Below are 72,089 nucleotides of genomic sequence, written 5' to 3' on the forward strand. Positions count from 1 at the left end.
TGAATATTTAAGCACAACAATACCTATTTCAAGACTATTGTGCAAGCCTCTAATTTTTCCAAGGTTATTGTATTTTCGAATCGATTATTGACTCCAATTGCGTATTCGCTATTTTCACTTAATGAGCTTCCAAGAATTAAATTTTGAAACGAATCACTTTAAAAATATAACGAAACTATAAATTCATGTAATTAGGTCTATAGAGGTTAGAAAATAATAATCAGAGTAAATAGGCAATTAAATATTTAAATAAGCTCGAAATAGAATTTAAAATATTAAATTTTGTGAGTCCTCACATATAATCACTAATTCATTATTGTGCTTGTACTTTTTTTTTGAGAAAAAATGTTATTGTTTTAAGTGTAATTAGGGATTTAGTATAAATGTATTAATAAATTTAGTATAACTAATTAATAATTTCTATTAGTAGACATATAATTATTAGTATAATTAATAATATCAATTATATTACATATACCAATATACATTATATGATACATATAACTAATAATATCATTATCAGGTAACTAAGTAAATTAAATATTACATATATATTTATTTATATATAAATATGTAAATATTTTTAAATGGACGGTGGGGCAGGGGATGGGGCGGGGGTACACTCCCCTGTCCCCTACCCCGTTTCTAAACCGGGCCATTGCCATCCTTATGTAAGTTGTCCTTATGTAAGTTGAATAGCTTTCTTATACTATATGAACATTTTGTCAATTCTATCTTTATTCATTTTTTATTTCTTCAAAATAAATTTATTTAGAATCTTTTAATAAAAACTTATGACCCCTCAAAAATTTTAGCAAGCTCTTACCAAGATTCAAACTTGAGACTTTAAGCATGCAACTATATTATACTCACCACTATACCAGTTGCCATGTGTAAGTTGAATAGCCTTCTTATACTATGTGAACATTTTATCAATTTTATCTTTATTCTTTTTTTATTTCTCCAAAAAAATTTATTTGGAATCTTTAATAAAAACTTATGGCCTCCCTCCCCCCCAAACTTTATAAGTTATAAAATGGATTTCAAAGATATTATATTACATAAACCTTTTTGAAGACAAATATTGTTTTCAATAATTTTTTGCACTTAAAATTTGTAAATAAGTTAGATAATTACACTAAACACAGATAAAATTTTACACTTCAAGTTTGGTGAATTACTAATTAAATTTATATTTTGTTGATTCTTATGTAAATTAACAATTCTATAGCAAATTAAATTAAATGATCATTTTTTGCTATGGCATTTTTTTTATTATAGTTTATAGCATAATCTTATATCAAAAATTATGAGATATAATATTTATATATATTTAGTGATCCATTAGTTCAACCACTCACCCACCTCCTTTGCTGGGTTCCTTTCTAGACCACATTTAATAACTATGATTTGAAGAGAGCTATCATTAAATCTGGACACAATTTGGACTTCATAGTTCAGAAGACATTGTTTGGGGTGCCAACACTTGCATAGATTTGTGTAGTTTTTCAAACTACTCAACAATCCCCCACTAATTTGCACAAACTTGTGTATCTTAGACCATGAACTCTTTAATAGTTCAACTTTAATGGATGAATCTTAAGCATAATAAGTATCTCTCGATTTAAATTTCTAACAGGTGTAGGTGATTTGAATTCTTAATGCAGTTGTTAGTGTTTTTAAATTAGGGGAATTCTATAGTCTCCTTAGAGCATTGTGCCGAATAGATTAAATTTAGGGATAATTTCAGAAACCTCTCCTCAGGTTTTTGACAATTTCACTCAGCTCCCTTGAAGTTTACATAATTACAGAGACCTCCCTTAGTATGATAAAAAGACAACAATGCTCTTTATTCATTGCCAACTCATTGAAAAACTCTATCAAATATTAAAACTCTCTTATCTATTGTCAACCAATAATTTAATTCTCTATCATCTTCCTCCTATATCTGTTTTCCTTTTAAACTCATTTATTTATTCTTATCAACCAAATATGTACCGTCACCACTAACAAAACTACCATACACACCAAACCACCAATGCTTACCTATCTTGGTGTCTATTCCCAATTCTCTTTTTTTTCATTATTATTAAATAGTTTCTTTACGCCCATTTTTGTTTCCAATTTTTGGTAGGCATTAGCAAATTGAAATTGTCAAATGACAAATTGAATGATAATTTCATTATCAAACTAGATGGAGATGAAGATAGTGGCAGTGATAAACAATAAAAAATTAAGGATAAGAAGTGGAATAGAGACTAAATATAGATTATACTGTCATTGTTGTTATGAAAAAAAAAGCGTTCATGGTATATTTATAACTGCATTGTATTTCTATTTTTGATTTACAATTATTGATGTATTCCTATAGAGATAATTTGATTGATTTTGAACTTTGTGCCAATGAAGTATATTGAATATTGATATTAGTAGTGATGGCCTAGATTATTTTGTATAAAAAAGATGGCAGCCATAGAATTGAAATTTAGAGATATTAATAAATATTGTCGTGTGTTAAGCAAAATCTGATATTGATATGAGATTGTATGTAAACTTTTGGATATCTAATGCAGCATTTTATAGTTGATAAATGGTCTGCATAAAAAAAATTTTAAATAAAAGAGGAACATTAGAACAAAGATAAGTGTTAATTCAGTGGTGATTTGGATGTTAATGGGTAGGCAACAATGATAGCAAATAAAGATGAATGAAATAGAGGCTGTGAACCATTTTTTTCCTTTTTATTTTTTCTATGAATTATAACTCAAGGGCATTATAGAATTTTTGGGAAAAAATTTAGCCTCTTGGACCTAAAATGTTACTTAAACAATGAACATAGGAGAGAGTAAGTGTAATTTTTAGAACTCGAGGGGAGTCTTTTTACAATTGCCAATAACCTCAGGAGAGGTATACGAATTTATCCCTAATAAAAATTTGTTGGAAGACGCAACTACACATTAAGCAATGTCGCAATAAAAATTTAGAGCAAGCAGCGCTTCTCATATTATTTAGCCTCGGAGACTTTGACTTGGCTGTCAAAATCAGGCTTGGAAAGAATTACACAGTTTTGGTTGAAGAGGAAGAGAGGCCCAACTGAGACAATTGAAGGAATCAATGAAAACTTAATGACCATCAGATTAGATGAATATACTATCCATTCATATGATTTTTTGGAGCAATTATATATAGTGACACAATAATGAGTAATAATATTTATACTCTTGACCTTTCACTCCCGTAAAGACTTCAATTCTTTGACCGTGACGAACAGTTCAAAGGCCATTGGTTGCTTCTCATATCAGTCAAGCCTCAGAGACTTTGACTTGGCCATCAAAATCAGGCTTGGAAGGAATTACATAGTTTTGGTCTGTTACACTGATAAGTCAGCAATGGACAACTATTAAAAGTTAAAGTCTTTTTTCAGATTTAAGATTTGAGGTTTCGATGTGGTAGGTGTTGACTATTCGGTAAAACTAGTAATCTAGAGTGGAGATTAATTAGGATTTCGTTTTTTGGCTTAACTAATGACAAATAAAGGATCTATTTGGATGTTGTGTTTTTTTTCGTGAATTTATTTACAATTTTACTATAACCTATTATAATTGTATTAGGAATTACCGTAGATGTCTTGGGAAAAAAATTGGTGTATTAAAAACAACACTGCTTCCCCTACTATCCATAGCCAACACCCATCGCCACCGTAACCACCTCCCCGTCCTCCTCATTTAACACTGCTATCCACCACCCATTCTTCTTTTTCTTCCCTTGTCCACCATCCAACCCGCTGCCACCAATGTTTTTAAACTCGGACCGGTCAGTGAACCGGAGAGGTGGCCGGTTCGCGGTCCGACCGGTCCAACCGGCCGGTTCAAAGGTTCACTGGTTTTTTTTTTTTTTTTTTTTTTTTGTGTTAAGTACTAAGCAGGTTTCATTCTACACTTGAACTTTACCAACATAACTTAATTTAAGTTATGATAATAATAAATTTTCTAAAAGTTATACACAAAACATGGAATGATAAATATAATTAAAATATCATAATTCACCACAAGTTTTCATAAATTCATTATAAACATAAATAGATACAATCCAAATGTGCACCAATTATCACAAATAAAAACACAAAAAATAAATAAATTAAATATTGAAATTCTTTTACAACCCTTTAAAAAATCCATAAAAGAGTTCAAGTTAAGATAAACTATTTGAATAGCAAACTTTTATCAGTGGCATGAAAAGCAACCACACCACCTTCACAATTTCATCAACTTAAGCTGAAAAAGTTAAAATTTTATTATAAAAATATAAATATAATTGCTCAAACTAAAAAAAAACTAAAAATTTTTGAAAAACAAATATACAGTTAAACACATAAAAAATTAATTGCTACTAAACATTACTAATTAACATGTTATATTAAATTCAATGATCCTATACCATTAATTATTTTAAATTCAATTATCAATAGCTTCGATTATGTGCCAACTACCATATTTTTGACCAACCCAATGTTATTATTTGTAATTCCTACCCAATTCCTACACGGATGTGCACTACTTTTGCAAAAATTTCATCCTTAATTAATCGAAAAAAATAAAACAAAAATGAGGGAAACATATGAAAATTGAGGGGAAAAAGAAGAAAATGCAAAAAATCAACTAAAGATAATAATATAGAAAAAAAACCTTGAAAAGAAAAAAATTAAACTTACTAAAATGTTGGAAAACAAGAAAAGTTGAAATTTTCAACTTGTTTACAATCTGCTAAAGATAATAACCTGATAATAATGGTGAAGACTTGAGAAAATCTTGTTGTGGATATTTGGGTTAAAAATGGTTAAGAAGAAAAAATTGAAAAAAAAAAATAAGAGAAGAACTTGATGTTTTAATATATTTTTTAGTCAAGTAAAATTCTCAACAAACTTAAGTATAGTCTAGCGGTAAGATTGTCATAATTAAACTTGGAGACCCAAGTTCAAATCTTAGCTACACCATTCTTGATATTTTGTTGAAGAATTTAAAAAACCGCCGGTTCGCGGTTCTTAACGGTTCGTCCGGTTCGTCCGGGTTTCAACGGTTCTCCATGAACTTCTGGCTTTAGCATTAGACCGGACCGGTGACATGGCCGGTTCGCGGTCCAACCGGTCGAACCGGCCGGTCCGGTCCGGTTCTGAAAACATTGGCTACCACTTCTTCCCTTCTCTTCCTTCTCCTCTTCTTCCTTCCGCAACTCGCCACCTCTCTTGTCCTTCATTCTACCTTCCCCCACCTCCCTACTTCCCCTCTTCTTCCCCATCTCCTCCTACTTTTCCCTCCTTCCTCCCCCGCCACCTCTTCTTCCCACACATTCTCCTTCTTTTCCGTCTCCCTCTTTCTCTCAACCAGTATACTTAAAAAGCCCACAACAAAAGCATGACAATGTAAAAATTGCCAGGCAATAAAATGTTGGGCAAATTACATTTTATGTTCTATAATTTAGTGTTTTTGTACATAATCCTCTATAGTTTCAAAAACTATACATAACCCTCTCATGATTTGAATTAAAGTGTCAAAGTAACAAAAATAATCATTCATAACAAAATCTTTTAAAATATCAAAATTACGCTTGTTTAAAAATTAAAATGATTAAAGTGATCAAAATATATAAACATAATATATATGACGCACTAATCTCATATGATTTTATGTTTTATTATATAATACTCTTATGATTTAATGTTTTATCATATAATGTCTTTATGATTTTCAAAATATACACATAATCCCCAATGGTTAATAAATAATTTTCAACTTTGTATACGAGTATTTTTAATTTTAGGTGACTCCGTTATGGATTGTAAATTCTGTTATTTTGACAATTTAATCCAAACCATGAGAGAGTTATATATAGTTTTTGAAATTATAGAGGATTATGTACAAAAATACTAAATCACAAGGGGCAAATTGTAATTTGCCATAAAATGTTTAGAACACTTCAACGTAATACACAAGAATATTTCGGGGCAAGAGAGTGCAAAAAATTGTAGCGAGCATCGGCGTATCTATCATAGATTTTGTTGACAACCCAACCGCACCCCTACTAAGGAGACCAGAAAGACCCCTATCCCTACCCAACAATAGTTAAAATCCCCAGCATATCTAAAAATTGCAGTAGCAGAAATCAAACTTTTGCCTGCAATACAATACCGGCACAAATCAAACTTTAGCATGCAATACAACACCGGGAATCTATCTTGGCTATAATGTTCTGAATTGAATATTAAAATCACAATCTACGAAATTGTTATTGCTATGATGCTCTTCTTTCTTATCCAATCGTTAGATTTTAATGTCTTTCACCTAAGAAAAACAAATTGAAGAGGAATAACATGAGGTTATGGCCCATGAGGTTTTGGGTTGTAAAACACTTAGATTCTCCAAAATTTACTTGCAAAAGCACTTTTCAATAATTTAGAGAAGCACCTTTGTGGCTTTTTATCATGTAATTTCAAAGACCCTATTGAACTTATATTTAATTTCATAATCACGAGAATATGTGTGCCACATGTAAGTGTTTTTTTTTTTTTTGTTTAGTGTAAACAGTAGGATTCGAACACGAGACCTCTCACTTACACTCCCTCCTCCCGTACCACCCAACCCAACCCTCCCTCCCACGAGAGTATGTGTGGATTAGTTATAAATATAATTAATTCGCTACAGAGAGTAGATTTCATATATATTAAGAAATTATGCCATACTTAGTCAAGGTGATAAATTGCAATAATTGGGTTGTTTATCTAACAAGGTTAGAGAGAAAACTGATTCTAGGAGCTTTTCTCGTGTTTTGTTCAATTTATGTTTCCTAGTGTAACATTATTTTCTTGTCATTGAGTTTGGTCTAAATAATAAAGGAATTCAAGTAGTTTTGGCAGTTGATCATCTTTCCCTATAGGATTGACATTTGAATATTTCCTATACTCGTGTACAACCTGCATATTTGCAGTAGTGAAAGTTTGATTTTAATTAAAACTTCTCATTACAGTCCCTAAAGTTAACACAAATAATGGATGATTTGAAAAAAAAAATGGACAAACAAATCAATAATTACAAACCAATGAATAATTGACAAACTGATCTTTCTCTCCTTATCAAATTGTAAATGACAGTATTGGTGTAGGATTTGCATCATGATTGAGCAGCATAAGCCATCCGTGTAGGAGTACATATTCGATCAGACTATATAGAAGAATAGTGCTATATTGAGCTGTTGTGGGTTCGATGGGATTGAGAATCCTGGCAAACATTCCCGACCAAGTGGACTCCTATCTTGCAAGCGGATTTGCAATTTTTTTTTTTTTTTTGTTTTACTGGTTTTGATATGTTTGAAAACATAATGGGGAAACTTTAGCTCCTTAGAGGTCTCCATCATAAGCAAAAGTTCTTGGATATAATTATATTCAAAAATTAAAGGTACTATATTTCGAAGCCTAATCTACCGTACAGACTATTCTTTTCTATCTTTGTTTCTTATGCCCTCTAAACTGTACTGCCCGAAAATGTCTTTTTGACTCTTCTGATATCTTTTTGAAAGCATTGCATCACCTTGTCCTTTATTAAATAACTTCCACTTTCATTTCAAAATCAATTGCTGATAAGTGAAGTGGTCCAACATCTTATATATATTGTTAGAAATCCTTGGAATATGAGATATTCAACTAACACCATTAAAGAAAGAACCAAGTCACAGGGAAAATAAATGGGGTAACAAATCCCACCCATGGAATAACAAACAAATCCAAAGCCCAACTCCGCCCAGCTCTGATTCCATGTTAAACAACTTGAACTTTCATATCAAAATCAATTGACGATTAGTGGAATAACCCAACATCTTATATACATGGCCGGAAATCCTTGGAATATCAATGTGAGATATTCAACTGATATCCTTTAATGTCTGAAAAATACTTGCATACCTTACAATGTGACATTAACTAACAAATGAAAAGAAGCCCATCCAACCAACAGTAGAAACTCACAAAGGATTTTAGGATGGTTTCATACGTATCTACACCTGGATCAAGCATTTGGCTCCGGGTAGACAATTAGCAAGTGTAGTAGACAGTTTTATGTTATCTATTTTTTTTTTAAAAAAAAAAACAGGGCTAAAAAATTAACTCACATGCCTACGGTTTTTTTTTAACTCCCTTATCTTAAATTTAGGAAAATAATTTAATCTAATAAGTTATCTAGAACTATTAGATATCAAATCTATTCCATCATGGTAGGAGCATAAATTAAGATTGTAATCCAAGCTAAGTTCTAACTTAGGGAGTAACTGGTGGTAAATAATGAGCTTACATTACCAATTGTAAAATCCAGACGGTAAATTAGATGTTGGATTGCATATGCCTTTTATAACACGAATGCCATTCCACCCTTTTTTTTTTCAAGTCATCAATCATACCATACCAACATTATCTTTTAGCCGTTTAATTTAACTGACTTGAGGATGCTTACTTAGGGAAAAACCAGCACTCTCTTATAAGACAATGATTATAGCAATTGGCTATGAGTTATTCACACATTGGACCCTAGAAGAAATGTTTCAAACAGTCGCAGTGTCAAACTTGTAGATTACAAATTTGCAAGTTTCTTATTTTGACTGTTTAAGAGAAAACTGAAAATTACAATAATATCATACTGCTACAGCATATGAATTGTTGAAAGAAAGACTAGATGGATATCGATTTTCTCCATTGGCTGTTCATTTATTTACATGTCCAATTTTGATTCAGTAACTAAATAATTAAGCATTGTTTATTTATGTCCTTGTTTCTTTTATGTTTATTTAAAATATTCACGTATTTTAGAGGTAAAGTTTATGTCCCCTCCTTTTTAGTTTTTTAAATTATTAATAAAATTAAAAAACTTTCAAGAAAAAAGGCATGCGCATTCTTTTGTTGTGGTTAAGAGTAGGATGGTTCAAAAAATTTGAAAAACATATTTTTGCTCCTAATATTCCAAACTACCCTAGAGGAATTGGAATTTGGATTTCACTTCCAGTGTCCAATTAAATTGGCCGATACAAAACAAATGCCAGAAACTTCTTTTTTCATAGTTTTAAGTGTTAATCAGAGGTTTGAGTGGAATCCTGATTTTTATTGCAGAAATTGTCAAAGACTTGACCATTAATGAGTTTGAATATTAGTGAGAAGTGATCATTTGTCAACAGAGTAAATTAACAAGGTTATAGCTTCTCTCAACTTAGAAGGGCAAATGAAGCACAAAAAACAAAAAGAAGTAATACTCATGGAGTAAAGTTCAGTAACAAGTAAACTTGACATGCGCCTTCCAGATGGAGAAAATAGAGGACAAAAAGAGAGGGCACGTGCGAAAGGTGTTAATTTTTCTAATTACTAAAGGTGTGTTTGACATTGACGGGTATTTTACATACGTACAAGTTAAAAAAAAAAACTGAATTACACCCGTTCACTGCAAGTATACAGGTCAACTAGTAGTTTAGGGTATATATCGGGTCGATCCCACAGGGAAGAGTGAACAATTACCGGTATTACTAAAGTTTCTCTATTATTTAGACTATCAATGAATTATAACAAATTTAACCTACTGAAATTATACAAAATAACGAATAAAAGCTCCTTAGGTTGTAGTATCCCTAACTACTCATGCAAGTGCTATATTTGGATCATTGAGTACTACATCTAAGCTAGTTATGGTGTAATTTTCTTATGCATTTGAATCCTACTTTCGTAGTGAATCAATTATACTAATAACCAATCCATACCTATTCTCATGGTTATGAAATTAGTTACAAGTTCATTTCTTCAATGAAATTACATGAAATTAATCACCAAAACCCCATAGGTGCACCTCTGCTCTCGTGAGTGTACTCCCCATGTTTAGCACTTATTGAACTAATGTTAAATCTCAATTTTCATTGCAGAAATAACACCTTAGATAATCACAATTAATGGTACCAAATTAATCATGATTTAAAAAGTTAAAGTGCTAAATAACTTGCTCAAATCATAGCAGTTAAATAACCAAATAATAAACACTAACAATCATAGAAAGTTCAACCAAACCCAAGGCATAAACTTTAGAGACACATAAATAACACAAAATCCAGAACTTGCATATTAACTAAATTTGGAATCAAGTACAAAAGATAAAGAGTTGGAAAGGAATGTAACCCATGTCACTTGAGCTCATCACCTTGCCTTCTTCATCTCCATCTTAATCCTAGTCTAGCAATATACAAGAATGGATGAACTACACTAGCTAAACTATCCTACACAAAGGAAATGGAAGAACTACATTTCTGCACTTCAAGCTCTCTCCCGTATATATTTCTCCCTCTGATTGCTCTCTATATAAAACTGATATGAGGTGCCTTTCCACTGGTCCAAAATTTCTGCTATGATTCTCCAAATCTGAATTTGTTAAGGGAGTAAAAAATAATGGCTTTTGACTTGGAACCTTGGCTATATCTCTTCCTTATGTCTTCTGAAGCATGTGCAGCCTACGTTTTCTCTCCAACTCTAGGTGGAAAGTAGTGTGAAGATGAGAAAAATGGCTGCGCAAATTACAGAAATTCGGCTGCCATACACGTTTTCACTTTTGACCTCACTTCAACTGCATTTTTCTCCATGATGAAGGCCGAACTGGATTTTGTGGAAAACACAAAAGTTGTAGCCCTTTGAATTAGCGTTCCAATGCTTCAAGAATCATCTAATTTGGAGATCGGAGGACGGAGATATGGTCAAAATACCATAGACTGGTCAATTCTGGGCTTCAGCTTTCGACCATCCAGATAAGTTTCTGTGTTTCGACCTTTTGACCAAGAAAACGGCTGAAATGGACTTTGATGTCTTCATACCAAATGTAGTTATATCTCTTAGCTTCAAAATGATACCAAGATCACCTTGATCCGATCATTGTAGCTCCTGATATAGTCAAAATACGAAAATGTGTCTGAGTTGTCAAAGCTGACTTTTCTTGATTTTTTTGTCCTCAAATTGCATTTCTTCCTTTTACACTTCATATTTTAATTTCACCACTTTAATCCATCTTCAATCATCCAAATATCTTCTCAATGCACTTCATTTGATGATTGAATCATTAAACCTACAAAATATGAAGTTTTTCCCATAAAAATCAATAGAAATGCAATGTTAGTCACTTTAACATAAAATGTAGATTTTTACCAAAATCTTAGTTATTTTAGTTATAAAACTAAATAATCAAACCAAAATTAACTAATAAAACACATTAAAAATACGTAAATTAAACTCTTATCAGACATAATTGAAAAATGAATATATTAAATTACTAATTTATTAAGTACTGAATCTAATATAATTTATTATCTGAATTTGAGCACTGAATACAGTATACCTATTCATAATTATAGATAACTGAATATTGAATTTCGCATATTTTATAAATTTGTCCTTACGGTGATTTATTCATTAATGCTGTTACTATAGCATTATATTTCATTACTAATATACATGAGTTAATTTCATCAAAAATAAGATATCAAAATAAATGAACCATAGAAAAAAAAATAAAATGCACATTATAACAAGTTTATCTGAGAAAAAAAAATTTAGCACAATTTTCAATACTTCCTTTTGCTCCTTTGTTAACATATCCTTTCCCGGTGCTTCGTGTGATATTTGTAGACAAAATGTCTCTTTAATCCTCTGAACCATGTGGTATATATATAATTTTGGCATGTGTAAATATTGCTGTTAGATGGACAAAACAAGAACCATTTCAACGACTAAATACTTGAAATTTATTACCAAAAGTTTGAATATTTCCTACTTCCAATAAAAGTAGTAATATAATATTACAGACAATTTGTGACGCCCCCACTTCTGCCTAAGGCGAACTAAAGGGTATCAGCGGGATGCCTGCCCAACTCTCGCCAGGACTCAGTGCAATTCCAGTTCAAACTTAAAGTATAATACTAGCAATGAAAGTCGAAATAAGACAAGAAGTCATTTCCATACGCGAATATTCGATCTTACATCCCAAGTTCAAAACACATTTACTTTCCCAAAATATACAACTTCCAAAATGTGTCTAGTCGAATACATTCAAAAACCCTAATCAAAAGTGCCTCGCGTCGGCTTCTCCATAACTCCTTCCATTTTGCTCCCTGTTAAGGAAAACAAATTTAATGGGATGAGCTAACGCTCAGTGAGACCAAGAAACATGCAAAACACATAGTTCAGATAACAATAGCATTTAAGCAAGAAATAAAGCTGTAACATTTAAGCAATTCACAATTTTCCATTAAACACATTCAATGAGAATACAGGAGCTCTCAGGAGTTAGGTTCCACTTGTTTCGCCAAGGCTCGATCAAATACTTCCCTGCGATGACACTCCGTCAACCGAGTCGATATTAACTCCGTAGAACTTCACTTACTCTTTCCCGTTTACCATTACAAACCCCAGTCCCGGGCTCGCTCTTCTTTTAGTTAAGGCGCTACTATTCGAGTAGGCCAAGCAAGATCTCTTAATAGATCAAGTTTAAATTTATCTCATGGTTCATCGAGTTTCTCGACCAAGTCCTTGCTGGCTCGAGTCGCAAGGTCGGCCAATTGAGATTTGGGCGTCCCCCAGTTCAGTTATAAGTCGAGGAGATTCACTCTAACGACATCCAGTCAACCAAATACAGTTCAGTTATGAGCAATTCAGTTATGAGCAGTTCAGTTATAGAATCAGTTAAAAGAGAACGAGTGCGATAATGTACACACTCAACTCAACAGTTATAAACCATTCAATCCATAAGAAGCAATTCACATAATTGCAACAAATCATGCACTTGGCACTCACCAAATCACAATGAGGGAGTAAGTGCAAAAGTTTTTTAATGTTCGACTCTGAGATTCTCTTCAAGATCCTCTTAAGCACTGGAATCATAACAATTATCTATTACCCATAAATATTTACAAACTCCTTGCCAAACAAGGAAGAATGTACGTTCGTTTTTGAATTAAAACAATGTCTCGAAAGACCTCGATATCTCGAAAATTGAGATTCAAAAGTGAGGGTTTAATAACACAAGAAAAACTGATTTCCTCCATGAAATCGAGTTTAAAACAGTCAATCAATATCAAAGGATGGGGAAGAGTTTCCAAAACTCATTTCCCAACAAATCGAAAAAATTTAGTTTTAAGTGACAATCTTTGAAAAATCAGATCTTGCACTCAGTAGATCCAAAATTGGAAAACTTTATACCGTTGGAAACTAGTTCCAAAGTATTAAAAGTTCCTAGAAGACACTTAGATTTTAAAGAAAAGGCATTCATTTTGTAGCTCAAAGATGCTGATTTGAGTAAGCAAGACAGTTTCAGTCATGTTTTTCGAAAATCTTTAGAAATTCGGTAAAATTCACAAAAAGTGAACTAGCCTTTGAAATTCATAACATAATATGAGTTCCAAACAAGGTTTTAAACACAACAAGCGGAACAAAATTTGGAGTTTTGAGTGTCAAGATATAGTAGCTTAAATTCGGCTGACTTTTGTACACTATTCAGGAATTTTTCAGATTTGAAAAGCAAAATTTAGGATTTCAGTTGGGTATCGAAATGGTCTTAGAATAACACCAAATTTGGTACAATTAAACATACATATGAGGACTATTTGTCTATCAAATTTCACTCAAAAACTTACGTGGGGTGGTAGTTAACAAAACTACCAAAGTTTAGGAAATTCTTAAAGCAAATCTGTCCTCTTGATTTTCTTTCCTTTTCCAAACATTTTGCACCATGAAATCAGTCCCAATTCGGTTCATTTTTGAAACTAAGGTCTTATAAACATCCAACAAGAAATTGGTAGTCAATTGACATCAAAATTTTCAAACAAAACATCCCCAAAACAAGTTTGACCATTCGACCAGCAAGAAAGGAAAAACTGTCCAGTTTTCCAGCTTTGTCATAGTTTGGAAATTGAATCATATCTCACTCAATACAATTTAAATTGAGAATGGTTGGTGGCGTTGGAAACTAGATTCAAAAATATACATTTCATCATAACAAGTCATTTTCAAAATCAGTTCACAAGTGAGAGAAAATAGAGCCACAAGATGCAGCTTCTACCTTTCTCTCGGATAGATAGTCAGAACAGGACAGCAAACTTTGCCGAATGACTACGGCTCACTCAGTTCGAACTAGAAGCTGAATTTTATACCGTTGGAAAGCTACAATTGTCTAGTTTCAAATGCAACAAATGGCACTCGATTTCAACTTTTGTACAAAGAGATATGTTCAATCAAAGAGTTACTGTTTGGACGGCCAGAACCCATTTCCAGATTTCTTCCAAATTTCGAAAATTCAAGTTTTGCTCAACCAATTCAAATGATTTTTGGTAGAAACTTTCTACACACCATATACAACATATATCAACGAATTTACAGCAAAATAACCCACACAAATTCAAAATGCAGGTACGAAAAGCGCTGGACAGTTTCGGCCATCACTCTTGCGCAACTTTCCTTTGGTTTTTCCTTCACTCTCTAACCATATACATTTCATACAACAAATAACCAACATTAATCAAGCATTTAATCCTCAAGGCAGCTACCTAGAGTTCACCCCAAGTCAGCTAGCCTAAGAATAAAAGCGAAAAATTAAACACCTCAAGTCCTCTAGCCTAATCCATGCTTAGGGTGTCAAACCCTTGCAATTCCAACCGTAAATCTTGTATTAAATGGAGAGATTAGATGAGTTGATGGTTACCTCCTTAGTTCTTGAAGAAACCAGAAATTTTTGACCGAAAAACTCCCAAGAAAACCCGCAAGATGAAGTCTTCCTCCAAGCTCAAGTTAATCTCCAAGTTGTTTAGGAGTTGGGTGATGAATATGTGTAAGAAATGGAAGCAAGATGAAGTGAAATGGAGTGGAGCTTCTCTTCTTCTTTTCCTTGCTTTTTTGGCCGACTCCAAGAGAGAGAAAAGAGAGAGTTTGTTGTGTGAATCTTCCTTTGGAAGCTTGAGAGATTTGTGGCCAAAAATCCTACAAAAGTCAACTAGGAATAGTGCCCGCGCGCGGGTACCTACCACCGTTTTCTCTTTTGTTTGTTTCACTTGTGCACTAACCCTCCAATGTAATTCCTTTAACACTATAATTATTCACTCTTAGTAGTCTAGTATAAGTTTCTTAAATCTCCACTTAGCCGTTCTGACTCGATTTACGCGAACATCCGATTCGCACGCGATAAAATGAAATTTAAACGAAATTCATGTAACGATAATATAATTAACTAACTCATATCTAATCCCTCAATTAACTTTTCTTAGTCTACTATTGATCATTCTTAATTCTCTAAAATTATTATACTCTCAAATCAAATATTGTCTCGAAAAACGTATATCCACTATTTCTTACTAAACGAACTGCAGAAATATTAAATTTCCTAACGGGACGTTTTAAAAATATAAAGAAGACATTGTTCCATGTAAATGGATATAAAATGGTTGAAATAAATTATTTGAAGAAAACGGGTGAATAAATTTTTAAATAAGCTAGTAAAATAGGATAAAAATAAGAAAATTTTCGGGTCCTCACACAATCACACCTTAGCTATCAAGAATAAACAAATAGACACATACATGCATAAGCACATATACATATGTGTGTGTATCATTGTAGCACCTTATAGTTTGAAAAGATAATCCAAAAATGTGTTAAAAGAATTTTTGAAATTTTTTTTCCAAAATGTCAAAGTGAAACAATTGAATCGACATGGATGGTTATCATTGTTTTTGCTTTCAGATATTGTTGTAGCATTATGGGTAAATATATGTGTAGATACACACATATACATAAATACACACATACACACATACATACATCCATATATATGTGTGTATGTGTATGTACACACGCACATAAAATAGGATAGGAAAATATGTTTGAAATTTTTTTAAAATTGTGTTTACTGATAAGTGACTAATTTACGCTATATTTGAATGATATTTTATACTATTTTTAGTCACTTTGGCTATATTATAGGAAGAAAATGGATCATTTTGGCTATAATTAGTGTAAAATATTCTTAAGTGATTAAATGAGGTTTTTGTCACTTTTCACTTGCATTTTGTCCATAATTTGTATAGGAGTTGGAAATACATTTCATTTGGATGAAAAGCAAGTTGATAGCTTTGACACATCTTCGTATTTCGGCTATAACTTGAGCTAAAATAATCAGATTGAGATAATACTTAAATCATTTTAAAGATAAGAGATAGATCTACAAATCTTATGAAGACTTCAAAATCCAGTTTGAAGGTTTTCTAGGTCAAAAAGCCGAATTCTAGTAGCCAATTTCTATTGGTCGAAGCTGAAATGAGGCATTGAGCAGTGCAGGGTATTTCAGTCATTTCTCAGCCTACACAAATCTAAATGAGGTGATTCTTGATGCATTGGAAAGCTAACTCAAAGGGCTATAGGTTTTGTGCTTTGGTCAAGAGTTAATTCAGCTTCTATCATCAAGAAAAGTTCAGTTGAAGTTGATACTGAATTGGAATGCCTTGAAGACTGAACATAAATTGCAAAGCAAGGCAGGGAGCTATCCAGCCAATAATCCTGCAGGATGCTGGTCAGAAATGGCTGCTCTCCACTTGCATAACTTGTTTCCTCCTCCAATAATTCACAACTATTGATGGACGTGTAACAACCACTTTGTAGCTGCAAAACTGATGTTTGAAGTCTCATTTCTTGACTAAACTCATCTATATATAGCCATGGACTTGCAAGATTCAAAAGATGGAGAGTGCAAAAAATACCACAAAAATGTAGTTTTTACATTTTCTTAGTGTTAGATTAGTATAGAATAGAATATTTTAACTAGTAGTTCATCATTCTTATTTATTAGCTAGGCAAAGATGAAGAAGGAGATGAGGATGGAGGAGATGAACTCATGTGACAAGGGTTACATTTCCTTCCTAACTCTTTATCTTTTGTACTTGATTTTAAGTTTAGTTAATATACAAGTTATGGATTTATATGCTATTATGTGTTTCTAAAGTTTATGCTTTGGATTTGGTTGAACTTTCTATCATTGTTAGTGTTTATTATTTGGCTATTTGATGCTATTATTTTGAGCAAGTTATTTAGTACTTTAGCTCTTTAAATCATGATTAACTTGGTATCACTAATCGTGATTATCTAAGGTGTTGTTTCTTCAATGAAAATTGAGATTTAACGCTAGTTCAAGAAGTGCTAATGTGAGGACCCGAAAAATTTCTTATTTTTATCGAATATTAATGGTTGAATTAAGTATTTACCCACCTGTTTTTCCCAAATAATTTATTACGACCATTTTAAATCCATTCGTATGGAATAATGTCTTCATTGTGTTTTTAAAATGTCCCGTTAACAACTTCAATTTTCGGAAGGATTGTTTAAGTGCGAGATAGTGAACACGAGTGTTTCGAGGTGATATTATATTCGAGAGCATGATTATCCTGGGGAAATTAAGAACGGACAATAGCAGATTAAGAAAAGTTAATCGAGAATTAAAGGTGAATAAGTTCTAAGTGAGCATATACTACTCACGCGTGGATAGTTTTCCAAAAGACGCATGGATACAAATTTATTGGAGATTTGAGGAGTTAATACTCGACTCATGTGAGGACTCGTAAAAACTATTATTTTATTTAAACCTAATTTATGGCTTAATAAATTATTTAATTGGATTTTTACCACGAGCAATATTTTCTAGTCTTATTAGACCTAAATACATGGTAATATAACTTCGTTATATTTTTAAAATGATTCGTTTCAAAAATTAATTTCCTAGAGCGCGTTTAGTAAAAATAATGAATAGTGCTTGGAGATTTTAACCGCGTAGGAGCACAGTGAACTTGGAATATTGGAGACTTGTACTACGGTCCTAAAATAGGTAATATTATGAATAAATACTCAAGTGATAGTTAGTAGTGCAATCGTTATAAGAATTTCTCGGCAGTTTCGCGTTATAACGTTAAAATTGACGGTACGCGTTTTCACACACGCGATTTTGTTTGAGGGACTTTAGACCCTTATTTCGGGACAATTAAGAGTGAATAATATTTACATGAATATAAGTGCATTAGAGGTTTAGTGCACTAGTGAAACAAATGCGAGAGAAATCGAGCCGTAATCGCACCAAACGCACCCTAGTGAGAGTTGACTTTGGGGATGATTTTTGCACCACACATTGTGTCTTCCTTAAGAAGCTAAATTTGGACCAAACACTCTCTCTCTTAGTCTCTCTCTTGGCCGAATTCTCTGCAGCAAAAAAAACAACACAAAGTTGCCATTTTCATCTTCAATTCTTGCACAAAAACTTCATGGATTCACACCAAATTTGAACTACACTTAGCTTGTCACTTGGAGAGATCATCTAGCTAGTAAAAGGAGGAATTTCTCACGGTTTCTTGGAGCATCTTGAGGACCGAAATTTCTGGTTTAAAGCAACAAGGAGGTATAACCTCATCCTACACCTTAAACTTGGATTATGATAGTAGAAATGCATCTTTAAGCTATTGCATGTGTATGGGTGTCTTGATATTGTTGAAAAATTTGAAAAGTGGGCTCTATGGATTCCCACACTTGGGTTGTTGCTGATTTGATGATTGATGGTGGTTATATTGTTGGTTTAGTGGTTAAAATGATGGATTAATGGTGTGAAATTAGTAGAAACTTCATTGGGTGTAAGAAGCTAAAATTTCCGATTTTGCCCCTGCAATGTTCGGCCATTTCCAGGCCAATTTTTAATGGTATAATGGCTTGAATTGGATGTTTATAGGATGTATTAGATGTGTGAAAAATTTCATTGGAAAATATTGAGGTTTGATTGAGCAAATGAATTTTTCTTGAGAAACTAGCAAATCTGGAAAACTGTTCGCGTATGATTCTGACCAGTGGTAGTATTTTGGCTATAACTCTGTCCTCGGATGTCGAAATCATGTGCCATTGATGGCGTTGGAAACTAGACATTCCTGGCTTTAATTTGGTATATAATGCACGTTCTGATTCTTTGTGAGCAAGCCAAACCAAATGTTTTAAGCTCGCTGTCCTGTTGCTCTGTTCATCTGGAATGGAGTGTTCAGGCAGCAACTTGATGCCCGATTTTGAACCAGATGGGTGCCGAATTTGGAAACGATTTCCTCTGTGGTATTTTAGCCCTATAAATGTATTTTCCAACGGCGTAAGCCATGCTCGATTCCGAGTTAAATTGATTGAGTTGTGACTAAAACAAGAGGACTGCCCTGTTTTGGAAAAACGTAATATTTGGACTGATTTGGGACAAAAACTTGGGAGTGATCTTATTAATTGAAATTTTGGTGCTAAACACTTACCAAAGGCATTATGGATGTTTCTTAGGCCTTTATTTCACAAATGAACCATGATTGGATAGTTTGCTTGATTAAACGTTTTGAAATGGGTAATGAAAGTCAAAAGGTAGATTGCCTTAGAAATTTTCTGAAACTTTGGATGATTAGTTAACTACCTTCCCGAGGGTATTTTTCCCTGAATTTTGACAGAGAGATACCTTCCATATAGTATTGAAATACTACCAATTTTGGTGTCAATCCAAGTTCGTTTCGATACCTAATTAAATTTCTAGAGTTGGAGGTTCAAATCTGGAAAATTCTTCTCCAGTCTTGAATTTTTCCCAACTTTGAGCTACCGTATCTCGGTACTCAAAACTCCGATTCTTGATCCGCTTGCTTTGCTATACACCTCACTTGCAACTCTAATTGGGTTACAAATTTCAGAGGCCGGTTTGCAACGTGTAAATCGTGCCGAATTTTCAAAGTTGGCCGAAATCCAACTTAATGCTGCCTTGAAACCAAGTCTGCACCTTCAAGCCCATTTTTGAGCACTTTTCACTTCGATTCATGGAAAAGTGTCTTCTAGGAACTTATAGTACATTCTAAGAGGTTTCCAACGGTATAAAGTTTTCCAATTTTCGACTTGTACCGAGTGAGTTACGATTTTTCAAAGATTCATGATAAAGCTGAAAATTTTCCAATTTCAAAGAAATAGAGTTTTTCAAGAACTCTTTACACTTTTGATATTATCTAAACGTTTTGCCCACGATTTTCATGATAAAAACTCAACTAATATTATACTTCATAAAACGCAAGTTGAACCTCGATTTACGAGTAATTGAGGTTCATTTTTGTGAAATATTCCTTAGATCGTACTAATGTACAATCTTACTTGATAATTGAGATACTTGAGTAATTATCCACCATTAACTGCCAGGCACACAAGGAGACCTTCAAGAGGATCTCACCGTGGACACTTGAACTCCAGCGAATAATCTTTATTAAATTGCTCGGTGAGTGTCAAGTGTGTGAATCTTTGATACTTGCTTAATTGTGGTAATTATTAGAGATTTTAAAAATAAGGGCGGGTGTGTACTTTATCGCATCCGTTCTGATTTCAAATGAATGAATGAAATGTATTGAATGAATGAATGAAATGCAATGCTATGTAATGGTTACATATGTCGTTGGAGTGAACCTCCTCGACTTCCAAATGAATGGGGGACGCCCAAACTCATACGCCGACCTTGAACTCGAGCCGGCAATGGGCTTGGTCGGGAACTTGGGCGAGCCATGAGATTATAAGCTCGACCTAATAAGAGGTCCTGCTTGGCATATTCGTAGAGTATCGCCTTATAACAGACTTGTGGGCCCTTGGGGTGTACGGTGGACGGAGGGAAGTAAGTGGTGATCTACGGAAATGGAAATATCGACCCGGTTGACAGGAGGGTCAATGCGGGAAGGTATACGAATGACATCGGCAGAGCGAGTGGAACTTAGCTCCTGAGAGCTACTATATCCTTGAATTGTTTCTGATTATTTTTCCTGCTCAAATGGTACTTTATTGAAATATCATGGTTTTATTTAATAAAGTTGAGATTGCTATTTGAACAATGTGCTTGCATGTGTGTCCTTGGCCTCACGAGCGTTTTGCTCACCCTGTAGATTTGTTTTCCTTAACAGGACTGGAAATGGAGTTAACGCGGAGAAATCTCCTTTTGGATATATTTTGTTTTAGGGTTTCAGGTGTATTTTGGCTTGACCCCTTTATGATTGTACTTTGGAAGTTTAATGTATCATTCGGATATCTGTGATGTATATTTTGAAATTTAAATTGTATTATGAACGCACGACGTGCGGGTGGCAAGCTGATAGGTACCTTGTGATGTAACCATGAGAACTGTCACAGTTGGCATCAGAGCCATATGCTGACAGGTTGGGTAATGGATGGATATTGTTAAGCATGAACGTTTCCGCCCTATATGTATTCGTACTAATTTGATTTTGGTATCTAGTATCGCTTTAAGGTTGAACGTTTATTGCTTGAGTCCTAGCGAGAGCTAGGCAGGCGTTCCGCGGATACCCTTTGGTGCGCCTTAGGGAGAAGTGGGGGCGTCACAGTTGGTATCAGAGCTTAGGCTTTAGATCTCTGTAGTGTATCCTAGGCTTAAACGTTTAGGATGCCGGACTGTGGAACTGGTTGGAAAGTTAAGTGACTGCTCGTGGGAATGAAAACTAGAGCTTAGGTTTGGATTAGTCGATGATAAGGAGTCTTGATCTTGTGTGATACATGTGGGATAGTATGGGATGATCAAATCCAGTTTATTTGGTGTATTTGGTCCCATTTAAGCTTTTAATCTTAATTGTAAGTTGCGGAAAGTAATGGTGGCATTGCACCGTCTTGGAGACGCATTATGGTGACCATGGCCGTGAAGGGCCTAGGGGAGGGCTCGTTGGAAGTGTAATCCAACTCGCCGAACTAGTACGATATGTTATTTCCAAAGGACTTACTCGTACCCAAGTAATGGAGTGTTTATAGTGGCCGATCATCGGAAGTGGCTATTTGAGGAAAACAGGGTGATTCAAGGGGAGAATCGAGAACCGATGGCGATTGCGGATGTCTAGACTACTAGGATTCCTGAAGTGGAGATTGAGATATTTAAGGAGCGAGGAAGACAAAGGCTCCTAGTGAGAAGCTTCAAAAGCAACAAAAAAAAAAAAAAAAAAAAAAACCCAACTTGTTAAAGTAGTGCTCGAAATTAAAGATAGGATGGATGAGTCGGTGGTTGGGTGTGTTACCTTGGTCGAATGAGTGGAGAATGACAAGATATTCGATAAGGGACATGGGATCTAAAACTCCTAGTGCTGAAAATGAAATTGATCCTACGGAGGTAGTGAAGACTTTTGGATTCCGCCAATCACAAATTTAGTGATTTAAACTATTTTGATAGTTTTTGCCAAAGATAGACAGGGTGACGCTCGCTTAAAGGCCATTGTATTTTGTGTCTTGTTTCAATATGTTTCCTACCTTTTGAAGCAATTAAACATTTCTCACGACATGTTTGACTTTACTGTTTTATGATTTCAAATCCATGATTGGGGGTTGTACGTATTTGCGATTATCTTAACGTCTTCCCTTTTATTCTCGTATTTGTTTAGCGTGATCAAAGTCTCACTTTTCAAACTTCGTTTATGTGTATTCATTTTGTGCCATGTTTAGATGACTGTTAAAGTTATGAGTGGCCAAAAAAAAAAAAAGAGAGCCGAGTGCGAAGGATTATGCCACCCAAGCTCCAGGGGATAATTAGGGAATGATTGCTGGATTGAACCGAAACCCTAGAAATGAAGGAAAATCCCTACATAGCTCCCACCATTGACCATACGATTGATATCTTAGAACGGTTGGTTAAGTACCAAAGCTCTGGACCAATAAGCCAACCTAAGAACCAGGAGAGGTGTGAAAATGAAATAATTCTTGAAGGTCGTCTATCTTGGTTTCCCGAGGGACCTAACCTTGAAACAGTAAGATTGATTTGAAAGGATACTATAAGGCACTAATGGGACTACGGGATTTTGATCCCTTTTCAAACCACTTCATAGACAAGTATCGAAGATTGAAGTAAGACATGGAAAATTTTATATCAAGGAAAAAAGTCCCCGTATCTGGTTGTAATTGGAATTAATGGTAGTAATTTTATGGAGACTTAAGGACTCACTCATATTCGGCAGAGAATAACTAAGATTTATATTTCGGGGTGACCTATGAACAAAAGAATGAAAGAGTAATCTGACTTGAGCTTCCATTATGCATGGCTACTCTTTTGATCCTTTGATTTGCCTGACAGGTTAGCATTTGACTTAAGTCAACTGGTAAGATGACAACTTTGGAAGAAATGCGTAAGGAATTGAACCTTCTTCGAAACGAGGTAGAATTTCAAAGGAAATTAGCTGACTACTGGGAAGGACGGTGGAAACAAGAATATGCAGAGAAAATTGAATTACTACGCCAGAATGTAGAATTAGAGAAGAAATGCAAAGAAAATCCTCGAACTGGCCAAGCCGCCACTTCTCATGCACATTGTGGATACTGCGGCAAGGTTAACCACGTTGAGGCCGAGTGCTGGATGAAGCAAGGAAAGTGTCTGAGGTGTGGTAGTACTAAGCATAGGATTTCAGATTGCCCTAGAGCTTTCAAAAAGAGGAAGTACTCAATAGCCAACTAGGTCCACCGCAAAACGATCAAGTGCCAGATGGGAGTAATTAGTACTAATGGCTATGAACGGGGTCCTAGTAGCGAAAGTTTCACAGATTGAGATGGTTTGACTTCACTCGAGGAATAGAGGTGGTAGTTTTACCCTAGACTGGGCTAGCACCTTTGGAGGTTGTGATCTTTTGAAAAAAAAAAAAATCTTTTGTTGTTTTGTATCCTGGCAACTTGACATGTTTTGCTACAATCCTGTCATTCTCCTTTCCTTTTGAGAGGAGTTCATAAACCTCTTCCAACTGGATGTAATTATTATGATCCTTATGACTCATGAAAACTTACTTCGCTTTTAATTGTTTTTATGACTTACACGTATGTTTAAATCCTACCCCACGCCCTTAGAATTATAATAAGACGCGAATAGTATTGGATGTGATCGAGATTTTGCTTGAAAAATATAGACCACCTGAGGTCTTGATAGTGACTAGAGATCGGGATCGAAGTGAGGACTTAGTGTTGAAATGGAATTCAATGTTGGAAATGCCAATTTGAGATATTAAAATCGGTGGATTGAGTTAGTAAAAGGAAATAATTAATGGATTCAATGTGCCTAACGATTAAGGACTAGATATCGTATTTGGAATGAAGGCTAGAAGCTATGTATTTATAGATTATGGAGTTTGGAGCGATGTGACCATTAAGAACAACTACGTTTTTGTCTTATATGGATAAGAATTCGATAATTTGTAAGGAGGTGTGATCCTATCTAAATTGGATTTAAAGTAGAGATATTACCCCTTTGGAAACCCTAGGAACTAATGTGGTTAATACCGCTTTCAAATGAAGACATGGACACTCTAAAATTTTCGATACACCCTTCGAGTTGACAGATGCACTAGAAGCATTTATGGACCCAAGGTATCGGAGTTAAACCGTATTTTGACAAATCGGTGGAGACATTTATTGATGATATAACGATATACTCTAGTGTTTGAGAAGGTCATGAAAGACACTTGATGGTAGTTTTACGAATCTCGAGAGAACACCAACTTTTGTTAAGTTCAATAACTGTGAGTTCGATTGGAAGAAATAGCCTTTCTAGGTTATACAGTATCTAAGGAAGGAATTATTATTGACTCAACTAAAATGAAAGATTGTATAAGAGGAAACGACCAGAAAAGCATATTGAAGTTTGGAATTCTCGGAATTAGCCGAATGCTTCCTTTGGTTATCAAGGACTTTTGCAAGAGTGCAAGACTTGGCAAACCATTTGAGGTTCTATATGTAAGGGAAAATCTTGAGATGCAGAATGTTAATCGGTGTACATGTGTAGGAGGTAATTTTGTGATTTACACAGATGATTCAAATGATGGTTTAGAATGTATATTAATAAAACATGAAAAGGTGATTGTATATGCCTCTAGGAAGTTAAAACGCCAAAAAAAAAAAAAAACGTAAGCTGGTGATCGATCAGATAGACTTAACCATGAAGGGAATGATATTTTCTCAAGTGTGAATTTCGAGGACGAAATTCTGTAAGGAGGGGAGGATATGAGGACCCGAAAAATTTCTTATTTTTATCGAATATTAATGGTTGAATTAAGTATTTACCCACCTGTTTTTCCCAAATAATTTATTACGACCATTTTAAATCCATTCGTATGGAATAATGTCTTCATTGTGTTTTTAAAATGTCCCGTTAACAACTTCAATTTTCGGAAGGATTGTTTAAGTGCGAGATAGTGAACACGAGTGTTTCGAGGTGATATTATATTCGAGAGCATGATTATCCTGAGGAAATTAAGAACGGACAATAGCAGATTAAGAAAAGTTAATCGAGAATTAAAGGTGAATAAGTTCTAAGTGAGCATATACTACTCACGCGTGGATAGTTTTCCAAAAGACGCATGGATACAAATTTATTGGAGATTTGAGGAGTTAATACTCGACTCATGTGAGGACTCGTAAAAACTATTATTTTATTTAAACCTAATTTATGGCTTAATAAATTATTTAATTGGATTTTTGCCACGAGAAATATTTTCTAGTCTTATTAGACCTAAATACATGGTAATATAACTTCGTTATATTTTTAAAATGATTCGTTTCAAAAATTAATTTCCTAGAGCGCGTTTAGTAAAAATAGTGAATAGTGCTTGGAGATTTTAACCGCGTAGGAGCACAGTGAACTTGGAATATTGGAGACTTGTACTACGGTCCTAAAATAGGTAATATTATGAATAAATACTCAAGTGATAGTTAGTAGTGCAATCGTTATAAGAATTTCTCGGCAGTTTCGCGTTATAACGTTAAAATTGACGGTACGCATTTTCACACACACGATTTTGTTTGAGAGACTTTAGACCCTTATTTCGGGACAATTAAGAGTGAATAATATTTACACGAATATAAGTGCATTAGAGGTTTAGTGCACTAGTGAAACAAATGCGAGAGAAATCGAGCCGTAATCGCACCAAACGCACCCTAGTGAGAGTTGACTTTGGGGATGATTTTTGCACCACACATTGTGTCTTCCTTAAGAAGCTAAATTTGGACCAAACACTCTCTCTCTTAGTCTCTCTCTTGGCCGAATTCTCTGCAGCAAAAAAAACAACACAAAGTTGCCATTTTCATCTTCAATTCTTGCACAAAAACTTCATGGATTCACACCAAATTTGAACTACACTTAGCTTGTCACTTGGAGAGATCATCTAGCTAGTAAAAGGAGGAGTTTCTCACGGTTTCTTGGAGCATCTTGAGGACCGAAATTTCTGGTTTAAAGCAACAAGGAGGTATAACCTCATCCTACACCTTAAACTTGGATTATGATAGTAGAAATGCATCTTTAAGCTATTGCATGTGTATGGGTGTCTTGATATTGTTGGAAAATTTGAAAAGTGGGCTCTATGGATTTCCACACTTGGGTTGTTGCTGATTTGATGATTGATGGTGGTTATATTGTTGGTTTAGTGGTTAAAATGATGGATTAATGGTGTGAAATTAGTAGAAACTTCATTGGGTGTAAGAAGCTAAAATTTCCGATTTTGCCCCTGCAATGTTCGGCCATTTCCAGGCCAATTTTTAATGGTATAATGGCTTGAATTGGATGTTTATAGGATGTATTAGATGTGTGAAAAATTTCATTGGAAAATATTGAGGTTTGATTGAGCAAATGAATTTTTCTTGAGAAACTAGCAAATCTGGAAAACTGTTCGCGTATGATTCTGACCAGTGGTAGTATTTTGGCTATAACTCTGTCCTCGGATGTCGAAATCATGTGCCGTTGGTGGCGTTGGAAACTAGACATTCCTGGCTTTAATTTGGTATATAATGCACGTTCTGATTCTTTGTGAGCAAGCCAAACCAAATGTTTTAAGCTCGCTGTCCTGTTGCTCTGTTCATCTGGAATGGAGTGTTCAGGCAGCAAATTGATGCCCGATTTTGAACCAGATGGGTGCCGAATTTGGAAAAGATTTCCTCTGTGGTATTTTAGCCCTATAAATGTATTTTCCAACGGCGTAAGCCATGCTCGATTCCGAGTTAAATTGATTGACTTGTGACTAAAACAAGAGGACTGCCCTGTTTTGGAAAAACGTAATATTTGGACTGATTTGGGACAAAAACTTGGGAGTGATCTTATTAATTGAAATTTTGGTGCTAAACACTTACCAAAGGCATTATGGATGTTTCTTAGGCCTTTATTTCACAAATGAACCATGATTGGATAGTTTGCTTGATTAAACGTTTTGAAATGGGTAATGAAAGTCAAAAGGCAGATTGCCTTAGAAATTTTCTGAAACTTTGGATGATTAGTTAACTACCTTCCCGAGGGTATTTTTCCCTGAATTTTGACAGAGAGATACCTTCCATATAGTATTGAAATACTGCCAATTTTGGTGTCAATCCAAGTTCGTTTCGATACCTAATTAAATTTCTAGAGTTGGAGGTTCAAATCTGGAAAATTCTTCTCCAGTCTTGAATTTTCCCCAACTTTGAGCTACCGTATCTCGGTACTCAAAACTCCGATTCTTGATCCGCTTACTTTGCTATACACCTCACTTGCAACTCTAATTGGGTTACAAATTTCAGAGGCCGGTTTGCAACGTGTAAATCGTGCCGAATTTTCAAAGTTGGCCGAAATCCAACTTAATGCTGCCTTGAAACCAAGTCTGCACCTTCAAGCCCATTTTTGAGCACTTTCCACTTCGATTCATGGAAAAGTGTCTTCTAGGAACTTATAGTAATTTCTAAGAGGTTTCCAACGGTATAAAGTTTTCCAATTTTCGAATTGTACCGAGTGAGTTACGATTTTTCAAAGATTCATGATAAAGCTGAAAATTTTCCAATTTCAAAGAAATAGAGTTTTTCAAGAACTCTTTACACTTTTGATATTATCTAAACGTTTTGCCCACGATTTTCATGATAAAAACTCAACTAATATTATACTTCATAAAACGCAAGTTGAACCTCGATTTACGAGTAATTGAGGTTCATTTTTGTGAAATATTCCTTAGATCGTATTAATGTACAATCTTACTTGATAATTGAGATACTTGAGTAATTATCCACCATTAACTGCCAGGCACACAAGGAGACCTTCAAGAGGATCTCACCGTGGACACTTGAACTCCAGCGAATAATCTTTATTAAATTGCTCGGTGAGTGTCAAGTGTGTGAATCTTTGATACTTGCTTAATTGTGGTAATTATTAGAGATTTTAAAAATAAGGGCGGGTGTGTACTTTATCGCATCCGTTCTGATTTCAAATGAATGAATGAAATGTATTGAATGAATGAATGAAATGCAATGTTATGTAATGGTTACATATGTCGTTGGAGTGAACCTCCTCGACTTCCAAATGAATGGGGGACGCCCAAACTCATAGGCCGACCTTGAACTCGAGCCGGCAATGGGCTTGGTCGGGAACTTGGGCGAGCCATGAGATTATAAGCTCGACCTAATAAGAGGTCCTGCTTGGCATATTCGTAGAGTATCGCCTTATAACAGACTTGTGGGCCCTTGGGGTGTACGGTGGACGGAGGGAAGTAAGTGGTGATCTACGGAAAAGGAAATATCGACCCGGTTGACAGGAGGGTCAATGCGGGAAGGTATACGAATGACATCGGCAGAGCGAGTGGAACTTAGCTCCTGAGAGCTACTATATCCTTGAATTGTTTCTGATTATTTTTCCTACTCAAATGGTACTTTATTGAAATATCACGGTTTTATTTAATAAAGTTGAGATTGCTATTTGAACAATGTGCTTGCATGTGTGTCCTTGGCCTCACGAGCGTTTTGCTCACCCTGTAGATTTGTTTTCCTTAACAGGACTGGAAATGGAGTTAACGCGGAGAAATCTCCTTTTGGATATATTTTGTTTTAGGGTTTCAGGTGTATTTTGGCTTGACCCCTTTATGATTGTACTTTGGAAGTTTAATGTATCATTCGGATATCTGTGATGTATATTTTGAAATTTAAGTTGTATTATGAACGCACGACGTGCGGGTGGCAAGCTGATAGGTACCTTGTGATGTAACCATGAGAACTGTCACAGTTGGCATCAGAGCCATATGCTGACAGGTTGGGTAATGGATGGATATTGTTAAGCATGAACGTTTCCGCCCTATATGTATTCGTACTAATTTGATTTTGGTATCTAGTATCGCTTTAAGGTTGAACGTTTATTGCTTGAGTCCTAGCGAGAGTTAGGCAGGCGTTCCGCGGATACCCTTTGGTGCGCCTTAGGGAGAAGTGGGGGCGTCACAGCTAAACCTAGGGAGTACACTCACGAGAGTAGAGGTGCATCTATGTGGCTTTAGTAATTCATTTCATATAATTTCATAGAAAAAATGAACTTGTAACTAATTTTATAATCATGAGAGTAGGTATGGATTAGTTATAAGTATAGTTGATGCGTTACAAAAGTAGGTTTCGCATACATAAGGAAATTACGTTATAACTAATCTAGATAGTAGTACTGAGTGATCCAAAAATAGCACTTGCATGAGTAGTTAGGAATACCATAACCTAAGGAGCTTTAATTTGTTATTATCTTGCATAAGTTTAGCATAGTTTTATTTCTTTTAATTTATTGATCATCTAAATAATAGAGAAGTTTTAGTAGTTCTGATAATTGTCCAATCTTCCTCGTGGGATCGACCCGATATATGCCCTAAACTACTAGTTGACCTGTATACTTACAGTCAAAATGGGTATAAATTGGATTTAAACTTGTACTTATATATTAAAATCCCATCATTTACAAAAAATGTGCCCATGCAGATCTTAAAATTCAGGGAGAGGATTTTTCATTAAAAATTTTTGAGGAAGGTTTTTCACGCTTGACTATAGAGTAATTTGAATCGCTTTATTGCACTATTTATTCACGTATAGAGAAAACTAATTATGTTGCAGAATGGTTCTATGTTTTTACAGTTTCGTTTTGGTTAAGTTGCGTTGGAGATTGAAGAATGATAACTTACGCTACTATGCTGTTTTTACAAGATTTTATTTTTGGGAGGAGGTTTTCTTCGGCAAATTCTATTTAATTAGATCCTTAAGATGAACATGTAGGGCACGATATGAAATTTGTTCTCAAATTTTTTATTTTATCTAAAAAGATATGAAATTTATCAATATGATTCTTTAATTTTTTTTCTTTTGAAAAATTAAACTATAATGGGAGCCCAACCCTATGGTCCAACCTTCTCTTGCTCGTCATTCGGTGTCTAGTAAGGATGCGCACAGGTCGAATACCTGCCCCGTGGACCATGTGGTCGGCCCAACTCATACCTTGCGGGTCAGTTATTTTCTGATTCTTACCCGCTCTGCATATCAGTGGGTATTCGATTATAGAGTACTCGCTGAGATAGGGTCGGGTCAACGGGTACCCTCCTCACTCTACTTATCATTTAATTTTTAAAAAAAATGATTTATACTAATTTAATTTTGTATTTTACACATTCATGTAAGATTTAATAAAAAAAATTTTCAACAAAATCTCCTACTAAGAAACAAGCATGCAAAGAGAATGCAAGAAAAAGTAAAAAAAAATTAAAAGAATTCAAAATCAATGAAAGTTTGAAATAAGTAACACATTTTTTTAAATATATATTCCACATTAATTAAACTCTTTTCTATGAAACATAAGATCATGACCTTTACAAATAAATCTTGTAAATAAACTATAATCTCTCATATTTGTAATGCAATTTGTTCAATGGAATTACTTATTTAACTCTAAAAATATTATTTTATAGTATGTGCATAAAAAATATATATATATATATGCGGGGCGTCAGGTACCCGCAAGTTTTTAATTATATGACTCTAACCCGTCTCGCATCTAAATGAGTACTCAATTCTCTTTTGATCCAATCAAATAATACAGATTGGATATGTTAATTTTCGAATCGGATCAGGTTGGATATGACAAATTTTTGAGTTAGTGAGTAATTTTACCCACCCCAAGTGTGTCTAGCTAGTCACTAGTACGAGGAGTGAATAAAGGAGAAAAAATCCTTCATCCCACAAATGCGGCGCGGGTCAAGGAAGGCAAGCATTTGCCTGGTGCCCGTCCCTTACGAAAACATAAATATTGTAGATAATCATGATAAGTCAATTTTTTTTTCATTATTTCAATAAAATGGAGGCAATTAAGGGAAAAAAAAGTGGAGGCTATTAAAACGACAAAAAGTTATTAATTTACTCATTTATGAAAAGAACACTAAATCTTGACTAGTCAAAGGGGTTTACGGTTTTCCTTATGAACTATGTGATGGATCTACAAATGACAAGCCTTTATATATGGCTTTTTCTTTTTTCATATTCTACATAGAATAATCAAGGAGAAAAGCGATGTAAAGTAAGATAGAAATTATTAGAGTTGAATATAAGGAAAAAAAATGTTATGATAAATATATATATAGTCCTATTTATATGGATGTAAAATTTTCATAAAATTTTCATAAATTTTCATACTTCAATCAGGTACTAGTGTTTCATGATCAAAGAGTAAAGAAAAAAACTTTACTGAAGAAAAATAACGCTTTTATTTATGATCTCGATATCAAAAACGTTACAACCTTATAACTGAACGCACAGGACACATGTATGAAATCTAATAGCAAGAGAAAACTCTGAACTAAAGTTTTTCCTTGACACATGATTAGAGCACCTTGTTAGAAGAGATCCACGCAACAGAGACTTAGAATTACTTAAAAAAAAAAAAAAAAAAAAGGATACAAGAGAATAACTCAAGAGTCGAGATCACAATCTTATATGTATTGAATACTTGCAAAAATAGGTAGGAAATTAGGGGAAATCCATTAGGGTATAATATTGGAAGGACCCTTTATCTTCTATAAAAACTACCATTCTCAAACAAGTACTGAGGCATATTTGCTGCCTAGATCTGGCGCGTAAGTTCATCCTGAACCTTCTTTTGCAGTTCTTCCAGTGCCTTCTTCATCATCAGAAGTTGCTCCAGATTCATCTCTCCAATTGGAGCCTGCCACCAATTCTTGTGCTGGCCTTCTTTTATCATCTGACCAAGAACTTCTTCACGTTTTTTGTTGGCTTTCAATTGTGTTTTAAGGTCGATAATTTTATTATTGAGTTCATCAATGTTATCTCCATGGTGATTAGTGCCACCATGGACGCTGGGTGATGGCTTGTTTCCAACAAACTTATCAATGACAGATTCGAAAGATGAATGACCAAAAGAGTAAGCCCTTTTTCCAGGAGAGAACACCAACAGAGCAACTTCTGCACCAGTAAGAGTGCAAAGTTCGTTGGCTTTCATGAATAGGCCATTGCGACGCTTTGAGAAGGTAACATGGAGATTGTTATTTTTCTCCATTTCAACTATAGGAACTTTTTGATGACCTCTAGTTAATTTTTTGGCCATGGCTTAATTTGATCGATTCACAATGCCAATATTTGAGGAGGAGGGTATTTATAGGGTTTTCCTTAGTGCCTATTGATGCCGCTTTTCCTATTGTGACCTTGTCTTATATGGCAAAAAATTAATTCACATTGGAGTCATATTTATCCGCAATCTAATGCATTTATGGTAGGAAAGCAAATTTAAAACTTACCAAATCAAGTTTCTGAACAATTGTTCAATTAGCTTCCATGTGCCAAAGATTTGCATTCAAATTTTTTTCCTAATCTAGTTTCTAAGCAGTTTTACAATCAGCATCCATGCATGTGGTAGAAATTCACATTAAATTTTTTTCCCAAATTGAATTGCTTAATTATGAAAATCTTATACTTACTCATTATTATAGATCTACCTTTTTATGTTTGTTGACTGTCCACTTTATCACCAAACCAAAAAGTCGACCAATTTTATTTATGAATGCCGCTTGTAATAAGTTACAAGGTGAACGATAGTTGTACTTGACATTGTTAAATTCATGTACAGATAATGCATAGTTGTACAAATTGTTAAAACTCTTCTGTATAAAATGAAGGGTTAATTACATTTACCTCCCCCGAGGTTTGACCATATTACCAATCAATCCCTGTAATTTGTCCAAATAACGGTCTCACCCTTTGAATGATCAAACATTTAACAAAAACCTCCTTAATGCCGAAAATGCCCTTATTGAGGCCATGTTGCATTAAAAAAAGAACATATTTTTATTTTATTAACCCTGAAGCAATCCAAAAAAATAGAAAAAAGTTTTTGTTTATTATTTTATAAAAACCATATCTTTGCTTCCATAAATAGTTTTGAATCAATAATTATTTTAAATCTTAAAAATGAATATTAAAAATTAGATGAATTGAAAGAAAAATAATAAAAGAAGAAATTATTTTAATTCCTGGAGTATGGTTCAAATTGAAGAAAACATGTCTTGTGCTCTCCGCAATATGGCTTGAATCACAAATTCGAACCATACTTGAGGATTTAAAATAATTGCTTCTTTTTTATTTTTCTTTCAATTTATCTAATTTTTAATATTTATTTTTAAGATTTAAAATAATTATTGATTCAAAACTATTTATGGAAGTAAAAATATGATTTTTATAAAATAATAAGCAAAAACTTTTTTTCTATTTTTTTGGATTGCTTCAGGGTTAATAAAATAAAAATATGTTCTTTTTTTAATGCAACATAGCCTCAATAAGGGCATTTTCGGCATTAAGGGATTTTTGTTAAATGTTTGATCATTCAAAGGGTGAGACCGTTATTTGGACAAATTACAGGGATTGATTGATAATATGGTCAAACCTTAGGGGAGATAAATGTAATTAACCCTAAAATGAAAGCTTTCGGATATAACTTTTAAATATTAGTATTTATCCATCAAAAAGTTTGAAAAAGTAAGGTCATATTTGATAACCTAATTCAACATTTAAACTTAATGGATAACTTAATGGATTCAAATGTTAACATGTTTGATAATTAAAATTAAACATTTGAAGTAACTAAGTGGCACTAAAATTTTAATGTAACATTTGCTCCATAAACTATTCAATTATCATTTAATGAAATATACACTCAAATGTATCAGATCTAATATTTAACAATTCAATAATTTAATCAATTCAGATTTTAGATTTCAAATTTCAAATTTCAGTTTCTAAACTTCAATTTTATCAAACACACCCTAAGTTTTTCCCTTAAATTTGGTTTCTCAGAATCAACCATTCTCAAATCCTAGTCCAATACTGCATGTGGCATTTGTATGAATCATTTCTGTACCTTTTTTTATTATTTAAGTTTCTGTACTTTAATCCTGTGAACCATACGGTAGATATATAATTTTAGCATGTATAAATATTGTTGCTAGATATGCAAAATAAGAACCGTTTCATTTCAGACAAACGGTTGTAACTTATTACCCGAAGGTTATTCCTACTTCCAATCAAAGCAGCAATATTACATTTCAGACAACATCTTATTTTCTGTAAGTATACCCATCAAAACAACTCCGCCAGTACTAGATTTATAAGTTAAAAATAAATTTATATTGCAGTGATAAGAATAACTTGAATAAAAAAAACCCACTCATTTTCAGTTCTCATTTTGTCATCAATCACAAACAAAATATTTTCATCTTTCGCGACAATTGCAAAACACTGGCTTCAATGGCTTTAACATCTCCCTTACTCGATTTCTCTGCTTCGCTCTTCTTGATTTTCAATTTAAAGCATTCAAACATAATGTATCCCTTTTCAGTGACAATATTTGTACTACTTATTTTTTGTGTCTAGATATAGATTTACATATAAATTTGGTATTGCTAAAGTTTTATGCCTGGTCCATATCAGTAATTTTCACATTTATCTCTGCAAATCTATAACAATGAAATTAAATTTATCAATATGTCAATATATAAAATACATTCAATCATTTGGTACAAACTGACTTTCCTTCAGGGGATTGGGTTGGACGGTAAAAGGGAAGGGATTGTAAGCAGGAGATCCTGAATTCAAAATCTTCCACTTACCAAAAAAAAAAAAAAGGAAAAAAAAACTTTTCTTCAAATAAAATGGATTCTCTACTATCTTCTTCGAATACAAAGTTTTGATCTTATCCTACTTGATTTTAGCCGAAGTCTTACTGGTGACTCCTCATAAAATCTCATTAAAGAGATTTATTATGAAAAATGATTTTCACATTCTGATCCATCTCGCCGAAATCCTCATCATCCATCTTCTTTGGTTTTTTCTCAACTCATGGCAAGTCCATATTACACCAAATAGGCCCCAACTGGAGCCACAGCATTTCAAAGATGACACCGTGATTGAATTTCTCAACGGCAGTCTTTCTTATCTTTTATTGCCGTAAAACCCCTAGAGTTTCTGATACCAGCTGTGATGGCCGCTCCTAAAATATTCATAAGAGAGGACAAAAGAACCCTTAGAACTTATACAAGTTTGTAAGGGCTGGCCCTAAAAAATTCACAAAGACAAGGATACAATGGCTTTTGACATCCCACAAAGACAATAACAAAGTAGAAATAAATCAAAGAGATAAACACCAGATTTATGTGATTTGGTAAAAAGACCGATCTCCATGTAAGAGGAGCAGAAGTTTATTATGAATAAGAAGAGTACAAAGTATTAAACAGTAAATGTTCATAGGCTTAAAACACTTACACATGAATAGCCCAAAATAATGCAAACACCTTAATGACCCAATGGCTCAGCTCTCACTAACTAACCCTATTGAATAACCCTCTAAATATAAGTACTAATAGGAGAGAAACTCTTCTAAATTTCCACGCATGATAGGTGCAAGTCACTACCCAACAGATCCAACACCGGCGTGTCCAGAAGAGTAAACCCATCCTATAGGAGAAAACAAAACCAAAATGACATTTGCACTACTTAGGTGCAAAGTTCATTGGCCTTTTCTGAGAAAGACCATTATGGCGCTTCGAAAAGGTTAGCTCTAGCTTGGTCTCATTTTGAATTTTTAGCATACGGGCTTTTTGGTAACCCTCGGATAACTTTGTAACAATGATTTATTGATGTATTGGCAATTGACTATAGGAATATGTGAGAAATTAAAGTGATGGTTTCTAACCCTTGAGCAATGTTTCTAACCCTATTACGGCATTGCATATGTAAGAAGAATTCACAATAATAATATTTATGATCACTAGTCATTTCATTTGTAACATAGCGGTAACTTTCAAACTCACTGCTATTATTTTTGGCCCATGATTTAGTACTTTTACAAGGGGTGAACATCGAAATCGAATGCAGTAATTCAAGTGAAAGAAATCTGTAATTTCGGAAATTTGGCTCTAAATATTACGACCATTTTGCATTCTTTCGAATTCAGTTTTGTCTCAAAATGAACTTGGAAAGTAGTATTTTACTCTTTCATTGAATTAGCTTTCAAAAGAAAGAAAATAAAAAGAACTTGAATTTCAAAATCTAGAATTTCACAAATCAAATGGTGAGTTCCATTTCAATCAATAGAGGTTTAGGACTGAGGATGACCTGGCTTGTCGAGAGTGAGATAGTAAAATAATGGAGATAGTAGAGACTGTGCGGCAGTACTAGAGGCAATCATTTTTGGTGGCCAGTAGGGTATATAGAAAAGGATTGTCATGAAATGAGCGATGGGTTTTGGGTGTGTTAGAAATTAGAAATGGGTTGTGTGGGATGGTTTTTGTTTTTAGTTATCATTTTATTATACATGTATAAATTATCATTTAAAACTAAATTACAACCTTTTTGATAAAAATATCAGCATTTCATTAAATCTTCACTAATGTTAGAAATTACATCAACCACACAAAAATACAGATAGATCTAAAGAACAGATCTCAGATACTACAATATTAAAAATCGATAGAATATTACGCTGTGAAAATCCAAAAATATCAAAAGATAAAATAGGGAAAATTGCATCAATCGTTCCTCACATGTCGCTAATGTAAAAATTTAGTCTCTCCGAATGAAAAGGAGCAATTTTAATCCCTAACAGCAATAAATGATCACTTTTCGTCCCTAGTCACTTTTCTAGTTGAATTTTTGCCAGAATCAATCACAAGCTCATCACATGATCATTTTTAAAGGGTAAATCTAGCAGATCAGTTCAAACAATGTTCCTGGTCCAGGTTCTTGCTCCTGAGCTTCTCATAATACTCCGCATAGCGAAATCCGTGTAGAGAACCGGCAAACCATCAGCTGCGAGAAGCCAGTGACAGTCTTGCTTGATTAGCATTGACGATACCTCGATGCCGCACACTCTTGTAAATCCCATTGCTCAGGCCTATTTTAATTAATTAATCTTGGAAGTTAAATTGTCTTCAAACTGTTACCTAATCTGTAGCATTGATGAGGTTGCACATTGTGGGTATTAGGCCAAAAAAAAGGATCCAAACCTGTAACTAATCACCTATTTTGAACTTGAAGACCATTCACTATCTTTAAGAACTGGAAGACCGGTGACATTCAAATCTTGAAGAAGAATGTTGAGGCAGCAGGATCAGTGTGCCGAGCAAGCCATAAGTCAAATCAGGTTGTGGACATGGAGCCATGTGCTGTCCTTGCTCGCCGAATAACTCCTTGATTCAAGCCTTTGTCTAGGCCTGGGCTCTCAGCGATGGTTTCCTGTAATTGTACCCAAGTACCTGGCCTTCTACACTGTAATTGCTCATGATTTCCCTGTCAGTCCAAATCATAATATTTCTCGTCACTACGATTTTTAATGAACAATAAAAAATGTTCGGCAAACCTCCATTTCTTCAATCACACATTATTTGTTATTGTTCTCAAAATTCAATCCTCATCTTTTGAAAAAAATTCTAGAAAAATCTTACTTCATAATAGGCACACCATAGAACTTCTTTCTTGGGTTATCAACCGTCCATGAAGCTTTCACCATAGCTGGCACACTGCAACCACACCTTGGTAGTTCTGCAGTGGCAAATTCACTTTTTCTTCAATGTTAGATTTAGGGATTGGAAGAATTGAAGAAGATTGAGGAGTAAGACTTCGGTCTTTGGTCAATATTGAAGTGATTAGCAAGATTTACACTTTAAAAATTGGCCACATGATGTGTCTGTGGCTTATTCCAGCCAAAATTCGATGGAAAAAGTGATTAAGGACTAAAATTAATCATTATTTATTTGTTACAAATTAAAATTGATCCTTTCATTCTAAGGGACAAAATTTTCATACTTGCGATATGTGAAAGACAATTGGTGCAATTCTCTCGATAAAATACTTATAACCTCATATTATCTATGCATATTTTCAATCGTACCGATTGCTACCTCCCAGATCTACTAATGAAGTTATTCAAGCCCCACATATCAAGGTGCAATCTAACAAGGAAGATTTAAAAAATCTCAAATCTAATAACCAAATTTGTAAAAAAACTTAGATCTAATATAAAAAATTACAAAATTTTAACTCAAAATTCCGAGGAGAGGAAATAACTCTAATAAGTGAATATTTTACGTGTTTTAAGTGTGTTTTATTGGTTAGTTTTTGTGTGTTTTAGTCACTTTTATAACTAATTAATTAGGATTCTAGTGAAAAAAATGCATTTTGTGGTTAAAGTGGTAAAAATTGCATTTTTATGGATTTTTATAGTGAAAGCTTAATTTTTTTTGTAGGATTAATGATTTAATCATCAAATGGAGTGAGTTGAGAAGATAATTGAACGATTGATGATGGTTTAATGTGATTTAAAGAAGACATGAAGTGCAAAATACTCAAAAAAAGAAATGCAAATTTTCCAGGTTTGACACTTTATCATTTTTTGGCTATATCTTGAGCTACAAATCGAATTGAGGTGATTCTTATACATTGTGAAGCTAGAGATATATCTACATTTGGTATGAAGACATTGAAGTCTAGTTTAGTCATTTTCATTGTCATAAAGTCGAAATACAAAATACCCTTGACTATATCTCGGTCTACAGAGCTCTACATTGGATGATTCTTGAGGCATTGGAAAGCTAACTCAAAGATCTACAACATTCATATTTTATACACGAGCTAATTCAGCCTCCATCATCAAGAAATTAGCAGCTAAAATGGTGCCAAATTCACAGAAATGAAAAGGCGACCAGTGAATACGTGGCTTGAAGTCGCAAATTCTAAGGTTGTGTATTCCTGAGTTTTGGCTGCAACTTGCTCTGCAAAATTTGTTTTGTTCACACAAGCTTTTTGTCCCATTTTCTTGTGAAAAGAGACCAAGACGACTACAAAAGAAGCTTTACAACTCATTTCTACCTTGTTTATTGGCTCAAGCATGATTAAACACTTTATCTCTTGCATGAATTCTCTCTATAAATAGCAGCCTTTGGAGACTATTTTCACAACTTTGGAAGGCTAGAGAAACTCATAAAAAATGTAGTCTTCACTAGAATTTTCTAGTTTATTAGTTAGATTAGTATAGAGTAGTTAGTGTAGTTTATCTTTCTTGTATTTGTAGTTAGTTTAGATGAAGATTTGAGGAGCAAGGATGGAGAGTTGGAGCTCATGTGACAAGAGTGATTTCTCTCCTATCACTGTCTCTTTGTATTTGAGTTCATGTTTATTTATAATACAAGTTTGGATTTGTATTTTTATCATGTTTAATTTAAAGTTTATGCGTAGAGTATGGATGAACTTTCTATATCTTGTTAGTGATGTTTACTTGGTTATTTGATGATATTATTTTGAGCAAGTTATTTATCACTTTTGCTTATCTAATCATGATTTGTTGACCTTGGTCCCTAGCTTTTGATGATTACAAAACAAATGGATGTTGCTAACATCTCCTCAAAGGCTTTTTCAGTAATGAAACAAATCAGGTTCAAAGATTAAGCACATTTGAAAAAAACAGAGGTGCTGAACCTGTCGGACGCTCAAGAAGACAGTACCGGACGTCCGATAATCATTGCACAACTTCAGACGCATGCTTCGGACGTCCGATAGGATCCTTCGAAGTCGACAAAACTATCGAACGCTGAATATGTCTCTACCGGACGTCCGATAGAAACAAGGTAATTTCTCAAATCTCTTTGTTTGCTGTCGAACGCACAAAAAGCTTGCACCGGACGTCCGAAAGAATTGAAGAAAATCTCTTAAACTCACTGCCTGCTGTCGAACGCATAAAATATAGCTATTGGACGTCCGACACTCCAACGGCTAGTTGACTCTTCAGCTACTTTCTATCCGTTGGAAGCACTAATGAGGCACTTTCTTGATCTTATATAAATAATGGTTGGTCAGATACTTCAAACAACTTTGACACACTGAAAATACAAAAGATCTAGAGAGATTTTAGTGAAAAAATACTCTTCAAGGAAGATTTGTAGTCTTAGTGGTCTGAGGTTCATTGTAAGCTTTTCATTGTGAGTGAATACTTCATGAGTGTAGCTCTGTGAGGGTTGTCCTGAGGAATAGTAAAACGTCCCGGTTTGACCGAGTGGAGTTCGGGACAAGGAGGAGGTGAACCTTCCTTTGTACACAAAAGTGATTGTTATTCATCAACTTGAAGTAGTTTGTTTGAATTAACCTACAAGCTCAAGAGGAGTTAGGTAGTTAATTGGCTTGCTATTCTTTCCTTTTTATTTACTTATTGTTACGTTTGAAATATGTACTTTGTTTATCTCTTCTACTCACAAGCACTTGTGCTTTCTCATCAACTGCTCCATTGTGTGGTCGCCTAGAAAAGAAGGTTGTTTTCGGGTCTTACATGATTAACCGGCCATTAATTATGATAATCTAAAGGTGTTAAGTTTGCAATGAGAATTGAAATTTAACACTAATTCAATGAAGTGATAGACCTAGGGAGTTCACTCACGAGAGTAGAGAAACACCTTTGTGGCTTTAGTGACTTGTTTCATGTAATTTCATAGAAGAAATAAACTTGTAGTTAATTCACAACCACGAGGGTAGGTATGACTTAATTACAAGTAATGTTGATTCACTACGAGAGTAGATTTCAAATACATAAGGAAATTACATTATAACTAACCAAGATAATAGCATTCACTTAACCTGTAATCGCATTTGCAAGAGTAGTAAGGAATTCCATACCTCTAGAAGTTTTCTAGTATTATTTTCATTACTTTTACATTTATGGTAATATAGATAATAAAAGAGTTTGAAAATCACCGGTAATTAAAAATCTTTCCTGTGGTTCGACGCTTAATATCCTATACTCAATTGCGACTCATATAGTTGCGAAAAATCACATGTGGGGTATTTAAAATGTTATAAATATAAAACTTGGCTGTTGAATGAGCTTAATTGTTATATGTATATCTCACGTTCGTCAAACTCTCACTAGGAATTTTCAAGAGATGAGAAATCTCTCACTAGGGATCTTTAGGAGAGAAGAAATTGTCACTAGAAAATCTTAGATGGGACTTTAGTAAAAAACACCAAAAAAATCGAAAAAAATGCTTGAAAGGGAAGGAAACCAATTGATCTCTTCTACAGAAGAAGGTTTTCTGTTTGCTGGGGAAGGAAAAGTCAGAGAGAATAAGGAGACTTTAGATGTGGAGAGAGAGTTTATGATTCTAATTTATAACTCATACATGTACATATAATCTTCAAGCGAGGTGGCGCTCCAAATTACTGCTACTTGATTTCCAATTTTGAAATTTATGGATTCGAATTCTAAAAAGCAATAACCAATTTTGCACCATATTTGAGGTATCTAATTCAAAAGTCACCGAATATTCAACCCAATTACTAATTTACCGATTTTGAGTTTGTTTTTTCAAATTCATTTGACGATCAATAAATTGGTAATTGCCCATATATGTTCAACCCGCGATTGTGAATCCACTACTATGGCTTTGCATTTTTACATTTCTTCAATTGCAAGATTAATTTTCCTAATGGGCTTAAAAATTTTTTAAATCTCTCACATCTTTCTAATTTTACACTTCAATTACTTTTAAGTAAAATTTTGACTTACCTGACAAATGAATTTTTTAGGTATTTGTCTAAATTTTACTATAATATACTGTAGAATTTTCATAAAAATTTTGTATTTTCTAGAGTGTTTAGAAGATGGTTGTAAAATGAGTGTCTAGAAGATAATTGTAAAATCCAGTTGCTTTCCATACGTCATTCACCTCTACCATTGAGTGCCACCTACCCCACCAATAATCACCACTACATGAATGAGGGCAGGAGCGGTCATCAGATGGACCGCTCCTGAGCTGTTTAGGCCAAAATTTGGCCAAAAAAAATTGTATGGTTTAAATCATTTCTTGTATCTCGTTTTTAACAACGTGTGTGGAGCCCACAAAAATTTGTTCTAAAGTTACACGTTTTGCAAACAAAGTTACGCGGTGTACAAAATGTACAAAATCGCTAGGAACGGTTGCACCTGTGCAACCGTTCCTGCCCGTGGTCCCCACTACACCTATCCCCATGCTTTCTTTCCCCCCTCATCTCCTCCCTTTTTCTTTCTCTTCTCTCTACATCTCTTTTCCTGCCACTCTCTCCCCTTTCACTCTTCTCCCCACAACCCTACCATCTCTCTCCTCTATTCTCTTCCTTTCTTTTCTATCCCTCTAGCTCTTTCCCGATTATCCTTGGTCCAAATCACATTGTAGTTACCTTTTTCCTCCCTCCTCTCCTTTCTTAAGAGACGGAAGGAGGATTAGAGAGGAGAAAGGATGGAGAGGGAAGTGGTTGTAAGGTAAGAAAACAATAGAAAAGAGAGAGAAATGGGAAAACAAATCTAGACCAAATTTAGTCTAGATCGATATTATGAGGTGGCAAGATGGGAAAAGAGGGAGGAGAATAGGGAGGAGAAGTCATAAAGGGCGTAAGAAAGAGGAAAATGTAGCCAGTTTTGAGGGATGAGTTGTCATGGCAGGTGGTAGCAATAATGGTGTATTTGTTTTGCACTTTTGCTGAATAAATTTTGAAAATTTTTTTGGGTATTGTAGTATTTCTCAACATGTTACTCTACATGGTATATTACAAAAATGGTAAAATTGCACAAATTGTCCTTCATATATTAATGATGTGAAATTTTAGTCCTTAAAAATCAAAATGGGTGGCTTTAGCCTATTATATATAAAAATATTTACTTTTGGTCTCCAGTGACCTTTCCAATTGAATTTTGGCCAGAATAAATGAGGAGCACATTACATATCCAATTTTTAAAAAGTAAATCTAGCAAATCACTTAAATTGACCTAATTCCTCACATAATCCACTATTCCTCCAATTATTCTCAACCTAAACCATAATTTCAAAAACTTGCATTAATTAACAATGGTGGATTTCTATGAGGAGCCTTGTGGTTGTGAATCCATTGATCATTTTGGTTCTTTACAAGTGTGGGAACATGTTCATGCCGTTTAATTTGATTTTGATTGGGTTTTGGAAAAGAATTGAGTTTAATTATTGCATGTACTTTTAGGAGATTCTAATTAGTAGTTAATTTCATAGTGTGATGGGTTGGGAGAAATATGTATCTTGTTATAATGCTTAATATTTCAGCTACATATTACAGAATTGGTTATGAGTTTTTCAATTTTAATATTTGTTCTAATCTATTTAAGATCTTATTTATCTTGAAGAAAGCAAAAATAAAGTAAAGGTGATACTTCAACAACTAGAAAAGATCTAGAATAAAAACTAGTTATGCATTAATTGGTTACGTCAAGAGAACAAAAGTAAACCACAAATCAGATGAAGGTATCCCAACTCCAAGCACCAGAACTTTGATCAACTATGCTACTAATAATCCTTTACCTACCAATACTCCCTTTCAAGTTCTTCATAATTTGTTCACTCACAAAATTTAGGAAGAGCAAATGGTCCTTAAATTTCCTTTGAATCATGGAACTTTTAGAAATATTAGACTATAGCTGCAAAAGCCATATTCTGAATAGGACATACAAAATAGGATTGTATTTTGTATTATAGCATCTAATATATACATTCCATTCAGTTTTATGCACCAAAAATTTATGGAATAGTCTCCTAAACACAAGCAAAATACGGCAAAATAAAAGATTAAGTGATAATTTGCCCCAGAGAAAAACCCCATAAAGGATCTATCTCATTTCTTGAATTGTGAATTTATTTTTTGTATTTAACATAAAAAATATAGGCATAACTAGGAACAATTTTCTTAGAACCCTTGGTTGCTAATGCTTGTATTGTTGAGGCATACCTAATATGCATATATTTTGATGCCACTGGATTTACAAACTACATCATAAAAGAGACTAGCAAGAGGCCAAAAAAAAAAAGAGCGACTTGAGCAATATCCAAATGCAAACCCAAATCTGAGTTTTGGGATCCAAAAATTTTTGAAAAATAGTTTTTTACTTTTTTTATTTATGTGGATGGAAATTAAAATATTTTGTCATATGAATTCATATTTCAGTTAAATACTTGTGTATCAAAATTACATGAACTAGGGGAAAAGAACGCACAATAACTTGTGTATTAAAATATTTTACTGATGTCCTCTGTATCAAAACAAAATTTAACCTTACAAATGTATCCACGGAACATAAAATAACTAAATTAAAAAGAGAAAACTCCATACCAAACTTTTTTCTATTGGTACATAATCATTAGGGAACCTAATTAGAAGAGCCTCCACACAACCAAAATTTAAAATTGAAATGACCTAATGAAAAAGACACATAGAATAATTAGAAAGCTAAGACCACCATCTCATATGTCTACAGAAACTTGTAAAAACGGTTAGAATTGTTTCCATGAGACATGTTGGAATCACCAATTACAGTTGCCCTAGCATTTGAACTAGTTGTTCCAACATTATCTCTTGCTATAGCACCAAATAGGGAAAATCCATTAGGGTCAGATGCCCTATTACCATACGGGACACCCATGCCATTAGAAAGGCCTATGTTTCTTTCAGAATTACTCTGTCCAATCAAGTATTGAGGTATATTTATTGCCTCAATCGGGCTCTTATGCAATTCATTCTCAATCTTCTTCTTGAGGCCCTGCAATGCCTTCTCCAACTTTTGAAGTTCCTCTAAATTCAGCTCCTTAATTGGAGCCCTCCACCAATACTTTTGTTGGGCTTCTTTTGCCATCTGATCAAACACTTCTCCGCGTCTTTTCTCAGCTTCCAGGAGTTTTTCAAGGGCTGTGAGTTTATTGTTTTGCTCGCTAATATCTTCTTGATAATTGGCAACAACATAGCGGTCAATGCTGCCATGGATGCTAGGTGTATGGTTTCTTCCAAGGTACTTATCAACGACAGATTCGAAAGATAAATGACCAAAGGAGTAAGCCTTTTGTCCTGGAGAGAACACCACCAAAGCAATTTCTGCTTCTGTAAGTGTGCAAAGTTCACTGGCCTTTTTGAAAAGGCCATTGCGACGTTTTGAGAAGGTAACCTGCAGGTGGCTCATCGTTTCCATTTTAACTATAGGAACCTTTTGCCTACCCTTTGTCAATTTTTTCGCCATGGCTGATTATGATGAACTTACTATGGCAATATTTGAGAAAGAATGGTGTGCATTACATGAGGCAGAAGGGGCTTTTATAGAAATTTTTTGTGCCCATTAATTCTTTCTTTCCTATTTTAAAATTGTTTCATATGGCAAGTAATTAAGTCACAATCTTGGAGTCTTAATTATCTTCCATTCATAGCATTTATTGTGGGATAACAAATTTCCAAACTTATTTAATCTAGTTTATGAACAGTTTCAAAATTTGTATCCATGTGGCAAGAATTGGCATTCAATTATTTTCCTACTTTAAACCGCTTCATTTAAAATTTTGAAGGATTAATTACACTAAATCTCTTGATACTTAATTTGGCTGGCGATAATGCCAGAGCTATTATTTTCCTTCCAGAGCAGTTTCAAATACCAAATTTACCCTTATGAAAGTTAAATCAATAAACTATTACTTAAATGATGGATCCACCCCTATCTCCCTTTCCTCATTGCTACCATCGTAGTCCTCCGACGAAGTGCAGATTGATGTCAATGGCTCCAAATCTACACATTCACTTGCTCTAGATTGAAAGGTAAGAGAAAATCTCTTTATAGAAAGTTCAGCCATCATCAATTCCAATTTCAATTTCATAAATCATTTGCAGTAGTGCTTGAATTTACCCATCAACGTCTTTGATGCAAATCGAAGGGAAAAATGCTTTAACCGTAACCAATCTATTTTACAAAATAAGAACATCATTAAGGCCATTAAAAGTGAAACCAAAGCCACCATAAGTACAGGCTTCAAATTCACTTATAAAGTACTACTATGGCGCTATGAGTTTTGCACGACTTTCAAGAGAATTTGTTGGGCAGGAAAGCAGAGAGAACAGAAATTTTGACAGGGTATGGACTGAGATTAAAGTAAATGAACATGAAGGTTAAGGCAATGTTTTGAAAACAAGACCGAATCAGTTGGTTCGACCGGTTGAACTGCAAGCTAGTCATACTTTCGATTTGGTTCAATTAAAAAATCAAAGAATTAATTGAACCAGTCAAAAACCGATTGAACCAGTAAAAATCAGACAGTTCAACTAGTTATTATTAAGTTTTTATTTTCTAAAATAAATATTTTAATTTTATTTCAAATTCTTAATATTAAATTAAATAAAAATTATTAAACTTTTGAATCGAAGTCGAGCCATGAACCGAAAGGTTTTCGATTTACTTTCCATTTCAGATTTAAAAACATTGGATTTAGACAGCGAGAAAAGGGTGAGAGATTAAGGAATCCAGTATGACGTGAAAAGGGTTGATGAATCTTTTAGGTATTGATTGTTGTGGTGGGTCCTACAAAAATTCAACCATAAAAAGGCCTTGACTGAGAAGGGTATTTATGTCTTTTAGGTTAGATTTGCTTTGTCAAGAAAAACAAAGCTCTGGTAGTGTCCGCTGCGACTTACTCTTCATCATAAATCTACTACTCTTTTTTAAAAGATTAGTAGTTTCATCCCATATACAAAAATTGAATATTTTGATTACTAATGTCATTAATAATAAGCTACAAAGTCAATGATCTCACATGCTAAACACCATAAACTCGTAAACAAATAGAGCATAGCCGTCCAAATTGTTAAAATCCCCCTCTTAATAATGAAAACCTTCACTTATAACCATTAAGCATTAATGTTTATTAATCCTAAAATTTGAAAAAGAAAATTCTTCCTTCCTTCAGATTTTGTTGCCTCAACATTTCACCCTTCAATTCTCAAGCCCTAGTCTAGTACTTCAAATGGACTTTCTGGACGAATTTTTCATTTAATTTTTCCAAATTTTTACGGTAAACATATATAAATTTTAGCATATGTACGTTTACTGCTAGACATACACAATAAGATTGTGTTTTTAAACTCGGACCGGATCGGCCGGTCCGATCGATCAAACTGAGAACCAGCCAAGTGTCTGGTCCGAATTATTCTAAAAAACCGGATAAGTACAAACTCGGTCAAACCCGGAAGAACTGGTTCAGTCAAAGCCTTTTTTAAAAAAGGTCAAATTGTTCAATAAGTTGTTAAAAATTACTAATATACCTTAAATATTTCATACTTTATAAATGTTGTCCTAAAATTTAATATTATTTTTCAATCAAATCCATAATTTTAATTCTAAACTTGTTAATGTTCATTAAATAATATAAATTGCTACTTGATCGTTTTTATTTCTTTGTATTTTCTTGTTAAATATATTTGAAACGTCAAATATATATATATATATATATATATGAATATACCTTTTATTAATATTAACATGCTTTTAGGTATTTTACATACAATATTTAATTTTTAAATAATTTTTATTTATGACGTCATCTGGTTCAACCCCGATCGAACCCATTGACCCCTGATTCCTGAGCTCAACCGAGTCGATACTCGGTCTGAGTTTGAAAACATAGCAACAAGAACCATTTTTGAGGACCAAATTGCTAAAATCATTACGGAAAAGTTTAAACATTGGAATAATTTAGGAAACCCCTCCTTACATGAGGTTTCTCATAATATCACTCTGTACCATTGAGATTTTTAAAATCTTGGCAACCTCCCATGTCAACTTAACAAGACTAGTTATCCTCATCAAAGACCACTAATTGACGACATTACTCTTACACTCTTAATAACTATTTGACCAAAAAAACTCAAAACAAAAAGAGAATTTTTAAACCAAATAATATAGACAAAAAATAATGAAAAATTTACATAAATCATCCCTCCCATATCACATATGATAACGTTTAGTTGCTCGAAATGAAAATGAACGATTTTAGTTTTTAACACATAAAAAGTGATCATTTTTAGTCCTCCGACACCTTTCCTTGCCAATTTTAACTAGAATGTACTGAGGATCCACCACATACACTAAATTTAAAGGATAAATTTGGCAAGTCTATTATTGTGTTGATACCTAATTAAAAATTAGTCTATGTGATTATGTGTGACAAAATGGGGTCTAAAAACATCCTAAAACAGCTTTTTGAAAAAAAAAATTAAAAAAGAGAAAATGAAAGTTTTGGCTATGCGTAAATAGTTGGTTGTTTTGGGTGGCTTTTCTCTGGAATAACATTGTTATAGTAATTTTTGGAAAAATATGTATCTTAAATGTGTTTGGAATTTTCTAAAACCAAGTTTATAAAGCAACACCATTAAGATCTTGAGATACAAAGAAGGTTTTTCATTATGAATTTTTTGAGGAGAATACTAGCTTATCTTGTGCTAAGTGCACACTCCATGTTATTTGTAGGAAACCAATGTTGTACCTAAATTAAGGTTACTCCTGTAAATATTTTTATATCCAACATGTTTTTCTTAAACCTGCCCAAAAAATGCATTTCTTAAACCCTTAATTTTTCATAATTCATTAATCAAGTTTGACTTCATTTTTTTTTTTTGGCTTTAGGAATAAGTTTCTACTCCAAACTCATTAACAATTTTGCATGAATTATTTCTGTAAGATATTAAAAGACTTATAATCAGTTTGGTTTCAAGGAATGGGAAAGAAAGCAAAGGAGAGGATTCGATCTAGTGAAAAAGAAAGGAAAGGAGAGGACTAGTGGAAAAAAAAAAAGAAATGAGAGTAAAGGAAAATAGATTCCATCCATCTTATTTGGATTAAATATGTAAAGAAAAGAAAAGAAACGTTAAAAGTATTGTTTATATTAGGGAAGGAAAAGAAAAGATAGGAAACTGTCATGTGTTAGTTACTTTTTGATCCATAATTTAATTGTATACCAAATACATGCTACATATAAGTGAAAACAAAGATATGTATTTAGTTTTTGTTTCTACATGAAAAAATATATATGGCCATATTTCATACATTTATGGGTCTCTATACATGAATGAGGGGTTCCTATGGCAACCACAGGATGTAGTGCACGGTCAAAACTGGACCGTCAGATTTAAAATAAAAAAATTGAAATTCTAAATTGGATGGCTCGAATCACAGTCAAATCTGGCTGAGCTGAAATTAGTCAGATCTAGATTGTCTGATTTAAAAATAAGAAAAAAAATTTGAAATTCTGATTTGGATGGCTCAAATCTAATCAAGCTCAAGTCGATCCGATCTTATTGTGCAATTGGGGCGTGGTTACCAACAACCAAATCCATCTATATATACTAGTTGTGATCCCCGCGCGATGCGCGGGCGTCAAGGGATTTTTTTTTTCTGTTATTGCATTGAGGAACTGAGTGATAAGTGTATTCTGCAAAAGGTCGCTGCATTGCATTTGTTATATAGACATTCACACGTATTTACAGATATTTACAACTAAAGCTTCTTAGAGCTTTTTATAGTTTCAAAAGTATTTTTTAAGCTTATTTTGTCAAGGTGTCGGTGCGCTGTTTTTCGATGGGGCTCTCTGTCAGTTTGAGTGTGGTGAGGAGATTACTATCTACATTTGCTGAAGATTCAGGTGTGTGTGCAACTTCGGTTGTCTCTGGCTGTGGTGGAGAGTCGATGAGCATTTTTGTTGTATTTTTTTCTCCACTAATTGCGCTGGAGCTGCTTTCTGAAGTATCGGTGATGTTAGGAAGTTTGTGTACTATGATAGCCGAGTATTTCATGTTGGCTCCTGAGACATAGTTTGAAGCAGTCTTCTTGATGAAGCAGACTATTATGCTGCTGCTGACACTGTCTTCTATTGCTTGATAGTTGAGTGTGTTCTACAATGTAAAGAGAATCATAAGTTTTTATTAGTAAGGTATATGTAGGTGTTTGTGTAATAATAGGAGGTTAGAACGTATTTAGTTTATATATGCTCACCTGTTGCTCCTGTTGTTGAATTTCTTGTATTGTAAAAGGAAGCAACTGAGAAGCATCATTTCCATAGAGATCCAGGGTCATATTTCCAGTGTAATCTTCTAGTTGCACAGTCAATCGACATCTATTTTCAAGTGAAGATTGTTGTGATGTAATTTTTTTAGTAGATAACAACTTGTAAATATTTTGTTAAAGTGGAGGTTTCGATCATACCTTGGGCTGACTTGGACGCGTGTGTTGCAAGATGCACAGACAATTGGCCACTATGGAATAGAACGCACAGATTTGAAGCATCGGGGGCATGCATTGTACCAGAATTTTTGACTTCGGTGAAGCAGTTTAGGAGTTCCTTGTATCCAATAAGCCTTTTGCTGTCACATATATGCATGGTTATTCATTTTTTTTTATTGTGATATATAGTGATTGACCTGTGTGTTTTGTGGAAAGGAGTTGTGTAAGTGAAATTTACTAAGGGAAATTGAAGGTAGTCTCTTATTGTGGTCATTTCCTCTGCATCTGGTAATGGTAGCAATCTTGCTCGATCGTTGTATGCTTTGTCAGCCATTAGATGTCGGATTTGATACTCATTTTTTGTTGTCCTGCATAGTATGTTTTTGTCAGGATAAAAGCTATTCATGCAAATGTAATTAAGTAGTGAATGATTGGAAAAGTTTTAAAATATGAGGGTATTATTTACCATGTTTTGATCTCAGAAGCTTGCTGGATTGGTGGATTTATCAGAATGCTAGAGCCAAATTTCGTAGACAGATTCATAGTTGCGGTGAAGATATCTGGATCTATAAGTACAATTTAATTTGTATATGGTAATGTAATTAGAATGTAGGTAGGTACTTACTATGATAAGAAGTCACTTTGAGTCGTAGAGCAGCTGTTGACCTTGGTCGATCAATCCTTGGTTTTGATGATTAACAAACCAAAATGTAGATTTGGGCTAATGTTTTTATGTGAGTAATTTGTTAGAACAGATTCTTGTGGCATAAAAGAAGAAGCAAAAACAGGGCACTCATGTCGGACGCTATCGGACGTCCGAAAGGATGAAGAACATCAAGAAGGAAACTCTGTCGGACGCTCGTGAGGAAGCATCGGACGTCCGGAAGGATCGGACGCACGCCTCGGACGCACATCGATCGCATCGGACGTCCGAGAAATTTCGCAAAGATTTGATGACTCTCTGCCTACGTTCGGACGCAGGGTTCGGACGTCCGACAGGTGGTTCGGACGTCCGACAGGCACCTGTCGGACGTCCGACAGGCCAACGGCTAGTTTTGACAGCATTTAATATTTGACCGTTGGAGAGTCTTTTGGAGCCATTTCTCACCTTCTATAAAAACCCCAAAGCACAAGAAGACTAGAGACTTTTTCCAACACAAAATACAAGCTTACAAGTGAGATTTTTGAGTAGAAAGATTCTTTGTTGGTTGTATAAGGGGTTGGGAAAGTTGGGTTGTGAGGTTGCTCAAGTGAAAACCTTGGTGAAGGTGAACCTATCACTTGGAGTGGTAAAACCTTGGTGAATGTTGCCTCATTTGTATAAAATAGTTCTTAATTGGGTGAGTGATCTTTCAAGTGTAGGTTGTTGAGGGTTAACTAGAATTGTTGTAAAACTCCTTGGCTCAACCAAAGAGTGTTTGGGGTGAGAAAGGAGTGAACCTTCACTTGTACATCTGGGTTAGCATCGCCATCAATTGAAGAGGCTATTGGTTTGATATTTGGTTTGCATTTCTTATCTTTTCTCTTTAATTAAGTTTTCTTTATTGTGCTTAAATTTGATATATCTTTGTGCATCATTGTGAATTTGTTTGTACTCATTGGGTTGCACCGGGCTCTTACAATTGGTATCAGAGCTTGGTCTCTTTTGATCAAGCTTAACCGCTTAGAGTAAAGATCATGGCAACCATAAAAGTTTCTTTTTTAGAAGGGCAATCTATTGATAGACCACCTATGTTTAATGGTTCTCATTTTAGCATGTGGAAACAAAGAATGATGATTTTCTTACAATCCGTTTATATTGAATTATGGTATGTGGTAGAAGATGGTCCTTATGAAGCTAGAATAGTTGACTCCACCACCAATTTGAGTAGATTAAAGACTAGACAAGAATTGAATGAAAAAGACAAGAGATACCTTTCTTTGAATGCCAAGGCCATGTGTATATTGTACAATGCATTAGATGTAAATGAATCTAGTAGGATTAAAGGTTGTAAATCTGCTAAAGATATTTGGGATAAATTGTGTGTATTTCATGAAGGTAACCAAGAGTTTAAAGAACAAAAGAAATCTTTGCTTGTTTCTCAATATGAATTTTTCAAAATGCATCCTCTTGAAAATGTTGATAAGATGTGTAGTAGATTTTGTGACATTATTGAAGATCTTAAATTGCTTGGAAAAGAATATTCTTTGGGTGAGAAAAATAGAAAGATTTTGAATGCCTTGTCAAAAGAATGGGAAAACAAAATAAATGCTATAGAAGAGGCAAAGGATTTAAATTCTATGTCCATTGAATCTCTTGTGAATTCCCTAACCTCTTATGAATTAAAACTGAAACTCAAAGTGCAAGAGGAAGAAAATGCAAGAATGTATATGAGAGGCATAGCTTTTAAAGCATCTCAAGTGGGGGATAACCCATCCTTCATGGGTAATGAAATCATGGAAGTGGACAATGATATAACTCCTCACATCAAAAGTTTCAAGAAGATCTTCAACAAGAGATGTTCAAGAGGAGATTGCAAAGTTACATGGGATGAATGCAATTCAAAAAGAGAAAAAGAAGAGTTGGCCCAAATAGCACTAATGGCCGTTGGAGAAGATGAGGTAAGTTCTTATCACTCTTCTTGTGATGAAGATAATGAAGATGATGATGTGAAAATTCTTATGATTAAAATGCATAAAAGTTTGAGAAAATCTTATGCTAAAAATAAAGATTTGAAAACAAAAATAAATGATTTGTTGGAAGAAAACTCCAAACTTTTTCAAGAAAACAAATGTTTGAGAATGGAAAATGATGATTTAAAAAATCAAAAAAAATGTTTTGAAAAGGAAGTTGGAAGAGACAACAAAGTTTTATGAAAAAATGTTGGAGGAACAAAATTTGTTAAAGAAAAGAATTAATGACTTGAACGAGTTTCTCCAAAATGAAAAACAAAAGTTTTCTCAAACAAAAGAAAGCAAATCTTTTCAAGGCACAAATAAGTTTGTTATGATAAGAAGTAAGAAAATTAGTTGCATTAAATCCACCTATGTGCAAAATACTTCTATCATGTGTCACTTTTGTTGCAAATTTGGACATATGCAAAATGATTGCTATGTAAAGAAAAATATGAGAAAAGGCATGAAATCCATGTGGATTGCTAGATCATGTCGTATTAACTCCCAAGGACCTTATAAAGAAATGGTACCAAATGAAATTTCTCATATTTAGGCACATCATGATGATTTGATCCAAGATGTGCTAAATGGTTGTAAGTACAATTGAAAATTTTGATATTCCATATGGTCTTGATTTGAAAAATAAAGAGGGAGTTTGTTTTTGATTGATGCCAAAAGGGGGAGTAGGATTTATTGAAATTTCTTTGTATGTTGGCACTTTCTAAGGGGGAGATTTATTTGAATTTATTTGATAAAAGAAATCTTCATTTTGTTTGTCATCATCAAAAAGGGGGAGATTGTTGACCTTGGTCGATCAATCCTTGGTTTTGATGATTAACAAACCAAAATGTAGATTTGGGCTAATGTTTTTATGTGAGTAATTTGTTAGAACAGATTCTTGTGGCATAAAAGAAGAAGCAAAAACAGGGCACTCATGTCGGACGCTATCGGACGTCCGAAAGGATGAAGAACATCAAGAAGGAAACTCTGTCGGACGCTCGTGAGGAAGTATCGGACGTCCGGAAGGATCGGACGCACGCCTCGGACGCACATCGATCGCATCGGACGTCCGAGAAATTTCGCAAAGATTTGATGACTCTCTGCCTACGTTCGGACGCAGGGTTCGGACGTCCGACAGGTGGTTCGGACGTCCGACAGGCCAACGGCTAGTTTTGACAGCATTTAATATTTGACCGTTGGAGAGTCTTTTGGAGCCATTTCTCACCTTCTATAAAAACCCCAAAGCACAAGAAGACTAGAGACTTTTGCCAACACAAAATACAAGCTTACAAGTGAGATTTTTGAGTAGAAAGATTCTTTGTTGGTTGTATAAGGGGTTGGGAAAGTTGGGTTGTGAGGTTGCTCAAGTGAAAACCTTGGTGAAGGTGAACCTATCACTTGGAGTGGTAAAACCTTGGTGAATGTTGCCTCATTTGTATAAAATAGTTCTTAATTGGGTGAGTGATCTTTCAAGTGTAGGTTGTTGAGGGTTAACTAGAATTGTTGTAAAACTCCTTGGCTCAACCAAAGAGTGTTTGGGGTGAGAAAGGAGTGAACCTTCACTTGTACATCTTGGTTAGCATCGCCATCAATTGAAGAGGCTATTGGTTTGATATTTGGTTTGCATTTCTTATCTTTTCTCTTTAATTAAGTTTTCTTTATTGTGCTTAAATTTGATATATCTTTGTGCATCATTGTGAATTTGTTTGTACTCATTGGGTTGCACCGGGCTCTTACAGCAGCAATGAAAGGCATATTCTGCACCATGTTGGTTAAAGTTTGGCCTTCATCAATTTCATGATCTCCCCAGCGCGTCGAGATTACAGGCATTAAGCTGTTTATTTATTTGGCAGAATTAAGGAATATGCTAAAATAAGTCTGATATGAGATCTGATAGATGTGATTGTTACCTTTGATCGATAAGTATGATTTCTTTCTTTGATGTTGTTCCTTTGTAGGTATGAAGATGAACTTCATTGACAACACCTAGGACATCTAATTGGAGAAGAGTTATATATATTTAGATTGTTACAACAAATTTAATATAGAATTATATCTTTTTGTGATTGGATTTGATCATGGACGAGATGGGTGGAAGGGAGGGAAAGGAAGAGGAATTCTTTATGCAGAGGAAAGTAGAAATCAAAGAAATAAAAGACTAGAGCAAACCGACAATTGGGACAAAAAGTATTGTTGTTGTTTTTAACTTTTTGTAGCTTTCGAATTTGGATTGCGAATCGGTTCTCAAGTAATGGGTTCTAATGCTACTAGTAGTCTACTGATGTCCATTTACATAAAGGGAAAAAAATGAATGAAATACAAACAAAAATAGATGTAAAGTGCTAAATTTGAACACCCACTTCCTCTGTGAAGGAAGTAGGAGGGGGAAGAGGTGGTAGGGATAGCAGGGAAAGAGGCGAAGGAAGGTGTGTCGGGAAGAAGAAAGGGAGAGAAAGAGGTTACAGGATGGCAGGGATGAGGAAGTGAATGAGTGAGATAAGAGGTGGTAGGGATAGCAGGGTAGGATGGTAGGAGAGGTGGTGTAGGTGGGGGGAGGGGAAAAGGAAACGATGGTGAGCGTTTAACAGGGTGGTGTGGACTAGAAGGGGAGTAGAATAGCACAATTGCAAAGGAAAAGCTTGTGTTAATTATTTTTTGGACATTTTTGTCCTTGAAAATGTATATTGGCAAGTAATACATGCTTATTTTCGGTTACAAAAGAGTTGATCTCACTGGAATGACGTGAAAGGCTCATTCTAAATAGATTAGTGACCTTTTTGGCAAAAACAAAAGTTGAGTGAGCAACTAGTGCAATTTTAAATAGCTTGGTGACTTTTTTGGTCATTTACTCTTTTTTAATGGTTTTTTATTTTTTTCAACACGGGAGGGGCGGAATTTAAAAAGAGCAAATTGCGTCAAATGTCACTAAGCTATACACTTGTACTAGTTTAGGTCATTAAACTATTTTCTTAGCCGAAAATGTCACTGAACTAATCAAATTAATTTGACTGTCAAAACAAATGGAAGAGATGTCACCTGACTTGCAAGTTGATTTTTTTAGGAGTAAACTCGTCTAAACAATTTTTGGTTGAAGTTTTTCTCCCTCGTTACTCACATATTCTCTCTTTTCCTCCCTCAACCGTTAGCAGTAGAGAAAAGTTTAAAACTTCCTCCCCTCAAAACCCAAAAATAGACTAAAAAATTATAGCTTCAATATAGTCTTGAACTGGCATGGTTTCAACTCTGAGCTAAGGATTTATTGTTTTAGACAGGTTTATGATTGGGAAGGAAGGGTGCTCAAGTCACCGTTGAAATTTTTGTGACCGTGAAGAAATCCTCTTTCTTTTCGTGCCAAATTGCAGATGTCTAGTGAAATTTTCTAAAAGCTTTACCAGAACAAAGATACTAAGTAGCGGAGATCGTGATAGAGCCTAGCAATTAATCCTCCTCATCTCCTCGTGAATAAAAAGCCAAACGCAACTGAAGAAGCACGGAACTTCCCCTAGCAGAGCTGACCTGACCAGCTCGGGTCGCTGATGGCAGAGCTGACTCCAAGCCTGCAAAACAGAAAGGAAGAGCTAACAGAGGGGGCCCGAGGGTGGTCCCCGAGGGCGCTCCGACGGTCAAGTTAGTTTTCCGGTGAGTAGAGTTCACGGGAGGTCGTAACAACCGGGAGTAATTTGCCTATAGTGAGCGTACCTTGGGCAATGGGTGTGTAGCACTATTTATACCTGGGTCAGAGTCCGACCTCCGTACGTTCCGAGACCTTCCTGATATAATCTTAATCCCGCGCCGAGCGGGATCTCCTCCGACCTCTGCGGGACGGTCTCCTGATCCCCCTGGAGCCCTAGCGGGGGTGCGGCCCAGGGCGGTCGCCAGGAGCCTGGGGCCGGAGCCCAGCTCGGCTTTACCTGGGCTGCCACGTGTCTAGGCCCAGTACGGGGCCTCTGCACTAGCCCCCTAGATTAGGTAAGGCTTCCAGGCAGACCTAATCTATACTCTGCCACGTGGGAGACCAGCGTCGCGCACTGCTCTGCCCTGGTCACCTCTGGTACAGTGCTGTCACTGAGAAAACCGCGCCGATCTCCTGGGTCGAGCGTCAAACTCCCAAGTTTCGACAAACTTGATCAATGCGTGCCGACCTCATGGGACCGAGCATCAAATTGCCACTGACATGGTTTAAGCCCCCGACTTTTTAAAGTTTTGAGCCTTGCCGACCTCTTGGGTCAAACAAACCCATTCAAGTTAAGGTACAACGTGCCGACCTTTTGGGGCCGAACATCGCACTTTCCGACTTCAAAATTTCAAGCCGTGCCGACCTCTTGTGGCCGAGCATCATACTTTGAATGCAGTCACGCCGACCTCCCGGGTCGAGCGTCGAACTCTGATTTTAGCGGATATGTCAATCTCTTGGGGTCGAGCATCACATTTCCAAGGCAGTTATGCCGACCTCCTGGGTCGAGCGTTGAACTCCCTGATTTTAGCAGAGGTGCCGACCTCTTGGGGTCGAGCATCACATTTTCCAGGCAGTCATGCCGACCTCCTGGGTCGAGCATTACATTCTCAGGGCAATCGTGCCGACCTCTTGGGCCGAGCATCATGCTTTGAAGGCGGTCACGCCGACCTCCCGGGTCGAGCGTCGAACTCTGATTTTAGCGGATATGCCAACCTCTTGGGGTCGAGCATCACATTTTCAAGGCAGTTATGCCGACCTCCTGGGTCGAGCGTTGAGTTCCCTGATTTTAGCAGACGTGCCGACCTCTTGGGGTCGAGCATCACATTTTCCAGGCAGTCATGCCGACCTCCTGGGTCGAGCATTACATTCTCAGGGCAATCGTGCCGACCTCTTGGGCCGAGCATCATGCTTTGAAGGCGGTCACGCCGACCTCCCGGGTCGAGCGTCGAACTCTGATTTTAGCGGATATGCCAACCTCTTGGGGTCGAGCATCACATTTTCAAGGCAGTTATGCCGACCTCCTGGGTCGAGCGTTGAGTTCCCTGATTTTAGCAGACGTGCCGACCTCTTGGGTCGAGCATCACATTTTCCAGGCAGTCATGCCGACCTTCTGGGTCGAGCATTACATTCTCAGGGCAATCGTGCCGACCTCTTGGGCCGAGCATCATGCTTTGAAGGCGGTCACGCCGACCTCCCGGGTCGAGCGTCGAACTCTGATTTTAGCGGATATGCCAACCTCTTGGGGTCGAGCATCACATTTTCAAGGTAGTTATGCCGACCTCCTGGGTCGAGCATTACATTCTCAAGGCAATCGTGCCGACCTTCTGGGCCGAGCCAGCGTGCTCCCTGGTTTTGACAAGCTGCCTCAAAGTAAGTCACGGCGTGCCGACCTCTTGGGGTCGAGCATCACACCTTCAAGACGGTCATGCCGATCTCTTGGGTTGAGCGTCAAGCCTCCCGTCTTTAACAGGCGTGCCGACCTCTTGGGGTCGAGCATCGCACTCTCAAATTTCGCAATTTAAAGCCGTTTGCGGACCTCATGGGGGGTTTTTCCGTTCTCTCCGCTCTCCGAGCCCCCGATCTGACTCTTTCTTCAGGCGGGCTGCCTCCTCTGCGTTGACAGCCGCGTGCGCCCTGCGAAGGAGCTCCTCCAGGTTTACGGGAGGCTTCTTGGCCAGATCGTAGAAAAGCTCCTCTACCCTAACCCCGTTTGTGAAGACGGCCATCACCATCTTTTCGTCCTTGTCCCTGACCTGCAAGCTCTCCGCATTGAAGCGGGTCATGAAATTCCTCAGTGACTCGTCGGGCCTTTGCCTGATGGACATCAGGTGGGTTGCGTTCCTCGCGTAGACCTTCGAGGAGACGAACTGGGTTGCAAACTGCCGGGCCAGCTCGGGAAAGCTCCGTATAGACCCCGATTTCAGTCCCTGGAACCAGAGCCGCGCCTTCCCCTTTAGGAACATAGGGAAGGTCTTGCAGCGGATCTCATCCGCGGCGGTTTGCAGGCGCATATGCGTCAGGAAGACCGAAAGGTGGTCTTCTGGATCTGTGGAGGCATCGTACATCTCAATGCTCGGAATCTTAAACCTCCGGGGTAGAGGGTAGTCCTCTATTTCCCGGGTAAAAGGCGAGGTTGCGTAGTTGTCCTCGTACTGCCGGGGCCTCAGGATCCGCTCAAGCTCATCCCGGGCAGGGTCCGAATGCAGGTGATCGCGAGGTCGGCTCCTGGCAGACCTGTCTGGAGAGCGCACGAGACCGTTCCTTGCAGGCCTCGCCGGCGAGGGACCCCTCGGCTTGCTCCCCGTGGACCTGTGTCGGGAGTACCTTTCGTTGTCTCCGACTTCCGAGGTTCGCGGGCGAGGCGGCGTCCGTGGCCGTTTCCTCCCGGGGGGTTGGTCGCGCGACTCATCCTCCGAGGGTTCGGGGAGTGGCTCCTTCTCCTTCCCCTTCGCCTTGGAGGTTTGCGCGCCTCCAGCCTCCTCCCCCTCCTTTGCCTGCCGGATGATATCTTCCAGCATGGGGAGGTTCTCCGTCACGAATTGGAGGATCTGCTGCCTCCTTTCTCCTGAAAGGGCTGAGCCCCCGGCGCCCCGAGAAGCCTCAATTTCCTTTCGCTGGGATCCTTCACCGCCCCCCGGGCCGGTGCTTTCTACCGTGCGCTTGGATCGCGTCCTGGCCATCAGCACAATTTTACTTACCTTACGGTTCCCACAGACGGCGCCAACTGAAGAAGCACGGAACTTCCCCTAGCAGAGCTGACCTGACCAGCTCGGGTCGCTGATGGCAGAGCTGACTCCAAGCCTGCAAAACAGAAAGGAAGAGCTAACAGAGGGGGCCCGAGGGTGGTCCCCGAGGGCGCTCCGACGGTCAAGTTAGTTTTCCGGTGAGTAGAGTTCACGGGAGGTCGTAACAACCGGGAGTAATTTGCCTATAGTGAGCGTACCTTGGGCAATGGGTGTGTAGCACTATTTATACCTGGGTCAGAGTCCGACCTCCGTACGTTCCGAGACCTTCCTGATATAATCTCAATCCCGCGCCGAGCGGGATCTCCTCCGACCTCTGCGGGACGGTCTCCTGATCCCCCTGGAGCCCTAGCGGGGGTGCGGCCCAGGGCGGTCGCCAGGAGCCTGGGGCCGGAGCCCAGCTCGGCTTTACCTGGGCTGCCACGTGTCTAGGCCCAGTACGGGGCCTCTGCAGCAACAGTCGACATCGAAGATCTAGCCACAAACAATTATGAGAGATTCTATGCTCAAGTTGCTGCTTTGCTATAGCTTTGATCTAGATCATCGAAACTTGAATGCCAAAATTGGAGTTTAGGGTAGAAGAGAAAATTTGAGAAGGTTTAAAGTAGGCCCCGTTCATGTTGAGCAAACAGGAGACAAAAGGAAGGAAAAGAATTGGAAACAAGTTTTTTCAAGTTTTTTAATTTTTTTGGGCTGATCTTGTATTGGTTGCAATTTTGGGAAAGCAAGAAACAAGTTTGAACAAAAAGTTTCATTTTATGCAAGGCCCAAAACCTATTTGTAAAGAAAACTTGAAAAAAAATCCTCTTCCTTTTCTTGGAAGGCAAAAAAATGATGTTAGTTCAAAAAACAATGATTACGAATCCCTGCCATTTGTTGGATAATGGTGTGGAGACAGCAAGGAAAAATCCACTTCAGATTTGAGCAAAATCCACAACGGCCTTAGGATGGAAAAGGAGAATGGAGCCTGATTGTTATCCATAATATTCAAGGGCAGAAGACAAACATTGACCAAAAAGCTAAATCGACGATTTTGCCCCTCAAAAACCAAGCCTGCAGGTCACATGATATCCATTCTGTTTGTTTTGATGGCCAAATTACACGGAATGACACAAATCATACATTTTGGTTAGTTCGGTAACATTTTTGGCTAAGAAAATAGTTAAATGACCTAGATTAGTACAAGTGCACAGTTTAGTGATATTTAGACTAATTTGCGAAATTTATAATTTTTGGTATAATCTTTTTTAATGACCTAGACCAGACCAGAAATTAGCGGAATTTATAATTTTACTTGTTAGATAGCAATAATATTTTTTATAATTTTCTTAATTTTATCAATTTTTTTTTGTATTTTTTAGTAATATACATACATACATATATGTATGAATATTGTAATTTGTAACATTATTATATATTTTATTTTTAAATATATTTAAAAAATTAAAATTTGTGGAACTTGAGCTCCATGCCTCAGGACTTTCGCCTTACTTGGACGGACATAAAACATTCCACTCAATGCCCTCACCTTTTAAAACATTATTGTTTAATGGCAGGCAAACCCACTTTCAACATCTCATAGGATGGGCTCTGATTGCAGGGTGACCGTGCTTCTTTTGTGCCCTGATATTAATTTCATAAAGTTTGGCAAAAAAAAAAAAAGACAAAAAGGCTGTTGTTGTAAGCTAGTTTCAATTAGTCGAAATGCTAAAATACGTGGGTCTAATTGGATTTATTTACATACTTTGCGAATTTGAAGAGCCTATCGGACTTATGGATCATTTGCCCAAGTTATGGATAAACCATATGCAATGTGCTACACATAAAATGACTAGGTTTTAAAGTCAAGGAAAGACGAAGAACAAGATCCAGATCCAGATCTTTTGTTATACTTCTAATGATAATCGCCATTGCATCGTCTAGTTTTTCACGACATTTGAATGCAGAACATAATATATTCACAACAGCATTCAACATAAAATTACACATGGCGAAAAAATAGAGTGTGGAATAGAGATCGACATAGAAGAAAGGATAGAGAATCCGAACTTGAAGAATAGACAGACTATAGAACAAGAAAGCCTGTCAACTTTTACTGTGCATTTTTTTTTTTTGAAATAATAAAAGGATGATGAAGTTACTCGACACCAGAGCCTCTCTTGATCAGATGGAGGAAGAATTCCATCTGAATCTTCTCCCCGTATACTTGTGTCCCATTTCAGTCCATCTGATTTTGATGATCCAAACTAGCAAGTTGGTTGCAAAATATGTTCAAGATTCACATTCCTGAAACACTGGATAGTCGATAATAAACCTTACTCAAGAAATGTAAGTGTAATTGATGGTTTTAACCATTGTTAAAAAATTCTAGTACAACAACATACAGGATGACGTTTCAGAATGCATGACATTTGTGGAAATAGAACATACGGGACAATTAGGAATTTAAGAAATTCACAGAAAACGAATCCATTTCTATGGAAAAAGCTCAATTCTTCGCGAGGTGAAAATCTATCTTCATAACTTAGAGAATAGGCTTAGTTGGGTTTTTGTACTATCGTACAATTTTTGCAATTTTTAAACAATCTAATATATACTCATATAATTTTTTCGTACATGTAAATTTTGTTCCTGTACACAAATTGCAATATATAACAACATCTGTACATGTAGATCTACACCAAATTTAAACCAAAAAAAATGTATAACAACCATATGCAATTGTGCCCACTCCAATCTCTTACCTCCACGTTTGGAAAATACCATGCCTTCATGCAGAACCAAAAAAAAAAAAAAAGAACAAATACCATGCCCCTTAGGATAGAGCTATGATTCCATCGTAATTGCTTAAACAATTTAACATCCAAAATAATATTATCTTTTAAGTTGGAGTTTCTATCGTAATTGCTTAAACAATTTAACATTATATATCAGGTGGTCAATAAAACAATAACTTTTTGGTCTGCAATGACACATATTTGCTTATTATCAAAATTTTTAAATGCATGACAAAACTATTCGGATGAAAATTACAGATTTCTTCAACGACAATGTCACAACATAAATGTTTACGTGAGAATAATGGGAATATTGATTGAAGTCACTAAACCTAATACCTGCGCTGATTTTCTACCTTATCTTCTATTGCTAAGAGATATAAATCAAGTAACCTTTGTTACGGTATGCAGAATATTGTATAACTCGCTGGTTTAGCTTATAAAATGTACTTTTGTCAGGATTAAAAAGTAAACTATTCAAGGTTGAAATTGTTCTTCATTTTTAGTTAATCCTTTTATTTCTCAGCCAGCCAATGTTAATTAATGAAAATCCCAAGAGTATAAGTCACCTCAAGGTATTTATCTGATAGGCATAGGGAATACTCCAATTTAATGAAAATTTTTGAGGAAGTTTCTTCGTGCTTGCCTATAGAGCAATTTGAAGAAAATGAATTGTGTTGAAGAAGTATTTTATGTTTTTACAGTTTCTTTTTGGTTGAGTTGCATTGGAGATTGGAGAATTAATGACAATTTATGGTATTATATCGTTTTCACATGATCTTTTTTTTTTTTTTTTTTTGGATGAGGGTTTTCTTCAGCAAATTATATTTAATCAGATCCTTGGATCAACATGTAGGATACAATATGAAATTTGTTAATATGATTCTTTAATTTTTTATTTTGAAAAATTAAACTATAAAGGGGGCCCTCACCTTATGGTCCAACCTTCTCTTGCTACCATAAGAAGCGAGTAAAGGCGAAAAAATCGTTTATCCAACAAATGTGGCGCAGGTCAATCAAATCCTTTAAAGGGCAAGCGTTTGTTCGATGGCAACCCAAACTATTCGATTTAGTCATTTCTTACCAAAACATAAAAGTTGTAGATAATCACGACAACTCAATCTGTTTTTTTTTTATTATTTCAACAAAATGGAGGCAATTAAGGAAAAAAAGTGGGTGCAATTAAAATGATAAAATTTATTAATTTAGTCATTTATGGGAAGAACTAAACCCTGACTAGACAAATGAGTTTACATTTTTCCTTATGAATTATGTGATGGATTTGAAAATCAAAAGCCTTTATATATGTTTTTTTTTTCACCACATTGTGCATAGGATAATCCAGAAGAAAAACAGTGTAAAGGAAGAGAGAAATTAATATAGTTGAATATAAGGAAACTAAAAGATGTTATGCTTTCTATATATTCTTCCTATTTATTTGGATGGAAAATTAAATTTTTCATAAAATTTCATACTTCAATCAAATACCAGTGTTTCATGATCAATGAGCAAAGGGCAAAAAAAAAAACTTTACTAAAGATAAATAACAATTTTATTTAGGGCCTCGATATCGAATACATTACAACCTTAAAACTGGATGCACAGGGCACAACAAAAACTTATAGCAAGCGAAAGCTTTGAATTGAGGTTTTGCCCTGACACATGATTAGGGCACCTTATTAGAAGAGATCCATGCAGCAAAGACTTAGAATTACTTTGACATAATTAAAAAAAAAAAAAAAAGATACATGAGAATGACTCAAGAGTCGAGACCACAATCTTATATGTATTGAAAGATTTGCAAACATAGCTCGGTAATTAGGGGAATCCATTAGGGTTTAACATTGGAAGGACCCTTTATCTTTTTCAAAAACTACATTCTCAAACAAGAACTGAGATATATCTGCTGCCTAGATCTGGCGCTTAAGTTCATCCTGAATCTTCTTTTTAAGTCCTTTCAGTGCCTTCTCCAACTTCAGAAGTTGCTCCAGATTCATCTCTTCAATTGGAGCCTGCCACCAATTCTTGCGCTGGCCTTCTTGTATCATCTGAACAAGAACTTCTTCACGTTTTTTGTTGGCTTTCAATTGTTTTTCAAGGTCGATAAATTTATTGAGCTCAGAAATGTTATCACCGTGGTGATTGGCAACAACATGGTGATCAGTGCCACCGTGGATGCTAGGTGATGGCTTGTTTCCAAGGAACTTATCAATGACAGATTCGAAAGATGAATGACCAAAAGCGTAAGCCTTTTTTCCAGGCGAGAACACCAACAGAGCAAGTTCTGCACCATTAAGAGTGCAAAGTTTGCTGGCTTTCATGAAAAGGTCATTGCGACGCTTTGAGAAGTTATCATGGAGATTGTTCTTTTTCTCCATTTCAACTACAGGAACCTTTTGGTGACTTGATTTGATCGATTCACAATGTCAATATTTGAGAAGAAGAGTGGTATTTATAGGGTTTTCTTCATGCCATTGATGCCGCTTTTCCTTTTGTGACCTTGTCTTATATGGAAAAAAATTAATTCACATTGGAGTCATATTTATCCGCAATCTAACGCATTTAAAACTTACCAAATCAAGCCTCTGAACAATTGTTCAATTAGATTCCACGTGTCAAAGATTTGCATTAAATTTTTTTCCTAATCTGGTTTCTAAACGGTTTTACAATCAGTATCCATGCTTCAATTAAATATTTTCTCAAAATCTTAATACTTACTCGTCATTATAGATCTGCCTTTTATATTTGTTCATGATCCACTTTATCACCAAATCAAAAATTCCACCATTGTTTATTTATGAATGCCGCTCGTAATAAGTTACAAGATTAATGATAGTTGTACTCAACATTGTTAAATTCATGTACAGATAAAGCATAGTTGTACAAATTGTTAAACTCTTCCTTATAAAATGGAAGCTTTCAAATATAACTTTTAAATATTAGTATTCATCCATTATAAAAGTTTGAAAAAGTAAGTCTCACCTTAAATTTGGTTTCTCAGAATCATATCATTATCAAATCCTAGTCCGCTACCTCATATGGTATTTGTATACAACGTTTCTGTACATTTAAAAAAAAAAAAATTTTTGCCCTTCTTACTCCTTCCTCTCCACACCTCAGTCTATCACCACCTTCGCCGTTGGCCGCCACTGATAGCCACCTCTACTAGCACTAACGCCAGCATCGACACCAACAGCTCTTTTTTTTCCTTTTTTGCTCGCTCCCTCTCTCTCCACTTGAGATCCTCGATGACATGCTTTTCTATGCCAATCCAATGCCACCTATGGTATTACGCCAAGTGTCCTGTTATTATTTACACTTTAATTTTTTAATAATTTAATTTGGTTTGGTTTAACACAAGTGTAAATAATAACAGGACACTTGGCATAATATTATAGGTGGCATTGAATTGACATAGAAAACATGTCACCGAGAATCCCAAGTGCTCTCTCCCTCCCTCCTCCTCCCTCCTCCCCTCTCCTCTCCCCTCCCCTCTCTTCCTCTTGTTTCTTCTCCCCCACCTCCTCCCTTGCCCACTTCTCCTACTCCCCCTTTCCCCTCATTTTCTTCCCCCCTCCCCTCCTCTCTCTTTCCCCTTCTCCTCACCCCCTCCCTCTTTTCACCCTTCTGCCACCCACGCTCCCCTACCCTGATGTGGACCAACCCTCCCCCACCCCAATCGAAAGGGTGAGGGATGGAGGGAGAGAGAAACTGGTCCAGATTGAGGTAGGGGAGGGAGGGTCGTGGGAGGGGTGAGGGAGGGAGAAGAATGGAGAAGAGAGAGGAAGAAAATAGGGAAAAAATTTTGTCTACCAATTGTTCTTCAAATTTTGACTAATTTTATTCGTTTTTTTCTAAAAACTAATGCTGGAAATGGAATATACACGAAAAATGGAGTGGAGGGTGAATTTTTGGTGAATTTTTGTCAATGAAGAAGCCAGTGGCCGGCAATGGCAACGCCACCAAAAACTCCATAGCTGTTGTTATGTGAGCAAAGGAAGAGAAGATGAGGAGAGAAAAGGAAGGAGGGGAAAAAAAGAAAAAGAGAAAGAAAAGGAAAAGAAAATTTAAAAAAAAAGGAAAGCTTTTAAATTTTTCACAAACCCTTAAATATACAAAAAAAAAATTTCTATTAATTCTACAGTAAATTACAGTAAAGTTTATACAAATATCCAAAAAACACACCTTTTAAACAAACCCTTTGTTTTAAAATAATTTGTATAGTTATTATCAATTAATGCCCTTATACTATAGCACTATTCTTAAGTTTTATAGTATTTATTTTGACCTTGGATCATTTTGACAACTATAAATACTCTCATAAGTTATTTTAATTTTAATTGCAATCTTGTTTTCTGTAATATATACCCATCAAAACAGCTTTACCATTACCGGATTTTTTTACTAGTGAAAAAGAAAATTATATTGGACACGTGATTAGAGTAATTTGAATCTAAAACCCACTCATTTTTAGTTCTTATTTTGACATTAATCACAAACAAAATATTTTCGTCTCTGATGACAAGTTCAAAACATTGGCTTCAATGGCTTTAACATTTTCCTTACACGATTTCTCTGTTACGCTTTTCTTGATTTAAAGCATTCAAACAAAATGTACCCCTTTCTGTGACAATATTTGTACTACTTATTTTTGTGTTTAGATTTAGGCTTAGATTTAAATTTGCTATTGTAAAATTTTTATTCCCTGTATATATCAATACTTTTTACATCTATCTTTCGAAATCTACAATGTTGGAATTAAATTTATCAAGATGTAAGTATATAGACATACATTCAATCATCCAAAGCACAAGCAAGCTTTTCTTCAAATAAAATTGACTCTCTACTCTCTTCTTTGTATACAAAGTTCTATTCTTATCCTAAATAGCTTTAGCCGAAATCTTAGTGGTGATTCATCATAAAATCTCACTAAAGCAGAGATTTATTATGAAAAACGATTTCCACATTCTTATCTATCTCGCAAAAATAGTCATCATTCATCTTCTTTGGCTTTTTCTCCACTCATGGCAGCTCCATATTAAACCAAATGGGCTCCAACTTGAGCTGCAGTATTTCAAAATTGACACCGTGATTGAATTTCTCGAGAGCAGTCTTTCTTGTCATCTTTATTGCCGCAAAACCCTAAAGTCTTTTATACCAATTTGTAATGGCCACTCCAAGCTAGATTATTTATAAAGAGGATAAAAGGACTCTTAGAACTTATACAAGTTTGGAAGGGCTAGTCCTAAAATTTCACAAAAGAAAAGGATAAAATGGCTCTTGGCATCCCACAGAGACAATAGCAAAGTAGAAATAAATCAAAGAGATAAACACCAGATTTATGTAATTTGGTAAAAGGACCGACCTCCATGTATTATGAATAAGAAGAGTATGAAGTATTAGAATAGTAAGTTTTCATACACGCTTAAAACGTTTGATCGAAGAAAACGCTTGAATAGCCCAAACTAATGCCAACACCTTCGTGGCACAACGGCTCGAACAGCTTTCTAGCTCACTCACTTGCATACCTCTCCAATTATAAGTACCAATATATGAGAACCTTTTCTGACTTTCGATATTCCATAAGTGCAAGTCACCTCCAAACAGATCCAATTCATGTATGTCCACAAGGGTAAGCCCATCCTATGGGCACATTTGCACTAGTTAGGGTGCAAAGTTCATCGGCCTTTTCTTAGAAAGTCCATTATGATGCTTTGAAACGGTTAGCTTTGGGTTGGTCTCATTTTAGATCTTTAGCATGTGGGCTTTTGGCAATCCTTAGATAACTTTGAAGCCATGTTTTATTGATGTGTGGGCAATTGACGATAGGAATATGTAAAAAATTGAAGTCATGGTTCCTAACCTTTGAGTAAAAAACTAAAGGAATTTTTTACCATATTAGTGATTCTTTGATCTTTGCGTGACAAGCGTGGGGCATACATAAAATATTAAGCTCAATCCATAGTTTAGTTTTATGTTTATAAATTTTTAAATATCTCACACACAATTTTCTGCAAGTACACAGGTCGTGATTGAGTACAGAGTATTAAGAATCAAATCCACAGGAAAGAATAGATAACTACCAGCACTAGTAAAGTCTCTCTATTATTTAGATGATTAGCAAATTGAAGGAAATAAAACTACACTAAAATGTGCAAAAAAAAAAAAAACAAATAAATGTTTCTTAGATCATGGTATCTCCAACTACTCATGCAAGTAAAATTTTTGGATCCTTCAACACTACTACTTTGGCTAGTTATGGTGTAATTTCCTTATGTATATGAAACCTACTCTTATAATGAATTAACTATACTTATAACTAATCCATACCTACTCCTATGGCTATGAAATTAGCTACAAGTTTATTACCTCTATGAAATTATGTGGAACAAAGGCAGAAAAAACACAAAAGTGCACCTCCACTCTCATAAATGTATTTCCTAGGTTTAGCATTTCCTTGAACAAGTGTTAAATTTTAGTTATCATTGCAAATCTAACACCTTAAGATTATCATAAATATTGACCGGTTAATCATCATTATAAAAATAGAAGTACTAAATAACTTGTTCAAAATAATAGCATCAAATAGTCAAGAAATTAATACAATACAATCATAGAAAGTTCAACTGAAATCCAAGCCATAAACTTTAGAAATACATAATGAAAATAAAATTCAAACTAGTATTATAACTAAACATGAAATCTAATACAAAATAGAAAGTGATAAGTGAGATATCACCCATGTCACATGAGATCGAACTCTCCATCTTTGCTCCTCAATCTTCATCCAAGTTTAACTGTACATAAGAGAGGATGAATCTAACTAATCTAAACTATCTTATACTAACCCAAACTAAAGAACTAAAAAAAGCTATCTAAAGCTGTATTTTTGTGGTGTATTCTTCCACTCTCCATACTCTCCTCAAAATGAAAGATACAAACACTATTTATAGAGAAATCTTCAAGTCTTTAACTTGTATTTTCCATGCGAATATAGTTCCAATTAGTTAACAATTTTGGCTTCCAAAATAAAACTCATCATTACAGAAGAAATAAGGTCAAGGATTGTTTCTAGAATCTCCATTTTACAACTACAAATCTACTATAAATTGTCCCCCCAAAGTTGTGAAATGATAGAGTTGAACAAGTTGTAGTCGTAAAGTTTGACTAGAATCCCTCCAAAATTCTGGCCGGATTCTTGGAGGGACTAGCCCCCTGTTTTGCCAAACTTTCTACCTCAAATCCCTTCGGCAATCCCTCCAAATTTCTAGCTGGATTCTTGAAGAGATTCGAGCCAACATTTTCTTCTATAAGTTTCTTCATTTTCTTGGTTTTGTGACTCAAAACATCCTTGAAACTCACCAAATTAGTGAACTTTAGGACTTCAATCAATGCATTGCAATCTTATTTTTTGTCCAAAATAAAGTTCAATTCCAACTTCTATAAAAACAATCAAAACATGCGAGTAAAAGGGCCAAAAATCTCATTTAAGCACTAAGTAGCATTTACAACTAATTCTAGATAAAATAGACCATTTTCTTCTTATAATATTTATAAAGTGATTAAAAGTAATATAAAATATGTTTAGCTGTGCAAATTATCAAGTTTTGACATAGTAATTTGGAAGCATATTTCTCTAGTTACAAGCAATTGAATATAAGTAATGGGTCAATTCCAACTAAGCCATCCAGAAAAAGAAGATATATTAAATTAGGCCATTTGGATTAGAATTTGAAAAACTCAATCGATGCAACATTGTAATTCCTTCCTCCGCACATTGTTAATGCAATGTTTATAATTCAGACCATTAAGTGAATCTAATGAGCTTTCGCTTCACGATTCAAAACTGGTTGAACTAGTTCAATCCGATTCAATGGATTTTTTTAATTATCAAGTAACTTATATGACTTTGAAATTTTAAAAAATTAAATTTAATTGGAATAGGTTCAAAAGTCCATTTTTTTTTATCGATTTTGATTGGTTCGCCTAAATTTTGACTGAAATTGATTGGTTCAAATAACTTTTTGGTGGGTAGTGAATCAGACTAGTATCACAGCCGATTCGTAGTTCGACCAGTCGAGCAGGTCGATTCAATCCGACTTCAAAACATTGTGTTAATGGCATACTTTTATTTTTTGGATGTTTCAAAATTAAAATCGTGATTTGAAAACAATCCAAAATATTACTCAACTATCCATTTTGTCATTCAGAGTCTTACTTTCATAACTACCATGACACTCCAAATACTTCGAAATTTAGTGTGTTATATGTAATAATCAATTCATTCAAAGGCACGTCATTCATACATGATTGTGTGTAACTATAAAAAGTCCAATTCCAAACCATGCCTGTAATTTTTGGATGAAACAAGTAACAGGAGGAATCTAAATTTGCATTTAAATAATTCATAAAGTATTGGAAGACTAAATTATAAGTGAACATTTGGTCATAAAAAGGCACACCTTTTGATATTTCGGAATAGGGCTGTACAAATCGCTAGTGGCTAGAATACAAGTTCGAGTCGAACTCGAGCTAGAGCTAATCAAGTCAAGCTCAAACTCGAGCTCAAGCTCAAAAACATTAAGTTCCGCTCGCGAGCTCAACTTTGCTCGCGAACTTGATTATATATATATTTATTTTAATAGTAAAATTAAATATATATATATCCCTAACATTTTATTATTTGTTAAAAATTTATTATTTTATTCATTTCTAAAAATAAAATTTTTTATTTTTTAAGTTCGAACTCGAGCTTGACATTTTGAGCTCATCAAGTTCGAGCTCGAGTTTGAACTTTATAAAATTAACTAGAGACTCGGCTCGATTAGATCAAAACTCGACTCGACTCGACTCGTTTGTATCCCTATTTCGGAAACAATCATTGGAGTAAGCATGCCTGCATGAGAGTCACCGCCAACGTAAGACTGACGGGGTTTTGATATACGTACAAGTTAAATTCCAATTTTTACCCGTTGACTGCAAGTACACAGGCCTAACTAGTAGTTTAAGGCATTAATCGGGTCGATCCTACGAGGAGCAAAGTCTACAAGTGCTAGGTCCTTATTTCCTCTATTATTTAGACTAACAATGAATTTGAGCAGAAAAATTATATTGCTATTACCTAAATGTCTGATTTAATAAATGCAAGATACAAATGAAAAAAATTCACTAAAGACTTGAATCTAGGGATGTAGATTCCACTTATGGCACAAAAGATTAAAAGGAATGAATTTAACACTTGTTACTACTCTTGTTTAACCAGGAATTCATTTCCAAAAATGCCAAAATCTCATTCTCCTCATAATAATGATTTAAAACAACTTAGTTTGTCCTAATCTCTTGGTGAATAACTAATTCTATTCTTACTTAATTCGTGAAATGTACATTAATCCACTTGAATGTATTTCTATTCTCATGAACATACAACTCAAGTTCTACTTATGTTTTTCCATTGTTACTACCAATTCTCATTGAATAATAACAACTATAAACCTGTCATTGG

At 35.3% G+C, this 72,089-nt stretch overlaps 3 protein-coding genes and 2 long non-coding RNA genes across 5 annotated transcripts; 2 read left to right on the forward strand and 3 right to left on the reverse strand.

Annotated features, from left to right (window-relative positions):
• The first annotated feature begins 18,282 nt into the window (after positions 1–18,282).
• LOC140006574 (uncharacterized) lies at positions 18,283–21,316 on the forward strand. The gene is made up of 3 exons (XR_011814273.1): positions 18,283–18,482; positions 20,273–20,348; positions 21,019–21,316. It is a non-coding gene; the product is annotated as an uncharacterized lncRNA (long non-coding RNA).
• A 4,820-nt stretch (positions 21,317–26,136) lies between these two features.
• LOC140006575 (uncharacterized) lies at positions 26,137–29,165 on the forward strand. Its single transcript, XR_011814275.1, has 3 exons — positions 26,137–26,331; positions 28,122–28,197; positions 28,868–29,165. It is a non-coding gene; the product is annotated as an uncharacterized lncRNA (long non-coding RNA).
• Positions 29,166–31,946: 2,781 nt separating this feature from the next.
• On the reverse strand, positions 31,947–32,447 carry LOC113740350 (agamous-like MADS-box protein AGL62). Its single transcript, XM_027267957.1, has one exon. The coding sequence runs from the start codon at positions 32,445–32,447 to the stop codon at positions 31,947–31,949; it is 501 nt and encodes a 166-aa protein (XP_027123758.1).
• A 12,234-nt stretch (positions 32,448–44,681) lies between these two features.
• LOC113740357 (agamous-like MADS-box protein AGL29) lies at positions 44,682–45,440 on the reverse strand. The gene has a single exon (XM_027267971.1). It carries the CDS (start codon positions 45,438–45,440, stop codon positions 44,682–44,684), a length of 759 nt encoding a protein of 252 aa, XP_027123772.1.
• A 19,057-nt stretch (positions 45,441–64,497) lies between these two features.
• LOC113740366 (agamous-like MADS-box protein AGL62) lies at positions 64,498–64,965 on the reverse strand. Its single transcript, XM_027267980.1, has one exon. The coding sequence runs from the start codon at positions 64,963–64,965 to the stop codon at positions 64,498–64,500; it is 468 nt and encodes a 155-aa protein (XP_027123781.1).
• Positions 64,966–72,089: the final 7,124 nt, after the last annotated feature.

This window comes from Coffea arabica, chromosome 1c (assembly GCF_036785885.1).
Source record: "Coffea arabica cultivar ET-39 chromosome 1c, Coffea Arabica ET-39 HiFi, whole genome shotgun sequence".
Classification (NCBI taxonomy): domain Eukaryota; kingdom Viridiplantae; phylum Streptophyta; class Magnoliopsida; order Gentianales; family Rubiaceae; genus Coffea; species Coffea arabica.

Coding starts and splice junctions, on each gene's coding strand:
- LOC113740366 (XM_027267980.1), bottom strand. CDS start 64,965: ATGGAGAAAAAGAACAATCTCCATGATAACTTCTCAAAGCGTCGCAAT.
- LOC113740357 (XM_027267971.1), bottom strand. CDS start 45,440: ATGGCGAAAAAATTGACAAAGGGTAGGCAAAAGGTTCCTATAGTTAAA.
- LOC113740350 (XM_027267957.1), bottom strand. CDS start 32,447: ATGGCCAAAAAATTAACTAGAGGTCATCAAAAAGTTCCTATAGTTGAA.